At 42.0% G+C, this 60,948-nt stretch overlaps 1 protein-coding gene across 2 annotated transcripts; it reads left to right on the forward strand.

The window, feature by feature from the left end:
- The first annotated feature begins 27,940 nt into the window (after positions 1–27,940).
- NUF2 (NUF2 component of NDC80 kinetochore complex) lies at positions 27,941–59,320 on the forward strand. Of its 2 annotated transcripts, XM_084795425.1 has the most exons (15): positions 27,941–28,084; positions 29,677–29,750; positions 32,394–32,531; positions 33,758–33,832; positions 34,776–34,852; positions 35,352–35,413; positions 40,907–41,004; positions 42,517–42,590; positions 43,982–44,078; positions 45,180–45,242; positions 46,875–47,012; positions 49,890–50,030; positions 50,841–51,016; positions 53,068–53,203; positions 58,845–59,320. In XM_084795425.1, the coding sequence occupies exons 3-15, from the start codon at positions 32,409–32,411 to the stop codon at positions 58,977–58,979; spliced, it is 1,395 nt and encodes a 464-aa protein (XP_084651551.1). In that variant the 5' UTR covers positions 27,941–28,084; positions 29,677–29,750; positions 32,394–32,408; the 3' UTR covers positions 58,980–59,320. The 2 variants fall into 2 exon arrangements, with proteins under 2 accessions (XP_084651551.1, XP_084651552.1); XM_084795426.1 differs by lacking the exon at positions 29,677–29,750.
- The last annotated feature ends 1,628 nt before the right edge of the window (positions 59,321–60,948 follow it).

The following is a 60,948-nucleotide window of genomic DNA, read 5'->3' on the forward strand; positions in this document are numbered from 1 at the left end:
GAACATATACCAATTAGGGCTGAGCACTCACTCAGTCTTTTACTCTCAACATTTTAACCAACTGTGTGTCTGTCCTAACTGCTGCCCACTGCAGAAAGAAGGGTCTCCAATGAATGTGTCAAGAGCATCCCGGGTCTATGGGTATAAGCATAAATGACCACTGAGCATAACAGCAATAGCCTATAGTAACCTGGAACCTACCCCCACCCCAACCATGGCCTTTTGATTAGGATTGAACAGTACCAGGCATGAAAGCCCCCACCCCCTTGGAGAAAATCTCAAATATAATCAGAAAGCAGTCAGTTGCTCCATAGAATATTCAAACCTGTCTACTTAGTGCCTTTTGGTCATTGCTATACAGCTTAGTGTTAAGCCAAAGATGGACTCAGATGCCTAAAGCCAATCAAATTTCCCAAATTTTTATTGTGATGGGCTTAAGTATTGGTTGATGAGGATGATAATAAAAATTTAGTTTTTTCCATAACTCTTAGCACAGTGTCCCCACACCCTTGGACCATCTTCAGTATAGAATATGCCTTTGCCATCCATAAAGAACCCGTCTTTGGCATCACAGCTGAGCTTCCACCAATGAGGTGACAGTTCCTAGAAAACCTTAAGGCAAGGGTGGTTACCCAAAGCGACAAGTACTTTGAAGACTGGAACTTTCAGCCTCATTTATCCATTCCTGAGAAATGAAGTGGGGGGCAGAAGACCTGAGCTTAGGTTTATAAAGCTTGTTGAACAATGCAATTCAGAGATCTGGCTTGGTGAATGCACTCACATATTAGGAGGGGGCACACCCCAACTTCCTGGAAACAGAAGCTTTTGTGTTCAGATTCCTTTATAACAAACTGGTAAGGTAAATCTAGTTCCGTAGGCCATCCTAGTACTGCAGACAGAGCCTTGGAACTCTTAGTTTACAGCTGGTTGGTCAGAAGCGCTGGTGGCCTGGAATGTAGGGATAGTTTGCGTGTCTGGGCCCTTTAACTTGGAAGGATTGGTGCTCGGGTTTTCTAGATATTGGCAGAATTGAGCTGAGTTGTTGTACATCTAGTTCTTCAGAGAGCTGGTTCCTGTCAGAAATCACACCTTAGAGCTGGGAAATGCACTCCACATACGGGGTGTTTGCAGGTCTTGCCTCACTTTGACTGCCTGGCAAGCCACATTCTTCTGTGTGTCGGCACTAGGCCTGTCTGCTGACGATGTGTTATTGGCTTGGGCCCGTCTCATTCTTTGCTACTCATGGGCTCTCCAATCAGTCCAGGATATGGGCAATTTTATCAATGGCTCATTCTCCGGATTTCACCATTAAGTCTGACAGTCCCCCACTTTGTCTTTACTTTTTTTCTTCAAGCTTAGTCACTTCCCCATTGTTATTTTGTATTTATTATGAAGTTATTATTGATGTATTTACATATATATTCACATTTCTATACACACAAATATATATGTATATATTCATATTCATTATTTATGAAAACTAACTCACCTACTCTATTTTACCCTACTTTATTTTCCTCCTTTCTCCTTCGTCATTGCTCATATTGATTGTCATTAATGCAACCTTCAAAATATTCCCACCAATTACCTTTCCTTTTAGTCTTCTTATTTTGCTAGATAGTATCATACCAAGCATGCTTTTCATACCAATAATCATATATTTTAGTGACTCAGATACACTGCAGAGATTTATTTTTAACTTTTTGAGGAATAAGGTCTTATTTTTCACCATTTTTTTTTCTTTCCCTGGATCTCTGCAAGCCCAGCTTTGTTGTCTTCAGTGTCTATTTTTAGCTCACGTCTGCAGCACCACATTCAAAGTGATTCTGCTTTCTTGAGGACAGAGTACCCATTATCCTTCTTATTTTTACTTCTATAGTAATTATACGCATTCTCTGTACTGTTTATAACTTTTTGAGGAGGAAATAAATGACTTGTGGAAGCCAGGTGTGAGGAATGAGACCTATTTGAAGAAGAAGGAACAAATGGACGCATTATCTCAGGTAAATGGAGCTATGGTCTCAGAGTTCTTTTTCACAAAATCTGTAGTTTCTCTATTCGTATATCATTTTTGTTTCTTTTTTCTAGGGTAAGTGGAAATTTAATATGATTCATACTGAACCAGTGACTGCCACGGGCTCCCCTCTGCCTTGCCTTCAGGCAGTTCCTCCATGTAGAAGGCTAGGCTAAGGAAAATCTACAACCAGTCTCTGCTTTCCTCCCTGTTTTCAACCTATGCCTTATTTGAGACTTAGTCCAGGTAGAAACACTCCCCAGCCCTGCCCTGTTCCTCCTCCATCTCCCTTACACTTTCTGTCACCTTGTCAGCCTTCTTGGGTCATGGAGTTAAGGAATCCCAGTGTGGTCCAGGACCATGCTTTGTACTTTGTAAATAAATTTATACAGTGGGAAGTGTCAAACAAAATGGTTATTATACAGTCTGGTCTAAGGAATGGACTTGTTTGTTCCAGGTCCCTGGATTACATGTTACAGCCGAGGGCTACAAACATGAGGCTTCTGAGAAACTAGTCTATGTCCCTTGGAGCAAAGATCTCCACACCTCTTCCTTCCTCATGCGTTTCGGGTGAGAGGGACATTGTGTGTTCCGTTCTGCATGACTCCTCTCATAGCTTTCTAATTAACCGAATCTTCCTTCTCTCTATTTGCATCTCTGGGTGACTGTCCTGGCAGTGTCTGTGGACAGCCATTCTGTGCACAGTTTGTGTTTCATCTCTGGGTGACTGTCCTGGTGGTGTCTGTGGACAGCCATTCTGTGCACACTGTTTGTGCTTTCACTTAACTTCTCCAAACATTACAGAATTGAGTGGATTACTTTTGTGTAGCTTCCTTGTAATTCAGTTGACTAAAAGTAGGGTTTTTCTTCTCAATTTTCTGATTGTTACTATCAGTGTGTTTCCTGAGGGGAATACTTTAGTGTGTCACTGTAACTTGAATTCCTCAAATTGACCTTTCTGATCACTCTCATAAGTGAATATTATTTATTTAGTATAAATCTAGAAAACATATTAAGGTTTTCTGTAGAAATCAGATCAGTTTGAAGGCAAACAGTGTCTCTAAGGCCTTCCTGTAGCTCATTTTCTTCCCTAGTAACAAATACTACACAGAACCCACAAATTTAGATCTAGGACAGGACTGGCCCTGTGCTCAGAGGTTATTGTCAACAGTTTTCCTGTTAATGTATGTATGTATGTATGTATGTATGTATGTATGTATGTATGTATTGGTTTTTCAAGACAAGGTTTCTCTGTGTAGTCCTGGCTGTCCTGGACTCTTTTTGTAGACCAGATTGGCCTTGAACTCACAGAGACCCTCCTGCTTCTGCTTCCTCCTGAGTGCTTGGATTAAAGGCGTGCACCACCACGCTTGACTTCTGTGTTTTTAAACAAACAGTGGTATTTTTAGTACTATGGAGAGAGAAGAGACGCTCAGGTTAGCTCATGTTTTTTCAATAGGGTAGAAAGAACTCTGGTGTCTCTTATTTGCCCTTCCCTTGCACATGCTACATTCAATACCAAGGTTCTGGTTCTGGGAAAGATGACAACATTACTCTATCAGCAACTCCCAGCAGTGCTTTAAAACAGATGCCAAAACTCACAGCCAAACAGTAGGTAATGCGTAGGAGTCTTGTAGAAAGTCGGGGGAAGGAGGAAAGGACCTAGAGGTGCCAGGAGCTCCATAAGGAGACCAACAGAGCCAACTAGCCAGGGCCCAACCAAGGACCACTCATGGACTGGACCTCGGCCCCCTACAAAGATGTAGCCAATGAGCAGCTCAGGCTTCATGTGGCTCCTCTAATAAGGGGAACATGGGCCGTCTCTACTATGGACTCTGATGCCACCTTTTTGATCACTTCCTCCTGGCAGGACTGCCTTGCCAGGCCGACGTGGAAGAGGACATGTTCAGTCCTGATGAGTTGGGGTGGATGGGAAGCAGGGCTCCCCTTTTCTGAGGAATAGGAGAAGGGGGAGGGGGAAGAGGGCGGAAGGTGCTATAACGCAAGAATTGCCACGCAGACCACTCCAGAACCACGCTCAGTGGCGTACTGATGGTTTATTAGACTGCCACGCCTAAGACTGGTCACGGCCAGGGACACAGTGGACTCGGGAGCCTAACTGTCATGTTGGTCTGCTTCTAAGGCAGGCTGCTTTAAAAAAAAAATAAGAAAAACCATAACTAGGTAACAACAAGGTAACCAGGTGGGAAGCAAGGGGGAGGGCAGCACTACATCATCAGTTAAACACAAGAAGAATCAATTTTCTTCTGAGTGCAATGTTCAGGTGGCTAGATAAAGCATTTTACGCTGAGTGGCTGGGATTTACGGTAGGAGAGCTCTTGGGGGCTTTCCAGCTCTCTGGGAGTAAGGACCATAGCAGGATGTTGCGGTCTTAACTCCAATAGAACATACATTTATCCTTAACCCAAGAAAAATATGCATTTATCATCTATTGCTTTATTCTAAGCAGCAAGGATTGAACCTTCCTGGTTTCAGGCACATGGAGCCTGAGAACCTGAACTTAATTTCACCTTATAATCAAAATGGAGACTTGGAGGCCAAATGGCTTTTGATAGGACACAGCGGGTGTTAACAGAGAAGCCACAGTTATGCATGGGACCAATAGGTCCCAATGGAGGAGCTATAGAGTTTAAGTGGGTTAAGCAGGTTACAACAGAAGAGTGGGACTGGGAGGAGAGGAGGGATGGGGCTATGACCAGGGTGTGAAGTGAATTTAAAGGTAAATTAAATTAAAAAAAAAAACTGAAGAAAAAAATAGTGGAGCCACGCTGGAGGAAGTGGGTCATCGGAGGTGTGTGTATAGGTTTCATTGCCTACTTCCACTTCCTTGCTGTTCTCTGTTGCCTGTTTCTCCAAGATGAGAGAAGGCACTAGACCTTGCTGTGCCCTCCTGCTACTACGAGGCCACGGTCACCACGTCTTCCTCAGCTCCCCAAGTCCTGCCACTATGGAGCTGCGTGTCACCATGTCTTCCTTTCCAAAAATAAGCTGTATAACCTCAGACTATAATCCTCCCCCCCCCCAAATTTACTCTGTCTATTAAAGTTGTTTCTTGCCAGGTAGTTGGTTGTCAGAAGGAGAAAAGCGAGTCATACTCCCCCTGTCCCTGATAAGTCTATGTACTCTTAAATCTGCTCTGGACTGGCACTCAGATACCAATATCTTCCAGGGTGATTTCTACTCAAGACAGTAAAGTGTCACTTACCTGGACTGGTTTGCTCACTCTTCTTGCACATTGGAACCAGAATATCAAGTAAATTCACACAATATTTTCAGATTCAAACAATCTTTTGAGTGTCCCACGTCACTGTTTCTATAGGATAAAGTGCAAGTGCCCGCTAACGTGCCTACAGGGTCTCGCCCTACGTCACGCAATCCTTGCCCCTTCTTGCCTCTATATACTCTTGTTGTTTGTTCCCATACACAAAGTACCCTGGGCTTTTGTCCCATCAGTTATCTTTTTTTGGAATGTTCTTCATACATTTCTTAGTGTGGTCAATTCTTATAGCATCTTCCCCTATAAAGAGCCCTATTTAGAGTGCTCTTTAGAGTCTCTAAATAAGGGAGTTTATGGATCTCAGTACTTAAAATAATGTACTCCAATTTTATTTTACTTATTTTTTTTTTACCTTGTTTTTTTGTGACTACAAGTTTATGGAACACATGGAATATAAGACTCTAATTCGGTGGTAAAATACTACACTTGATCTTAGCCAAAAGGCCAAGAAGCAATTAGGTGGTAAAATAAAAAGTAGGATTCGCCTCATGCTGCCTTTGCTCCCAAGCTTCGGTGTCCCTTAGACAGCTCCTGCTTACTATAACGTCTGTGTGGCTGTGAGGTCAGCTGCAGTCTTGACAGTGTCAAGAAGTCTGTGCTGAGCCAAGCTTCAGTGAGTCTGAGGAACACTGCTAAGTCATTTTATCCAGAAATCCCATCTTTGAAATCTGACAAAATTTCCATCCTTCACCATCCCCAGAGTACCATCTGATCACCCTGGACTGTTTGATGGGATTCCACTTAGTTTGGTCTACTCAGAATCTCCCATACCCCTTGAATTTGCACCCCCTCTCCCACTCTACACCTTGCTATACATCCCTGGTTACCTCCTCTGTACTCAGGCTTAGGCTCACTCTCCACAACTACAAGGACCCACTGACTGCACTAGTCCCTATATCTCTCATCACGGTCTTAGGCAATATCTGGCTTTAACAAACATCATAGCTTTCTTTTTCTTTTAACAACTGTGACTCCAGGTAATAAGACCTTTAAAAGGTTAATATTTCTGAAAATGATTTTTCAAAGTGTGAGGTGCCAGGGTTGGGCTAGTTGATCTATTAGGCTTCTTCCTGACATAAAATTCTGATCATGTAATTCCATTATCTTCTGGCTTAGTACAACTCTAAGGTGTCTCACAGAAATGTTGTACATTGCTTTCCAGCAGCTGCATAAAATTTATTGTTTATGAAGCCAGGCATCCCAATGTATTTATGGAGATGTTTCTTTAGAATGATTGAATTATACCTTTCTTTGTTGCCATCAGAAGTTTACTTATTTTCCTACAACAAATCTTATATTACTATTACATTCTTTCATGTGACAATCACTCTGAGAAACCTGTTGTTCATGTGCACGCAAAGGAAGTTTTCCACAATGTCAGGCTTTAGGGCTCCATAATTAGAGAGACCAAGATAGGATTTCAAGTGCCACAAAAGCTGTTTTACCTGATTTTCCTCTCATATGTTCAGAGAGCAGAAGTTAGTTCTGATTCTCTGAGCCACCAGCCACTCTAAGACACTTACTTATAACCACGGATAGTCCTAAAAATGGCTATAATACTAAGAAATGTTGCTTAAGTGAAATTATTTGAATTTAGGGCTAGGGAGAAAACAGTATTCACAGGAGTTTGATGAAGTAACAGAGGAGAGCGGAGTCATTTGCTGTTCCTGCATGTAGTGGACTTTCTTATTTAGCCATCAGGGTCTATACCGGTGAGCTCTGTGGTGCTGCACAAGGTCTCGGGTGTTCCTCTGAGGAAGGGAAACCAACCCTTTATGAACGAGAGGGTAGGATCATAAAATTGTACATCCAACGTATTTTTTCTGTAATTTGTGTGAAGTCCAAAATCAAAGACAGATATGTGCTAAGGTAGATATTTTACATATTTCTCACACCCAAACAGGAAGGAGTTTGAGATTTTGAAATACTGAGGGTTGGACTCACTTCAGAACACATCCTAAATATTCTAAATAAATGTGACTTGTCATCTAGTCCAATACAGAATAATCATCTTACTGGTAAGACTGACAAACAGATTCTTAAAGGGACAGATGAAATTGTGTTAAGGGCCGGGAGAAGGCCTGTCTTCAAGTTTTGTTAGCTGGGTTCTTTGGAGATATATATTGCCACCATTTATTTCTACCACTTAGTTTTACTTTGGCAGTAAAATTGGCATTTGTAACCAGGGAAGTGTGGCCAAAGGAAAGTATACACTCCCCTTTAATTTACTTTTTCCATTTAAGATTAACTCAGATAATTTGTTTTTCAAATAACACTTTAGGAAAGACATGAGAATTTTCTACGATGTTTTGATTATTAAAGTAACATAAGCAAGTAAAGTAATGGAGAGAATAAAAAAAAGCAGAAAAGTGGATCCAAAAGTTGCCTACAAGCTCTTTGCCAGTTGGAGGTGTCCTGCGCATGTGCTGTCCTGCACAGCCTGTCTCTGAGGTGTTGGTAGAAGAAACTGTTTTGTGAGCACTTGCTTTAGTAGCTATCTCAGAAAACAAAGCTCATATTTACAAATGAAAACAGAAATAGCTGGTTCTATTAGTGAACATGGAAAAAGAAATAAATAAAATAATTTTCAGGGAAAGGTGGAAAGGGGAGCTTTTAAATAACCACAGGAATGGTAGAGAAAGCAGTGGTCTCCAACAGAGTGAAGCCAGATGCATTCCTGGGCTACATACAGGTTTGGAAGGTGGAGAAATGGACTTCCACTTTATCTAGGACCCTACTATCTGAAGCTTTTGCTGACTGATCCACTTACGTATGTGTCCATAAGGGGTGGCAGATATAATGTGTGCATACACTGTCTCATCAATGCCCCATTTTAACAGACTGACTCACAAAGTAACAGCTGTGATTTGTAAGAATGATTGCTGCCTGTGAGCCCTTGCTTTAAGACAAATTACCTGGTCCTATTTGTTTAACTCTTAAAATATTCTTACAAGTCAGAACTTCCTCACTTTATGAGGTGGCAGATGTGCACTAGGCCACCTGTCTCTAGAGGGTCTAATGCTGACCATTACATGAGCTCTCCAAGTGGCTGGGTGCAAGTTGTCTCTCCTTGTCTCTTCTGATGGAGATTATACAGTGCTCTACTCTGTCTCTACATCTAGTGACAGAAAAATCCTTTGCTGATATTAACTGCTATTAGTCCCACCAGGTGAGAATAAGACCAGGCCCATAACTTGAACAAAACATGAAGCAAGCCCTATTAAATACTGGCCAGGACAATGCACAGGCTTCCCAGAGAATGACTGTAAATTACATTAGTCACGTGCATATAAAAGCAAAGCCACAAGCTTACGTACTTCCTGCTTTTGTCTAACTAGGCGCAACCATATATCCTGCAGTACTTCCTGCCTATATACCTCCTTACGTGTGATCAAGCACATCCTGTGCACTTGGGGCAACCAATCTTGTTTACAGAAGTGGAAGCACGTGGTTTGTTATCTTACCTGAACAGCCCCAAGCATTCCAGGAAGTTATCTATCCTTGGGCAAGTGGAGCTTTCAGGTTAAAGGCGTTTTTGTTTTACAGATCTCATAAGCCCAGTAATTTAAAACTCAAAGCATAACATTAGTCCTCACACTGCCTCGTTATTTTTAAGAATTTCGTTATACAGTGATTTACTCTGACTCTACATCCAGAGACAAGAGTCCTTGGCTGGCATTGAGTGCCTCATTATATTTCTCTCTCTCTCTCTCTCTCTCTCTCTCTCTCTCTCTCTCTCTCTCTCTCTCTGTGTGTGTGTGTGTGTGTGTGTGTGTGTATCTGTGCATGCATGTGTGTATGTGTGTGATGTATGTATGAATGTATACATGTGTGTGTGAGTGTGTATGTGAGTGTGTGTGCTTTTTTGGAGGTCAGAGGACAACATTTGGGAGTGTTCCACCCTGGTTCCTTTTTTTCTTTTGAACTGCCTGCTTACCTTGGAGCTGGGCATGTTGGTCACTGAAGTATTTTTACCTACTATTCTATATTTCTCTAAAACAAAACAAAAAAAACTCCACGAAGATGAATAATTGTCCTCTCAAAAAGGTCAACTCCCAGGATTGAACAGCATGCATTTCTGATAAGCCATCTTGCTGGCCCTTTTAGGGGACAGTTATTCATAGCTATGTTTTTAGTTTTAAAGAAAGATAAAAATGTTCAGGTAAAATAGCTAAGTGACACCATAGCCTACTACAAAGGTAAACAGATGTCTCAACATAAAAAAGCCACAATTAACAAACTTCATATTGTTTTGCATGGTTCATAAACCCTAATGAAGAGTGAGTTGTTTTGAAAAATTTCAGACATAGAGGTGTATCTCTGAAAAGTTGCCCCTTTGTAAGAGAAACGTGTGTTCACTAGCCTAGTTTGTGCTCTGTCGTATCCTTTTGTACAAAAAGAAATTAGGTTACTTTAGCTCTGTTCCTGAGACACTCTGTGGACACTGGGATGAATCTTTTCCAACAGCATTGCCAATTCTGGCTTTGCTTGGAGATTTGATCTGTTTATCTTGAAGAGAAATACATCCACATTTCCACGTTTCCACTACAATTAATTAACCATGACTGGTTTCTAGTTTTAATTTCTTTTGTAATTGTTTTGACAATTTTTTTCATGAGCATTATTATTCTGGGCAGAGTACAAGGACTGGAGAGGAAATAGGACCAAGTATAAAACATATTGCTTATTTTGAAAGACACCTAGAAGCTATTTCGGTTTAAAAATTTTTTACAGACACCTATAAGCTATTTCGATTAAAAACAAGTTTTGAAAGCACTGATGAGGGGGTGGAAATGTTATTAAGAGCCAAAGGTGGTGGATGATTACAATATAACAGTGTTTTCCAGACACATCAGCGAACAAAGTCCCACTCAAGAATGTGGTCCCTGGTAACTCAGTGTCACTCCATTGGAAGTTCACACACCTAAAAGAATATAGACAGCACAGATTGTCCTTGATGGAAGACACAAAATTGGGTGGGATGTAGAAGCAAGGTTGGATATGGAGGGAGTTCAAGGAGGGGAGCAAATATGGCCAACATACATTGTACAAAGAACTAATTTTAAGAAAGGGGGCATTGACTCCTCACCTGGACCCACCCACAAGGTAACTGAAATCAGCGTAAGAGCTTGACGTCCTCTCTGCCTTAAGATGGTGTTTCTGCTTTATTTACCCTGAAGGTACAGAGACTAAGTCATTGTCCTTCATCTTTCCTCTTGAGTCATCTTGAATCCCCAGAAAAAAACAAAAAACAAAAAACAAAAAACAAGGGTCATTATCTTGAAGGCCAGTGTACATGCTAGAGCAGAACTGATCTTGTGGGAGTCAGATTGGCCCCTCCATTACAGAAAGACTTCTTCAGACCACCTCGCAGAAACAGTGTTGGACAGTGATTAAGCCAACCAAACCTTGACCAGTATTGCTCAGTTATGCGAATGTATTCAGTTATGCAAATGTATTGACCTCTGCCCCACGTCTTCCTCTGCTTAAAGCCCCAATATGCGTTCTTCCCAATATGACCATCTTAAGAGTTCCCTTTTTCACCATTACTTGATGAACTTCGTGCTATGGCCAAGCCTTGCCTATTGGGATTGCTTTTGCGCGAAGGTTCTAGTGTCTACCACTTTCACTGGAGCGGGAGAGTGATAGGACATGTTTGAACATAGCTAAAAAGATACCTAATCATACAATATAATGATTAAATTCCAAATTACTACTATGCCTGCTTAGATTGGTAATTGCTTGCCTGGCTGCTTACATGAAAAAAAAATCCATCATAGAGACACACAGTTGAGAAGACATTTTCCCTGAAATTCAAGAATTACTAAGCCAATAAGTAGTATTTTTCTCTTTTGCTTCTTGTGCTAAGCACCAGTAAGATGCAAAACCAAACTATATGGTATGGACTTTTGAACCAACCATCTCAGTAGAAAGTTCAGTTGTACAACCTCAGAGCCATCAGTTAGACCACTACAAGGGAAGGGCGAACTCCCATTGAGCATCAACCTGGTATCTAAAATGTCAGCCTTCTTTCCTTAATTGCGAGACTATGGAGAAGCCAGATGAGAAACAGCTGTCCTATCTGTTCCACATCTGGCACATGTTTTGTAAACTTAGAGAGGTTCTACAATATCTGAGAGGAGGGGATGGTAATCCCAGAAAGGTCTTAGACAGTGAGTGGATGAGATCCCTAGTGGGACTCACTGGAGACGCCTCACTTCTGCACTTTCAGGTTAAGGGTGTTATTGCCGAGCTTCTTTAACTTCTGCATATCCCAGCTGCCTCATCAGTAAAATAAAGACGACATCCGAACAGGACTGTTACCTATTACCGCCATGAAGAGCAGAAGGGCATATGTGACAGTGCAGTGTGAAGCTGGAAGCACACCACTGCATGTGAGGCTTTCCCCTGTGTTGGAGGGACCTGAAAACAAACACTAGGCAGTTCTCACAGAGGAAAGCTATTAAAGGAATGAAATGTTCTAAGAAATAAAAATTCTTGTTCTTTGCTCTCTAGTGGTCAGTACTATGGATCCTGAATAAAAATTGCATTTTGATTAAGCAGAAGTAACTCTTTCTTACAGGGAAGATAGGAAAATACAATTCCTTCCCATTGGTGTTATATTCAGTGTTTTAAGCAAACAATTACTGTTACTATTTTCAGAAATGGTAGAAATTGACCTTTATAAAAATGACTCATTTTTTTAAACCATGTATTACTTCAGAATATTAGGTTCTCTGTCCAACTTTGTAGCTTTCAGTGCTGGCTTCATTTTCCATTGTCTTGTTTCATAAGGAAGCTACTGAAATTCTTTTTTTCTGCAAGAGCAGAAAGGTACACAGAAGGGAGAGGTCACTGACTGGCCACTGCCTCCCACAGTGTGACTCAGGTTTTCTGTCCCATGGTGGTCTAAAGCTTGAAGACACATTGGAGGGCATGCCCTTGTCATTCTCATTTGGATAAGACAAAGTCCATTTGCAGTAGAGGCCACCCACCAATTAGACCCAAGTTCTGATGCATCCATCAGATGGAGCCTGAGATGTTTCTGTCTCAAATATAACTAATTGATCAGAGCTCCAGGCTCCGTGAGTTTGCAGCCTTCAGCTGTTTCATTGTACTTCTATTCAAAATGGCTCTCAGTGTGCAAGCCCCAGACTAGTCTTAGAGTGCAATCCCTAAAGCAAATCACTGCATAAAAATGGTGAGTTGGGCTGGAGAGATGGCTCAGAGGTTAAGAATGCTGAATGATCTTCCAGAGGTCCTGAGTTCAATTCCCAGGAACCACATTGTGCCTCACAACCATATATAATGTGATCTCATGCCCTCTTCTGGCCTGTGGGTGTATATGCAGGCAAAGCACTGTGTACATAATAGTAAATGAATCTAAAAAAATAATAATAATAATGGTGTGTGCTTGCAGAGTCCATTTCTCCTCCGAGTTACAGTCTTACTCTTCAGCAGCTATTTTAAGGCTGAAGATGCTCTACCTATTGCCAAGTGACAGCTGTGATAGGCCTCCACAGGATTCCTGAGTCTCAAGGAGATGCATAGCGGCAGAGGGGAAGGCCATTTTTATCTAACTGGTAATCAATGTAGGAGCCGGACAGACACAAATCCAGAATTAAGAAAACGGAAAGAAGCAGTGTAAAAATGGTGCTCAAATAAATGGCTGGAGAGCTCCTGGGACGGATAGAACCACACATTTGCTTCCTAGAAGTGAGAACTCGACTGGGCCACAGATGTGCTCCAAAGACATCTACTGACCCTGAGCCCACCATGTGAGGGTGAAACAAGGGCGCAGCTCAAGCTGCTCTGCATTGTAATAAGCAAACTGCAAGCCTGGTGGGAAAGGCGAGGCAAAGTCCTCCTCAGCTGCCAACCAGTTCTATATATTCAGCGAGACATGCAGAAGAGAAATGATAAATACAGGCAGGTTCTGACTATTTATTTTTGAATGAAAGAATGCCAAAGTAGGGAGATGCTGTCTACAAACACACAATTTAAGCCATGGTGATTTCAGACTTTGACTGGGCCCTGAACATTCTGGATAACTGGGCAACATTTTCAGTTGTTGTAGCCTATTTTGTATAAAGAGAGGTGACTGGAGTGTGTGTGTGTGTGTGTGTGTGTGTGTGTGTATCTATATACTGTATATGTATATATATATATCGCATATATGTATATACGTATATATATGATGTATATATATCCACATATATGCCCATATATATATATATATTTATATATGTACACACATAGACATCTTACAGTAGTAGTAGTGTTTTGTCTGCATGTATGCTATGTGTGGCATGTGTGTCTGGTGCCTGCAGAGGCCAGAAGAGGGCATCAGATTGCCCTGTGAGTGAACTTATAGATGACTGAATCATTGTACAGACTTTGAAAACCAAACCTGGCTACTTTGGAAAAGCAACAAGTGCTCTTAACCATCAAGCCAGCCCTCCAGAGCCCAGAATGAGCCTTTGCAGAGAATAACCAATCTATCCTGTGACTCTGCTCCTATCATCACTCTGGCTTTCTTAGGTCCAGAGTCCAAGTGATCTGCTAAGTTCACCAAATGCTCAGCAGGTGTGAGACCCTGACTTGCCCACTGGCAACAGCTTTCCAATGGTTTACTCAGACCACAGACAATCAGGTTGCAATTCCGAGTTTCCCTTCAGCATGACATAATGGCACAGCTTCCTTTTGAGACCTCTAGTCTGACTGGGGGGGGGGGGTTCCACTTAAGAAGGAAATCTACAGGTCTTTGGTGTTGAGCAAATAAATTTAAGGAAATTATCTAGACCAAATATTCCAAATATTCACTTCTGGTTTGGTTTTGGTTTTAGTCCAAATGGGTATGCTATTCTTCATTCAAAAGCTCCTCTCTCTTCCTCTCTTCCCCCTTCATTCCGTCTGTTTTTGTCATTATGGTGCTATGATTTAATCCAGGCCTGAGGCATGCTAACCGCACTGCCACTACCGAGCTATGTCCGCCTCCTAAACCATTCTTTTATAAAGAGGAATGTGACCATTTTGAAACAAAGTTTTCTACCTATTAAAAGTACATTTGTTACGTAAAGTAAGATTCTCTAGTGGCTACAAGGGACTGAATAATAAGTAAAATGATAACTCTCCTGTAATTTAGTAAGCCTCCACTTGTGCCAACAGTTACTCATAATTTCCAGGTATAAAAAGAGCATTGTTAGTCTCTTTTACATCCATAATTAATTGTATTTCAAGACAGGAATGACATCACGGGAGGAGGTCCTTTCTCAGGATCCTTTTTTTTTTTTTCATCTAAGTGTGTGATTTTTCTCCATCGTGTTTCCTTTCTACTGAATACATTTTTTTAGATATATGTTAAAGACAACACTAATGGGCCAAGGTTTCCCTAGAGGTGGGTAGTCAGGGATGATCTTGATGCTCTCTCTTGTTATAGTGGTAGATAGTTACATCATGGACTAAAAAACAAGTCAAACTCCTCAGCCCATCAAGACTTCCATCCCCCACCCTACCCTTGTAACTCTGGCCGGGCTCCCTTGGTTAGTGCTTGCCTTAGCTTTCCAATCTTTGCTGCTGTTTCTTTTCCTCACCCACACAGGTCATCATCAAACTGAATAGCATCTGTCCTCTGTCTTTGCCCTACCCACCTCCACTCTTACTCAGGCCAGGCACTCTCCGGAGTAACCTTCCTGCTCCCCCTCCACAGTATGTCTTAGGCTCACCATCTTTCTTAGCCCAGTGTAGAGGTTCCTCTTGCTTTTGTAGCTGCTAATGGAGTCCTGTAGTTACACAGCAGTCTCTCAGTATATGTATTACAAAGGAATCACTCTCACCCTGTTACGTCCTTCTTTGTGTGTGAGTTTCACTTGGCTCTGGAGACCAATGGGTGACTTCACTGTTTCATTTTTCTGGCACCCATCTCCAAAGGGAAGATGACATGGAAGTGAGGACATTGGACTACAAAATTTTAGGTATACACAGTCAATTAATCTCACATACGGAACACTGAAATGTACTTTTGGATATTTTTCAATTCAAATACCACATGGAACATACTTGTATTGAAAATCTTCATTCTTTATTTGCAATTGAAATTTCACCATCTCTGTATTTTATCTGGCAGCACCCCTATAATATTTGGAAGAATGCCTTCCAAATGTATACTTCTAATCTGGCGTGGTAGTATCCTCACCACTGACTGAAGTGATCAGAGATAATTGTTCATTATAAATGGGATGATGAGAGCAGTAATTCATTCCCACGGTTAGTGGTAGGATTGGCTTTTTTTCTTTTTAAGATTTCCAAAGACTTTTTCCCAAATCTCACAACAAGCTGCTGTTTAGTTACACACCTCATCACCACTAGAACTGCGGAGAAACAGGAGCTTGTCAGGAGAGCTCCAGAAGCTGCAAGGAGAAAGTGTGTACACATTCTACCTCTGTGTGCTCATGTGCTCACCTTGACGGCAGCATCACCAGCTCTCTCAAACCTTAGCCTACTGATATTCTCTCTCTCTCTCTCTCTCTCTCTCTCTCTCTCTCTCTCTCTCTCTCTCTTCTCTCCCCCTCCCTCCCTCCCTCCCTCCTTGTATGTGTTATTTCTAGTTGTAAAATCCTAAGAGTCAGTGGCTGACCTGTTCAGTCACTGCTCAATTTTGCCTGCTAAGTGCAACATGAATATTAAAAGGGCCTGGGATATGTTGATGGACAGGGAAGGCAGACTTGGCAAAAGGACCTCGATCGCTATCTCAATTCTCCACTTCCAGCAGTGCTTCTCTCCCAGGAACCCTGCTACTTTCCCAGGATGCTCAGCAAGGCTCTCTTCTCCAACCTCTTCCTTTTGTTATCCACTCACTATGTGGATAAACAGCCACACGAACTAGTGGACAAAGGTACTAAAGGCTAACATGAATTCAATAGTCCTCCTCCTCTAAGGACTAGCTTTAATGTCATTCATATTTTTAGTAAATATTCCACTGACCTCTTGAGGCCAGTCACTTCCTCCTGGCCAACACACTGCATAGACCCCTTACTATAATAGTACAATGGTTTGGCTGTTTAAAACTGCACAATACACAAAACTCCTTTTTATATGTATACTGCTAATACCATTGTAACGTCTGCCTAAGAGGCAATGAGTATAAATGTGTTAAATAAATGTTTCTGTTAGTTTTATTGAAATAGGAGGATTCTTGGATATTTAAAAACTAGTGCAGTGATTGTTTAAGGATTAGAGAGTCAAACACTGGGAATAGTCAATAAAAAGATTTTGGATAAAGTAGTTTTCACCTCTGCTAACACTGGGTGTGATGACCTAGAGCCGTTCATGCCAGCCCTGGGATGCTAAAGCTTGGGGCGGGGGGCAGAGGGGGGGGCGGCGTGCTATGAGTGGAGGTCAGCGTGGGCCACAGAGTGAGTTCCAGGCCTGCCTGAGATACCGAGGCAGATGCTGGCTTTGTTTCTAAAAACACCACTTATGACATTTAACTCTGCTATCTCTTCTGAGAAGGCAACGATCAGTTTTGAGAATGTTGACAACAACGCAGAAGGTTACCAAGCTTAAGTTGTTGTTTCTTCTAATTACAGGCCCCAACTGTGGCACCTCAAACCTCTAACTCTCATTTCTATCATGATGTCTTAGATACCGTGACATTCTGGTTGCTTTTAATTGTGAAACACAGGCATGCCTATTTTGAAAGAGATGGTGGCCATGGACAGCATAGCACCCATTGCTCTTTTTCAGTCTTTTCTTATTTCTGTAAAGTTTGGGGCAGTGAGGAGAGGCATTCAAGTCAGAGCCCGTCACATGAAAATGTGCACACACTGGTTTGAGTGTTAACAATATTATGATATTTTTAACATTTCAGCTTTTGGTGGTTCCATTCCATTCTGATGGTTCTTTTGACATTTGTCTCTGTAGGACCAGAGTGCTAGGTTTCTTGGAGAGATGTTTACTTTTGAAGGTAGTCTCACTCTAGCCCTGCCTTCCCGAGAGTCTTGTTCAGCTGTGTGTGTGTGTGTGTGTGTGTGTGTGTGTGTGTGTGTGTGTGTGTGTGTGTATCGGGGGGGCAGTGATGTCTCCTCTTGGTCCTTGCATCCTACCCTAAACACTGCATGTGTTCACAAGGAGCCTTAGGAATGATCAGTTCTCTTTGAACTATTCTTGTTTTTCTAATAAACTTCATTGCATATTTTAATGGTAGACAGCACAATGTCTAACTATTCTTATTTTGATGATTTGAGGCCATAAGGGTAAGTCAAACTGGTCAGTCCCTGCCTTCAGAACATCTAAACCAGAGTGAGTCACTCCCCCATGCTTACAAACTTGCTCTTCTCCCCGACTCTATGGGAAGCCCTCCTCAGAACCTCACTGCGCTCCAGCAGGAGCTCTGTGACAAGTCTGGAGATCTGAGAGATGAGCAAGGAGTAAGATGACAGAGAAATATTTTGTTGGTACCTCTCTTGCTAAGATTCTCTTGAGTACACTCCTTGACCTTGCTTTCAACCATCTGTTCATAACTGTAGATACTGGTCCTCCATCAGTGAATTCATGGTGCTACAAAACTGAAGCATATGGGGAATCCCCTAATCCCGGCATGCAAGTAACTCTGTAACCAAAGTGATTAAGAACAGCCTATCCATCTTAACTATGGGTAAACAGAACTCTTATGCTATCAGCATTTTGAGACTTGGACACATAGTTTTTAAATTGTTTCTCAACTGTTATTCTGTTTCCAACTTATACTTGCGTGTTCCCTGTACAGCTTACAGCTTTAGAACTCACAGGCACTGCTGGTTAAGTAAGTTAGCATGAGCCTCCGGTTCTGTTGCGCAAAGGCAGAAGTGCCACTAATTCCATTAATTTCTCTTTGCTCTCTTTGAACATATCCAGACAATGTTTATAAGGAGCTACTTCTAAGAAACCTAAAATGAATCACATGTGCACAGAATGTCAATAAGTAATTAGTGCTCAGTTAAAGAGGGAGAGATAAGTCTAGTGACTTTGCTCTGAGGGAGGCTGTTACATTTGTCCTGGCTTGAACCACCAGGCCATTTAGAGATTCACCCCAAGAAGACTTTTGGCTTCTGGTGCTGTGAATCGTGGTTATGGGTTGACCTGTGTCCTCCTCCAAGGGACATGTTGGAGTCCTAACCTTTAAACATCAACATGTGGTCATATTTCAGATTAGAGTCTTTCTACACAAAGTGAAATGAGGTCATTAGGATGGTCCCTATCTAACAAGATTGATGTTTTTATAAAAGGAGAGATTTAGACATAGACACACACAATGAGAGATTACTATACGAAGATGAGGGCAGAAACTGAGGAGGTCTATCAACAAAGGGGTGGCAAAGATTGCCAGAGACCCATAAGATGAAAACCAACCAACCAAACAAACAAACACACAACAAACAAACAAACAAACAGGATAGATTCATGCTTTTAGCTCTCAGAAGTCAGTCTCAGATCTGCCGATACTGTGGGTGGAGACTTCTAGCTGTTCAGCCTTAAGCTGAATTTATTTAAACCACTTAGATTGCAGTAGATGTTATGGCAACCTAGAAAACTGAGGCACCATGGCCAGCCTTGAACTTTGCACATTCCTCCCCCCCCCCCCATTTCTCAAGTGTTGGGATTGCAGGAAAGCAATGCCTTGCTTGGTCCTGCTTGGTTGGGTTCAATGACTTTTTTCTTTCCATTCGGTCCCTTGCAGGGAGAGAATGAGAGAAACAAAGACCAGATTTCCTTTCATCTCTAACACTTAGTAGCTGTGTGATCACATGCTGCTTGAATAGTTCAATCATGTCTCACATCCGTTACCTTAGAAAGACAGTCAAACAAGTAACTATGAGTAGGTTTCTTGTGGAGAATGACAGGGTTAGTTTACCAGGAACAGTTGGTGTAGGTACTAGAACATGTAAAGATCCAAAGAGTGTTGGTTTTTGTTTTGTTACAAATATGATTTTAGTTGTTATTGTTTCTTTCAATTTGTTTTGTGCTGTGTTCTTCAAAATTGAGAGTACATCAGATATTTAACTCTATGTTACAACAGGTCACAAATTCAGCCAAACAGCTTTGAATGTTAAAAGAAAGAACAAAAGAAATAAGAAAGAAAGAAAGAAAGAAAGAAAGAAAGAAAGAGAGAAAGAAAGAAAGAAGTTGCTAGAATTTAATGGTAAGTGGGGATAGAATTCAGACTTCAGCTTGAGACCTAGCCAAGAGCTGTGTTTAGCACAGGTTCCCAAGTTCCTTATATGGGGCTAGGGAAACAGTTCCATTGGTGAAACTCTCACCACGAGAGCTTGAGGTGTGCGTTCCTCCCGCTGCCTCCACAGAAGGAGTCAGGTATGGCGGCACATGCTTGTAACTCCAGTGCTGCGGAGGTGAAGACGCACAGACCCTTGAGGCTTGCTGGCTGGCCAGACTAGTCTAGCCAGCCTCTCTATTTATCTTAAAAACTCTTTGTGATATTGGCTATTTCTGACTGGTTAGTGTTAGTTTGAAGATCTTTCCTTAGCTTTCCGTCTGTGTGCTTTGTTACTATGACCTCTGCCAAACCTAAAATGGCAACATGAGAGGGGTGAAATATATTCTTGTCTCACATGACTGTGCATCCACCTGCCATGACTAGGTTAGAAAGGTGATTCACAATAAGTAACTCACTGTCTGGGTAGGAACATTTGTGGCATTGTAGGCTTAATCCTGTGTAGCTGGATTAAAGTTACCATCACTAAGATTGGAGGGACACTTGGCCGTTAAGGGCATGTACTTCTCTTGAAGGTGATCAAGGCTCAGCATCCATCAGTCAGGTAGCTCATAACTGCCTTTAGCTACATCCCCAGGACAGCTGGCATATTCTTCTGCTTTCTGTGGACACTCATATACACATGGAGAGACAGACACATAAATAAAGATGATATGAAACAAACAAAAATAAAGACAATTTTCTAAAGTTAAAAAATATTAAAAATCAAGAATCCCTCAGCCAAAGAAAAATGTTTTTTCATAAGGAAATCAACCCTCAGGGTGGAGCAAATATATTCTATGTCTTTGTTTCACATAATTCCAGAGAAAAATCTTGGGAGGGACTCTCATCAATGAATAGAGCCAGAAGAAAATACTATCAACAAATGACTGAGCAGTCGCCCAAAACTATAACACTGAAGCATCATCTTCAGCCTTCTGGCTCAGTATATCTGACAGGCATATTTGTGAGGCAGGAACTATTGAGCACTTGCTTGCCATGTTTGGCAATAAACTCTACCTGCATCCAAGCTTACACATTTTTAGGCACTATTTTGATACATTGGTATAGAATTCAAATGTAAGATTATTCTTCACACACATTTTATTTCTATTCTAATTATGAGGTATTGTACCCATACAACTCAATTATAATACAAGGTTTACTTCCAATACTTTGAAAGTGCTATTGCAGCCTGTTTAGGATAATTAAGTAATACAAGCTAATTGGTAGTTGGTCAAATCATGGTCATGCCAATTACTAGTCTATTTTTATCACAAGAATATCCATCCTAGGTTTAACAGATAGATGTGATTCTATAGATAGATAAGGTAAAATAGATGAGGTCTTCAAAGACATCAGAGACCTACAGAATATGGCATTTAAAGATGTTTTTATTCTTTTAAAGATTCTTTGACAACAAGACAGGTTAACTCCTGGCAACACTCAGCCTACCTCAAAGGCACCAAAGAACCTCCTTATGGAGATGCCTTGAAATGTGGCAAATAAGTCACTGGGCAAAATGTCCTCATTTCGGCCTCAGCCTGCTTTCTTACACAGCTCAGCATCACCTGTGGGGCGACACCTGCAATGCACTAAATGCTCCCACATCCATCATTAATCAAGAAAACGCCCTACAGGCTTGCCTACAGGCCAAGCTGACAAGAAGTTTTCTCAATTGAGTTCCCTCTTCTCAGATGATTTTAGTACCTGTCAAGTTGACAAACAAACAATCTAACCATCACAAATACTAAAGTTGTCAAAATAAAAATGTAGTTTCTCAGACAGACTCTAACAAAATAAATCCAGGGTGCTGGGAAGGCTTTGTATGCACTACTACATCACACAATTCTAGAAGCACAACTTTCCCAGAGGCCAATAAAGCCTTATAAAAAATAACCAAATACTCCCAAAAGAACATTTGCACAGTAACTGTCTGTTCAACCCTGGAATGATGCCATTCCAATTAATTATTCTGGCAAAAGTTTATTTTTTAAAAAATATCTAGTGGGATCGTTTCCATTTTGTCTTTAAGAATGTCTCCACATCTTGGCCTCTTTGAAGCTATCCGTGGTTTGCTGTGGATACGCGGTCCCACTCTAAACCTGTGCTGCCATCTACAAATAAACACCTGCATGCTTTGGAAACATTCCCTGGTCTCTTGTAAACAAAACGTTCTATTACACAGGATATAGCAAAGAACATAGATCTCCTCAGGATGCTATATGGGTCAAGGGAAGGCCACACAAAAGAGGGGCCAGAGACAGAGATTTCTTCTAATGTTAGTTACCCGGGCTCAAGCCCTTTCATCTCGGATTATTGGCTTCTCTACTGTGTAATGGAAATAGAAATAACTTCACACAATTGTGAAAATTAAATGAAGTCATACATGAAGAGGATCTGGTTTGCAGTACATCATCAATAAATGTGATAGAGAATTACTACTGTTTAAGTTTCATGTGTAAAAGGTATATAATTTTTAAAAGATTTAGTTTTAATTATATGTAGGTGTGTGGGTATGTGCATGTGATAGTAGATGCTTACAAAGACCAGGGGCCTCAAATTCTCGGGAGCTGGATTTACAGGTGTTGTCAGCTACCTAAAGTGAATGTGGGAACCAAACTGAGGTCCTCTAGAAGAGGGAGCATCAGCAAGTGTTCTTAGCCACTGAGCCACCTCTCTCTCTAAAACCCATAAATGAAAGTGTTGTAATGGAATGTAATATTAATATATTAAATTTGAATGTATATAAATTTTACCTGGGTTTATATAGATTATACATTTTAAATTTACATACATTAATATAAATACCATTCCTATGGTACTACAGCAAAACCTGTGATTTAAAAAGACAGTGAAATCACATTCTACTTAGTACATAGATAGTCATGTATTCATTTGGTCTTGTTTTTGAGCCATAAGAAGATGTTGAGAACTTAGAAGTTATTTTCTTCTAAGACAATATTAAGTAGAATTTATATTAGAAGATTCAGTCTAGATAAGAGTAGTCCTTATCATGAAATAATCCATGTGAATGGTGACAGCAGGGTGACAATCTCACTGTCTCTTAAGCCATCTCTGATTTCTGTTACTATTACTAATTTCATTTCATAACTTTTCCTAGGATGTGTCTCCCCTAAATTCATGTTTGAATCTTAATTCCCAAGGTGATCATATGAGGAGGTGGGTCCTTTGAAAAATATCACCTCTTGACAGTAAAGCTTCATTACTGAGATGAGTGGGTAAGTAATTCACCCTTCCATCAGGTGAGCATCATGTGAGGTGGAGCTGATGCAGAGGTCATGAAGGGATGCTATTATTTGGCTACTGAAGGCCAACCACGAACCAGGTAGCCGCCAGACACTGGCTCTCTTGGCATTTTGGCCTTAGACTGTGTAGCATCCAGCACTAAGAGACTAGCTCAGTCGTAAAGAGATAAGTCACTATTCTTTATACGTACACACATATCCTTTCTGTAAGAACCCAGAGAAGTCGCATTTCTAAGTTTATGCTATAATTGATTCCTTTGAGAGAGGATCTCCCAGAACTTGCTGCTTAGCAGGCTGCCCTCAAAGCTTGTTACGATCTCCCTGCTTCCGCCTTCTGGCTGCTAGGATTATGGGCGTGTACAACTACCTCTGACATAAATAATTAGCTTTAAAATTGGAACATATTAATTTTTATTCTTTTTGCTTTGAGAGAGTCTCACTGTGTAGCTCTGGCTGGTTTGGAACTCACTCACTGTGTAGAGCAGGCTGGCCTAAAGTCACAGAAATCTGCCTGCCCCTCCCTGTGGAGAACTGAAGTGAAAGGCAAGCATCACCACAGCTGGCAGAGTACATTAGTTTTAACTTTGTTCATCAGAGATCCTCGTCGGCTCCCTTGAAATACTGTAAACGTCGCAGCCTATCATAAAATCAATATTGGAAATGTACCAGACTACAAAAATTTGAATTAATAATCACACTGAGCAAATATTTTCACTACGTAAACTGTCTGACTATGATTCAGAAGGGTCTCTGTTTTAACTATACTGAAATAATATTACTTCATTTGAAAGTTGAGGAAAGCGATCTGAGGAGTTCCAGCACCATGTCAGGTCCGTTCTTCTTTGCATTTATTTAGAGTTCATCATGAACAGCAAAGGTCAGGTATTTTATAGCCTCAGACTATGTAATCCTTAAAACAAATACTGGCTAAAGTATTTCAGACATGCGGCTCAATTTCCAAAACCTCTCATAAATATGAACATGGCTGAGGAGGCAAGTGGATTAACGAGCCTGGAATGATTAAGGAGAAATAATACACACAACTACTCCGAATTCAATGCTACTTTTCTTCTTGAGCTGGGACTCTAAACATGTTCTTTAAAACCCATAAATTTAGAATCTATTTTTTTTTTAAATTCAGAACATTGTGTCCAATGTTTATCACTTTATTCTGATTGCTTACATAAAATGAACTGGGAGGAAAGTCTCAGTTAGGCTAAAATCAATACAGCAGCGCCACCCAGTGAATCTACTGGACGTGCAACTATGTTAACTAGAACTTTCCATGTTAAATTGTACTGTATTTTCTGTGTGTAGCTATGTTTCAGGTATTTATATGAAGTTATGCTCTATAATACTAGCTCAAGAATATAACAAACAATTACACATCTTACCCATTTATTCAAAATCAATGAGTAAAGATATTCAAAGGGTATTATAGAGAGATCTGCAGTCTGTGCTACCTGTAACAGCAACAAACTCACCCGTGGGATGAACTGCGGACTCCTCTTATGTGAGACCTTTGACAAGGGTAGAATCATATTCCTATATGTTTATACTTTGGCATATATTTCTATATTCATTGGTTTCTCAAAACTGGTAATTCAAAGATTTAAATTGCCCTTAATATAAAATGGGTTCTTATAACCTCACTTCAGATTGCTATTCATGGCTGGTCACCATTTTGAGACATCAGTAAATATTATTCGTGATTCATGCGTGGACTGAATGATATTATCGATGATACTACCTCAGCATGAATAAATCAGCCACAATGTGACGTGGTCAAATGCTAATTGATCAGGCAGCGGCGGAATAGCCTACTGCTTATCAAATATTGGAATATTGTTCGCAAATTGTAAAAAACTGAATTGGATTTTTGTCATCTTTCATTTCTCATTGAAAACATGAACACATGGGGAGGGCAAAGAGAATCAAGGTACATATGTAGTTTTGAAACCTGTTCTTGAGGCTTATTCCTTTCCCCGGTCAGAAGCACCGTCTTTTTAAAAGTGGCTCTTGGGCTGGAAAAAGGACTTAATGAGTCAAGGCACTTAACATTAAGCTTGGTGACTTTATTATCATCCCTGGAACCCATATCGTGGAAAGAGAAATAACTCTTTTTTTCTTCAAGTTTGTTTGTTTGTTTGTTTACTATTACATCCCAATCACAGCGCCCTCCTCCCTCTCCTCTCTGCCCCACTCTCCCTCCCTCCTCCCCCTATCACCTCTCCCCTTCTCCTCAGAAAAGGGGAGCTCCCACACCCCAACCAACCCACCCTAGCACATCAAGCCCCATCAGGACAGAGCACATTTTCTTCCACTGAGGCCCGGCACATCAACCTCGCCAGGGCGAAGTAATAGAAAATAAGACAACAAAGTCCATGTGAGGGATAACCTCTGCTCCACTTACTAGCAGACCCACAGGAAAGCTAAGCTGCCCCTAGACTACATATGTGTTGGTGGTCTAGGTCCAGTCCACACATGATTGTTAGTTGGTGCTTCCGTCTCTATAATACCCGCTGGGCCCAGGTGGGCTGGCTCTGTTGGTCTTCTTGTGGAGTTCTTGTCCTTCCACCCCCACCCCATCCGTCCTTCTGTTCTTCCCCAGATTTGCCCACAAGGCTCCCTGAGCACACAAAATAAATAAATGAAAAAAAAAAGGTTTGTTGTTTTAAGAGAATTTGAGTTCTATCACAAACACTGGGTAACAGTGTGTAGAAGATAGAGTGTTAGGTGCTGGGAGAACAGAGTACTAAGAACAAGCCTGCTGGAGGTGTGGAGAGAGACACAAAATGAGCCATGATGATATGGAGTGGTTTTGGTTTTCTTTTTCTTTCCTTTCTTTCTTTTTTCAATAGAAACATCCCACCTCTGATGTCCCTTGAGTTCCACAGACATCCAAAGGTAGATATATTTTAAAAAATGAAACCCCCAGTCACCTCCCAAGTGAATCTGTGTTATCCACGTCAGAAAATGGCACCTCAGTTGACAAGGTGCTTAAGCAAGAAAACTCACTCACTTATTGGGTATTTACTATCTGTAATATACAGGGGTCTTGTTCCAAGCTGTGGACACCTGAGAGTAATCTGGGCAATCTGCTCCATCCTTGATTTCTCTCCCACTTCACGTGTTCACAATTTACTCACCAAAAATATGCTTGTCCACTGCCTAAATTTTTCTGGATCTGCTGCTGTCTATGTAGTGCCTTGTTGCGTAGGCCGCCATCTTCATTTACCTGGATCACTATGGTGATCCCCTTACTGGATTTCCTCTCCTTGTTCTTGCCACTCCTCTACTCCTTTTTGTGATATGTCTCTCACTGACCTAGTCCACCATTCAGGCTAGACTAAACCAGCAGTGAGCTCTAAGGATACCTGTCTTCTCCTCCCCAGTGCTGGGATTACAGGTGCACACCACCATGACTGTGCTCTGAGGGACTAATGCAGGCCTGGTGTTTGTGAAGCAATCCATTTCACCTTCCTGACAGGACTACCTCTGCAGATCAGTGCCTGTTTTTTTGAGGTGAAAGACAGAACAGCAGAGTTCTTGTAATAAACTTTCTAGGGTTTGTTTGTCACCATAAAGACACTAATTATAGTGGGAAGTTAAATTCCAGCACAGTGATGACACTCAGAAAGTGATGGGATTACATCTCAAGAAACACCTTACAAATCCAAAGTATTGTGGGTAAATGTGTTTGCTACTCTCAACAGACCAAGAAGCACAATCTAGGAACACACTATCCACACAGAATTAGTTGTACCCTTGATCATAAGGCTGACCAGGAGCAGGCTGACCAGGAGCAGTGGCTTATTGCTACATCCCAGGTTTTAAAGAAATACTGCCACTTTTAATGGTGCCCTTTGAAATTTGAAGTCATTTTCATCAAATGTGTATTTGTGGTATTATCATACAGTTGAGAAATCATAGGTGGACACTTTATGACTGGGGACAGTTGTATGATTTCTGACTGTTATTTTCTCTTCCGCTGTGTCTGTACACATACCCTGTCTCCAGGATCTTGGCACTATTTACCTGTTCACTCTTGTCTCCCTGTCTACTCCCTGATTCATGACCCTGTTTTTAGTATATTCTGAGACATTTCCTCATGTTTGTTGACTGCCAAACTCCCTTTCATCCTTAGCTATTTTTCAGAGATCTTCAAGGAGCCCCCCTTAGCTTTTATTCGGAATTAGTTGACTTTCTCCCCTTGTTTTCATGCCTTTTGTTATTTAAAAATATGCATTGAGCTCCAGTTTGTCCTGGAGAGTGAACTAAATTCTGAAATGTATTAATGAACAAACAAATGTGGTAATAGTCAATAACCTCTCTGGTAGAAATTACATTCTCATAGAGGGAAAAGAGAAAAGCAAAATTTTACATCAAGGAGAAGCAGTTCAGTCTGATGGGCTCTGTCTTTGAGAATAGTGGAGGATTCTCAGGACTGACGGTTGACACCAGAGGCTGTCTTCTGCCTTCCATATGCACATATACACATGTGCCTACACAGTCGTTAGCACATGCACACACAGTCACACAAACACACACACACACACACACACACACACACACACACACACAATTGAACTCTGGTCGTCTGTGCACAAATTCCAGCTAAACTACTCTTGAGCTACTGTGGGCGGTTTGGGTCACTTACTCAGTCTCTTTAATGTAGAGCGTTCTTTTAAGGCAAAATAAGAGTGTCTATCGATCCATTCGCGTTCCCGGCCCCACGCTTTCGTGAAGACAGCGCAGAACCCGACCCCATCAATGTTTATCAAACAGTGACATTGTTATTGTTACTCCATGATTCTCTATAACGCCTTTGATTCGCTTGAGAACAACACATCTTTTACACAACGTCATTTTCTGAGCCTAATGAAAGGGACCAGAAACTGCTCGCTAACCGGCAAATTCCAGAGAAAGTCTCTGACAGCTGGGTAAACACCTCCCGGAACTCCGCCCCCTACAAGCGTTGCTTTCCTGTCCCGCGGAGTCGCAGGTCCGACTAGAAGCCAAATCCCTGAATAATGGTTCCGCTACCCTGGAGCCTGGTTTGCTGCGCCACACGTCAGGCTCCACCCACTCCGTGTTTTCTGAGCCCTTCCGGCACCCGTCGCGAAGGAAGAGCGCTCTGTCGAAAGGGGCGGGCCTCGCATGAGAAGGCGGCTGGTTTGAAAAGTGACAACGGTCGGCCGGTTTTGTTTGGCCGCGGCTTGTAACTTCATTTCCTAGAGCTACTGGGACCGCAGGTGAGTGAGAGCGGGCGCGGGAAGATCAGGAGGAGGCCAAGGTTCGGGGAACCTGGGGTTCGTTAACGTAAGCTGGTGTGTTGATTGGAGACAGGGTCTCCTGCATCCCAGGTTGGCCTGGGAACCTGTATATACCCGTGGCTAGAATTCCATCCCCAAGGGACGAAATGACAGGCGTGAGCCACAAGAGTGGTGTCTCTGGGACTTGTTTGGTTGTGAATGCTTGTCAGTTTTCTATGCATCTCCGTTGCTCCTCCATCTCTTGCTTACACCAAAATCCATAAGTCAAAAGGCGAAAATGTCATACTTAATCCAAAAGCCAGGGAGCTGACTGTATATGGCTCTACATCTGTGTAACACAAGCTTCCAGCCCCCCATCCCCGCCCCATTATTTCAAGGAACTTTTTATTTATTTCGTTGAAATTGGGAGTTGCTTGTTTACTTTTACATTGCAAAACCGGATGTATAAAATTTAAGTTATTCCAGTTACTTAGACATGCTTTGCTTAGGATTGTAGTGTTACAAATAAAGGAGAAACAGAAGCTGCTAGAACTAATCTGTCCTATTTAAGCTAGCGTTGTCAGAGAGTGATTTTGCAGTATATAAAGTACTTTTAGTCTGAGCTCAAACTGTAGTTTAAAGGCCTTTCCTCTTTACACCACACACACACACACACACACACACACACACACACACACACACACACGTTGGAACTGAAATCGCACTATTAAAAAAAGATATAATTTGCATATGAGAAGAGATAATTTTTTTCCCTACTGGGTACAGGTGTAAGCCTCCGGTAGCTTTAGGTTGGGAAACTGGTCCTCAGAAATTCCCTGGGAGGTGTAATGAAACATTGGAAGTTTAGGAGAAGGCTTGGAAGGAATTAACTTGGATCAGAAAGAGCATTAGATTGTTAAAGGCTTTAGAAACTTAAGTGGGAAAAGGTGGAGTTTGTGTGGTAGGTAAACTGTGTGTAAGGGTTTGATGTTTTATAAGGATTAGCCAGTCAGCAGTGTTTTACACATCAGCGGAGAGCGCTGTGTGGTTATAAGTTTATGCCCACTCTTTTAGTGTTAAAACCTCTAATCTAGGTGTAGCTTGCTTTTGCAAGTAACCTCTTTCTAATGCTCTCGTAAACTGTTTCAATAACCGAGACGTAGATGAAAATATTGAATACTTATTTACTTTTTACCCTCTGAAAGCTTGATCATTTTAATCTAAGAAATAAACTGACTTCAGACTATTGAAAGAAAAAGCCCAGAATCTAACATGCGCCTAAATACAAAGGAGGACTAGGCAGGCCAGAGCTTATAAAGGGCTCAGTTAGGGCGCAGGGTCGGGGCCTTCTGCAGGGAATGGAAGGGGCTGGGGGTTTGGAGTTGTGGCTGCAGGAGGCACACAGCAAATGAAGGCTCTCCTGATGTACTGATGAGGTCTCCTGTGCCATTCATTGCCACCTACAGTGGCCTGGACCTGGGCAGGGATCAGAAATACAGTCTTAGGTGGAGAGGAAACTATCCTATAGAGAGGCCTCTGCCAGCTTATACCCTTATTCCCTAATGTAAGTGTCTATGCATTTCTTTTTATAGGAGGGCCTTGCCAAACCTTTCCTGTGTCTGCAGAGGGCTGTACTTTCTTGAAACACATCGAACAACTACCCAGGGTAGGATATTTTACTTTCCTATACCACATATATTGAAATAGATGGCTACTGTGTGAAGGGTCCAGATCTAGATTTGAGGTGCCCCTAGCTCTGAAGTAGAAGTTGGCAGTTATGAAATCTCAGTAGTAGAAGATAAAGATCATAGCTTAAAGCTCAAATAGTTATGGGAGAAGAGTGTGGGCAAAACTCAGGTTCTTGTAGGGAGGCCATGCTCCTCTCACTGGATAGTAAATGTCTTTCTGTATGAGTGCTACAGTTACCCACAATCAATAGAGGCGGTTCCTTCCTCTAACGCTCTTGTTTGAGACTGACAGTGTCTGGAGTGTTGAATTCATTTGGTGTTATGCTTTAAGAAGATACGGACTGGCGGGGCAAAAAGCTCAGTTTGGAAAGGCAGGACCTGAGTCAACCCCTGGGACCCACTTTTTATTTTTTTAAGTTCTAGGCATGGTGAAGTTTACTTATAATCTCAGCATTGTGGAGCCCTGGTGGTCAGTCAGCCTAGCCTACTTGAGACTATCTTTAAATAAACAAATGAATACTTGAATAAATAATTAAGTGAATGCCATATCTAAATAAATAAATAAGTAAGTAAGTAAATAAAGGTGGATGGCACCTTAGGAACAGAACTGGAGACTGCCTCTGGTCTCCGTGTGTACCTGCACACACACAAACGTGGACTAACATGAAGGAAGATGTTAACAAAGGTAGTAAATAGGACAGTCCGATGTTATGAAATTCACATTTTGTCAGTGCCCAGTTCTGCGTGTACAGATCCAGAACCTTGGAACCCTCACAGTGATAAGTGACCTTCTGTATGTTAATGGTTAGCTGTTGCCTGGAAGCCTCCAGTTGCCTTAGGGGAGGACTAGTTAGCAGAAGACTAAGGCAGTCCTATGGGGTTAGGCGTGCAGGCCCTGTCTCCTGATGCTGGCGAAGCAAGAGCCTGGAAGCTGTTGGCATTGATGAAAGTCAACCATACCTACACATGAAAGCTTTGGTAAGAAAACCTAAAGGGCTGATTTTGAGGAAGCTGGCGTGCGGTAGCCAGACACCTTGTGGCTCCTAGAGTTTGCAGTCCTTGGCCAGGTTGTCTCTTCCTGTGGTATTAACCCTCATCTCATCTTCCGCTCTAAGCCAGTGGGTATTTCTTTATGCCCCAGCTGCTCTAGCAGATGACTCACCGGAGGGCATGGTGGGAGCGCTCGTGTGTAGCAGGCTGCCAGAGGCATAAGTGAATCCGCCTGGGCTTGTGACTGTTGTGTCAGTGGGAACAGGGTGAAGATTACACCCTCAACCTGTGGGTCCTGACGTTACTGCCCTGGAGGGAGCGTCAGAACTTAAGGGTAGGACACCTAGTGTGTCCATTACATAATTGCTGTCTGCTTGGTACTTGCCAGAAGCCACTCCCATTTTAGGTACACATCTGTACTGATTTTTGTTCCCTGAGTAGGAAAAAGTATATTCATCTCTCTCACAAATGGTAAGGTTTCCAAAAATGGTGTCATAAAGGGATGGTCACATGTAAGAAAGTAGCAGAGAAGGCTTAGAAAGGACATCACAGCTTCCTTCATGGTTTTTTAGTGTCCTGTGAATAGGGATTTGATGCATTCTATGCAGTGACTAAAAATGGGATCGGTAGTGTTTTGAAGGGTGCAAGCAGAATCACGACGTTACTTAAGCAAGCTTGTTTTAAGGTGGCGATCTCCATTTATTGGGAGGAAAGGCAGGTTAGCAGAGCTGCTTTGGGGATGTATGAGGGAGACAGAATTATGACAAGTCTTAGTTTAGGAAGACACCAGTAGGAATAACCTATTATCTGTACACACAGATAACCAAGAGAGGTTTGCTGTTTTATGTTTCTGCTTTGCTGAGAGGGATTTATTTCTGTCTTAAATTAAAGCTGGTCTCTCTCCCTACCTCTCCCTACCTCTTCCCCTCCTGAACCAGCTCTCTCTCCTGCCTGCACCCTGAGTCATATTAGTCATTTTATGGTGTGTGTGTTGAGTAGACTATCAATACAGTAAGATAAAATCCAATTAATTTACTACCCTGTACAGTGTTGGTTGTGTGTAGCTTCTGCCACTGCTGCTGTCAGTCTTGAGCTCTGAGAAATAGTTCTCAGCATCTTGTGAGAGGCCCCAGCCCTTGTGTAAACAGAGAAAAACATACTTTTCCTGCTGCATGTCAACTCGAATCGTGCATCCCTTGTGGAAGAGAATACCAGGGAAGCTAACAGAAAATGGCTGTTGCTTTGTGATGAAAGTTACTTTACGATAAAACACCTTCCTTTCTTTGTGTGTTTGTACATGTAGATTAAAATTCATCTTTTGTTTTGTTTTGAGACAGAGGACAGAGTCTGATGCAGCCCAGGCTGGCCCTGGCCTTTATATAGAAAGCTATTCTAACTATTACCTGAGTCTCTGACCCTCTTACCTCCCCCTCCTAAGTGTCGGCTCACGGGTGCGCATTTGCTTGCCTGACTTAAACTTCTCTACCGTCCTCAGATATTTGCTGATACACTGCACTGTGAATGGCTCAACCACAGCTTGTTCCTTTTTTCCACTAACTAGCAGTTCCCAGATAATGAGAATTATTCATTGTGCTTGTTTCTGATCTTTGCTTTTTCTTCTGTTTAACTAGGAGGAGACTCCCACAATGGAGACTCTGTCGTTCCCCAGATACAATGTAGCTGAGATTGTGGTTCATATTCGAAATAAATTATTAACAGGAGCAGATGGCAAAAACCTCTCCAAGAATGATCTGCACCCAAACCCAAAGGTGAAGTGTGCCTGTCTTTGCGTGTAGTTACTGTTATTGAAGAGTAAAGTAAGCTGCCAGGTTTGTAGTGTGGGAGTTGCAGCATATTTGTTCTAGGCCAGTCATTTTTAATCTAGAGAAAGATATCTTACCTGATGTAATTTTAAAATAACATTAAGTTTATATGTGTGGCAACCTCTACATTCCCATTGGGAGCTCAGTTCTTTAATATGGTTGTTTTTCTTAAAGAAAAAAAAAGGCTTTAAACCATAGATATATTAAAGTATATTAAATTTTTTACTATTACTGGAGTGGTGGTATGAGGGTGTCATTTACTGGGGATATTGACAGGATTTATTCCAAGCGGTTTCCTACACATGCATGCTTGCAAACAGTCTTCTTTGGAAGCGTGCAGATTAATTTTCTTACATTATGCCCCAGGCGGGAATTGACTTATTTTGACAGGTGTTATTCTTTATATGTTTGGTTATTAAATGCAAAAATGAGCTATTTATATGTCACAGCAAAATCCCAAAGTCTCTCTCCACTTTGCTACGTTGGCCTTGAAGTTATAACATAGGAAGACTTCTTTCATAACACAGAATGTAAGCGTGTTTATCTCAGGGCACTTTAGTTCTTTAGGACGGAAAGAATGGCCTTAGGGCAAACGATGGCCTTCACGGTGAATCATACAGCTGTAGGAAAATATTACCACGTTTTCCCTGTGTTTCCGGCCTTTCTCTTCACCCAGTAGAGTTGAGTACGGTAGAGTTCTTAGGCCACTACTGACTTAGAAGACAAGGTTTTTCAATCCTGTGATTTCTCCATTAATTTTATAGCCATGATTTCAAGTGTTGCATTAAACTGAACTGCAGGCTGAGGTGACCTTCTATCTATAGCAGCAGGCTAGTCCCTGTGATCTATCTACAAAAAATAAAAAATAAAATCCTGGGTGTTCGGCGTTTCCACATTCCTGACAGAGTTCTGGAAGACTCCCCGTCTCCGTGCCTGGGGTGGGTCTGGATAGGCCAACTCTGATTCAGAGGTAGCCGGTTGCCTTACTTATTCGCCACATAAGAACAAACTGGGATGTACCATAAGGCAACTTAAAATGTGAAGAAATTATGACGTATTTTGAGGGAAAATAGACGATATTCTCAGGTTTTCTTGTTTGAATCCATTGGCTGCAGCACTGGCTGGTGATGAGGGTAAATACACAGACATTGACTGTTGTTTCTCTGCTGTAGCCTGAGGTCTTGTACATGATCTACATGAGAGCCTTGCAAATGGTGTATGGGATCCGGCTGGAGCACTTCTACATGGTGAGTTAAGAAGGGGGAAAGTACCTTTTGCTTGGCGTCGGTTGTTACAGCAGTTCTGATCACAGTGCATGCTGCCTGAAAGGATGCGGGTCGCTTGACTTGATTTCCAACAAATCGAAAGGCTTATATGAAATGACCTCACCTTCAAGGGGCTTGTCAGCCTATTGTTAGCTTACACGAGAACCTTTAGTAAGAGCAAAACTATAACAACGGACTGAAGGACACTTGCGAATTACTAATTCTATACAGTTATTCTCAGATGTGTAGGTCTGGCTTCAGGGGCTTTAAAAAACAACTTCCAGGGCTTCAGGAAAATTTATTTTTTTATTTTAGGAAGGGCTCCAAGATTAAAATAGAAGATAGGCAGTAAGGTTGAAGCAATTGAAATGAGGCAAACCAAATAGTTGTAGTAAGAAATACCGTTTTTCTTGATTATATTTGTGCTGAAATTCTCGTGTGAGGGTCGATGAAGATGTAATATTTGTACATGTCATTAGGATTTTTGTTTTAACTGTTTTGATAGCCCAGGCTGTCCTTGAGCTCATGTTTTTCCTGTGTGCTTGCATTATAGACACTAAAACTCTTAGCTCCTTGTTTACTGTGGAACTTTGCAAAGGTTTAGGTTTTGTTTTGTTTTGTTTTTACAAAATGAGGTACCCCTCTGAAACAGGCTTGTAAACGTTAAAAGAACAACGAATTACAGTATAGGGCTCGATGTTATTTCCGTTAATTTAAAAATCTTCATTAAGTGCCCACTGGGAACTGAACATCATGTATTACTGTCAACTCTAACTGTGTACTACGCATTGTTTTTTCTCGGATTTAGTGGTAATGAATTAATATAATTTGATCATGTCCTATAATCAAAGGTCTTATAACCTTCGATGCTTCTCATGTCGTCTAGCTAATTTGTGATTTAGATTTCATGATTTATTTCATTCAGATGCCAGTGAACATCGAGGTCATGTATCCACATATAATGGAAGGCTTTTTACCATTCAGCAATTTATACTTTCATCTGTGAGTAAAGGGTGTTTTCTTTTCATCTACTTTATATTAAACTCGTCTAATGGTATGATCCTTGTGAAAGAACAGCTTCTTCCACTTTATCTCAGATATGCTCAGATATGCCCACGTGGGAATTCTGACTTCCCCTCTAACACTTGTCAGGATGCTGTCACCTGACATTGTAAAATGCTCTAAGTCTAGAACTGTCTTTTTGCTTTGTGCTCCTGAAGAGTCTTAGCATCACCAAGAGTATATGCTGTATATTAAGTTTATAACTACCATGGTACTGTGTGAGTATTGGTGCAACATGCAGGAAGCACTAGGTATTGCATGAATACTAATGCATTGCAGAAGTAGGTGGCAGTCCTGCAGGACTGCACTGTAGTCGGCTTCTGCCCTGACTGCCTTGACCACTGAGAAGGGTAGTCAGAAACATGTTTGAAAATAAGGTGTTTACTGTTGTGGGCTTCAGTACCTAACGTCCCTGCTCTTCACTGTTCTCACCTTCAAGGGAATCATTTATGCCCATTTGCCGGGTGAATGACTTTGAGGTTGCTGATATTCTTTATCCAAGTAAGTACATTTCTCATCATTTAATTTTCATCTTTTTTTCCTGCCAGTAAACATTAAAGAAAATTATACAATTAAAATCTTTCAGAAAGTTAACTTTTTGTACTTTATGATCTATAAAAAGCTGTTTTTCAGTTGATTTTTCTTAAAACTTCATGTTTTTAAAATCTTTCTATAATTGTGGAAGATAACTTTCTTTTTGTGTTGATATTGTCCTGCCAAACATGATGGATGCTCCGAAAACTCCCTGGCCTTTCTCTAAGAAAGGTGACAAGCACCAACACCACTAAGCGGCACAGTACAAGAGGGGCAGAGGTTTTCTGTCTCCCTGGAACTTGGGGTTCTGATGAGAAACCATGCTTGTGATGGGCAGACTATGCCTGTTTCCACAGAAGGCTAAAATTACGAAGACGGTTGAGGTGGGGCTTGAGTGTGCCCAGCCCATCTGCAGGTCGAAGGGAATGCTGCCTATTGAAAAATGTGAGCGGAGATAAGAAAAAAGGGCAAGGCCGTCCAGTTCTGAACCTATTTTGTTATTTAGCAACTCAATCACAGGGTTACATTTAAAAATTGGGACTCCAGTGAAAATTATATGAGGGTATGCTGTTGAATAGTGAGTTATCTGGCCAAAGTTGTTAAGTTAGTAATTGCTCTTTACCATGTAAGGCTGATTCTGAACCACGGATACTACATTGCTGTACGACACGCTGTAATTGCGCACCGTGTTTCCATGGCCCATACAAGTTTCTTGCGTTCCTTTGCAGGCAGTCCCCTGTGGCCACCACTCTCTACAGCACTGATGTGTCTGTTATCACTTTGGCTTCTCACCGTATTTCGTATGATGGAGTCATATAGTACAGTCTTTTTTGTCTGAGTTCTTTAAACAGTGCTTTTGAAATTTATTCATCTAACTGAGATTATTGGTCCTTTGCTTCTTTTTCTTTTGCAGTATTCTTATGTTAGTGTATGGCACAATTTATTCATCATAGGCATCTGAGCTATTTCTACTGTTTAGCCATTATTGGTGAAGCAGCTATTCTGGATATGATTTCATTCTCTGTATAAACACTAAGGAGCAGAGATTCTGGTTTGTGTGATAAGTGCATGCCTAGATTTTCAAAAAGTTACTAAACTCTTTTCCAAAGTTGCTATGTCCACATCAGCAGTATGTAATAGTTTTCATGGTGCCTGGTCCACCTTGGCTTGAGTATTATATTTTTAATTTTTGCCATTCTACAATGGTTTTAGCTTCCATTTTGGTATGACTAATGACTAATAAAACTGAGCATATGTTCATATGCTTATTTACTATGATATATCTTCTTTGGTAGAATTCTTTTCAGATCATTTGTCTTTTTTTAATATTTTAAAATTTAAAACCATTTATGTGTTGGTGTTTTGCCTAGTGTATATCTGCGTACTATGTGTGTGCATTGCCCACAGAGTTCAGAAGAGGGCATCAGACCCCTAGGAACTGGAGTTATAGGTAGTTGTGAGCTGCCGTGTGGGGGCTGGGTGTCAAAACATGAGTCCTCTGGAAGAGAGTGCTCTTAACCACTGAGCCACCTCTCCAGCACCTTGTTTATTTATCTTCTTGTCACTTCAGATATTTTTCAAATAGATTATCAACTGATTATGCACATATTTTTCTACTCTGTTATTTGCCTTTTCAATTTTATAGAATGTTTTATGAGCAAAATAAATTTTAGTTTTTATTTTATTTTATTTTATTTTATTTTATTTTATTTATTTTACATTTATTTTAATTGATTTTTTAAAAAAATTATATCTTACTAAGAAATCTTAGCTTGATCTAAGTTGCTGAGCTTTGCCTCCATGTACTTGGAGCTATTGTCTTGCTTTGATTATTTAATGTTTTGGTTATTGTATATAGTGAGTCACTGTTCATATTTTCCCCTTTGCATGTGAGTGTTGTTAATCTGGCATTCTTTGTTGAAACATTACCCTTTCACCATTAAATTACTTTGATACATTTATTTTAAAAATGAGTTGACATAATAGTGCATACCCATTCAAACCTACCACAAACCCCCGAACATGGTGGTCTGAAGTGTGGGGAAGGGCTTGGCCAGCAGGCACCCGAGTTGTTCGCCTGTGGCAGCGCGTAGCGCTGGGGTCACTTTGGCAGTTTCAAACAAAGTGAAACTTGTTCTTCCTGCAGGATCCAGGAGGTGGGCTCCTTGGTATCCACCCACAGGGATTCAAACTGTGCTCACAAAAAGCCACACGCACAGGTGCTTGTAGCAGCTTAGTTCACACTTCCTAAATCTCGGACACCATCATGGTTTTCAGTGGGTCAATAAATAGGCTACATCCCGGCAGTGAGATGGTATTTAGTGCCGAATGGAAATGAGCTATCAATCTGTGAGAGAGAAAACACGGACAAATCACAAGTGCAGATTATAAGGTAAAAGGCTACACAGCTATATGTAAAAGACCAAACCGTACACCAGAGAGAAAAATGAAATGGTGAGGCTTAGTGGAGGAGGAGGAGGAGGAGGAACAGTTCACTAGGACACAAACGTGTTTTAGGACTGTAGAGCCGCTCGGTGTTATTACAGTAGTAGTATGTACGTGCCATTCTGCAGCTGTTACAGTGCACAGACGATGAGCAGCAGCAGCAGCACATCTACGTAAACACGCAGAGACAATGATGTGTCAGTGCAGATGCCTCCTTCCTAATGGCAGTGACACTCACGCAGATGTTAAGAGAGGGCCTTATAGGTGGGCTGTTGAGAACTATCTAATCCTGACTCAGGTTTTGCTATGAATGGAAAACTTCTGAGAAATAAAGAGGTATATAAGACATCAATTGGCCACATATCTGGGCTTGCTATTTGCTGGACCCTGGCTTAATTCTGTCTGTCTGTCCAGGTTCCATGCACTACTCATCTACATGTCTGTCCTCACATCAAGTAGACTGCTGTATGATGAGACGGGAGATCAGGCAAACAGCGCGAGTTCATGCATCACGTTTTCCTCAGGCGCTCATCTGCAGCTGTGCAGCTAGGCTGGCTCTATCTTAGCTGTGTGAGCTGGGTAGCTGGAGGCCCATGCTGTTCACCTGTGTGTTGAGGCGCCCTTCTGTCACTTACTAGTTTCTGATGCTCATCTCTGTGGAGCGGATCTGTTCTTTGTTATATTCACTCTTCTGTTCACGGCAGCGCGTTATACTGCAAGGGACACAGGGTCACCATCTGCCGCTCCACAGTGAAATCTATTACTATGATAGCACACACGGTTCCAAGTATTGGGACCTGAATGTTATCTCCATGGTCTGCAGTGTCCTGTTGTGCAGCATGCATTGGGATTGTGTCACTGAGTAGGGCCCTCCATGCATTTGGACCAGTTGGTTAGTAGTGTTCCTTCAGATTTTCTCTTAGTTGCTGTATAGAGATATTAAAATATTTTGTGAATTTATTCTTCCCACTCTCACTGTCTTTTAATTGGAGTGTTTAGCGAACGTGTGTTAAATGTTATTGATATGATCAGGCTTAAATTGACCTTTAATCTTTTTGTTTCTTATAATAGTTATCTATTTCCACTTTTTTCATTTCTTGCTTCATCTTTTGGCTACTGGGTTTTTGGTTTTTTTTAAAATAGCTTTAAAAAGGATTTATTTATTTTTGTGTGTATCATCATATGAGTGTATGATACACTTTGTGTATGGTACATACCACGTACATGCCTAGTGCCTATGTAGGCCAGAAGAAGTTGCTGGCTCCCTAGAGCTTAAGTTCCTTGTGCTTGTGAGTGCGGCCTGGTTCAGGTTGTCTGCAGGAGCAGCGGGCTCTTTACTCTGAGCCATCTCTCCGGCTCCTCATTGGTTGTCTTTGTAGACATGGCCTTACTGTGTAGTCCGGGCTGGCCTAATGATTGGAATCCTCTGGCCTCAGTACCTTGACTGCTCAGTTCCTGCTGTGTCCTGACGTGCATGCTTCACCTTCAATGCTAAAAGCCAATTTTCTTAATTACGAAATTCTAAGTTGACAGCTTTCCCCGAGCTTGAAAGGCCTGCTAACTTTGTTGAGAACAGTATCTTGAGGAAGACCAATAATAAAAACCTTTGATATAGGAAAGAAAATATTTATTGCAATATTCTATTCTGGCTCTTTTGTTTCTGACAGAAACACACTCTTATTCTTATTTTAACCTTTATTCCATTTATGTATCTATTTGATTTTCTTGTCTTTGCCTTTAAAATTTATTGCTACTTCTTAGCTACTTGAATGCATTGTAGGGTTCTAGGAAACTTTTGGCTTTTGTTGTTGTTTCATTTTCCAGCCTAGATTTATTCACTGTTTATGGTTTTTGTAAGATTTGTATTACTCTCCTGTTAGATTAAAAAACAAAAAACAAAAAAAAACCAGTTTTTGTTCCTCTTTTTTGTGGGATTCCATCGCAGACTTGGGATGCTGTTGACTCAGCGTCTGCTCAGAGGTGGCGGTGGGTCTCCTTGCTGGCCTTCATCCCAGCAGCTTCCCTGCCATCTCTCGTGCTTCACCAACCCTTTCACTTCTACCTCTGCTGTGCTGCTTTTAGCCTCCCCGGCAGGCCTGGTGTTTCAGACAGCTTCTGTCTCAGCTCTTAGAGTTGGATTTGGGTAATTTTTGAACTCTCTTATCTCATATGACTCGATGTTTTTGAGCAAAAGGGGCATTTTCATAACCCAATTTACTATATTTGTCATTGGTGCTATTTCAAGGGATTTTTGACTTTTTTCCGTTTTCATAGATCACATTGTTGTGGTTTTGCTTTTTCTTTTTCTTAGATTGCAAATTTTATGCTATTTAATGCTGAATGCTTTTGTTTGTCATTTTCGATATTTCTGGTTTTTGTTTTAGCCGTAATAGTTTCTTCGTCTCTATGTGCTGACTAGAACCAGCTTCTTTGAGACTTCCAGAACTCTTTAACTTTCCACAGCTTCTTCCTCACAGTTCTCAGTGTTGCCAGTTCTAGCTGCTCTGGCCTCCAACTCCAAACCTTACTTACCTGACTCCATAAGACTGAATTCTGTTGATGTTCTCTGTTGGGGGCAGGCACAGTCACAGAGCTTCCTCTTTGATGGTGGTCTCTGTCCACATTGCGTGTCTGAAGTTTTTGCTTTATTTATTGATTTTCTGTTCTAAAACTAGCAGTCGTGGTTTCTGCTCTCCTGTGTAACCCATACTGATCTGTTTGCATACCTCCCTCCCTCCCTCCCTCCCTTCCTCCCTCCCTTCCTCCCTCCCTCCCTTCCTCCTGCCCTCCCTCTCTCCCTTCCTTTCTAAATACAAGGGAAATTCCAGTCTAAGTTAAAAGAGATGCTCTGCACCTTGTGAAAGCATATAAATTTATTTATTTTATTTTTTTGTTGTTGTCATGGTTTTTCAAGCAAAGCATACAATTTTATATGCTCTGAGCCAAGTAATATGGGAAGAAGTAATACATTTGTATATTCTGTTGTTTTAACTGTTTAGTTATTTTCTCTTTTAGAAGCAAAACGGACAAGTCGGTTTTTAAGTGGCATTATCAACTTTATTCACTTCAGAGAAGCATGCCGGGAGACTTATGCAGAATTCCTTTTGCAAAATGTAAGATTTAAGTATATTTGTTAGATATATACCATATTATCAATCTCTTATATGAATTAATGTGCTTTGAAATTTTGTCACAGATCCAGTTGTTGGATAATTGTTAGAATTGAATTTGGTTTTATATTTATACAAGGAAAACTTTAGTTGGGAGATAATAGTTAGAAATGATAGTTCTGGCTAACACAGATATAGAATTGTGTTTTAGTGTTAGTTGATACATTACTCCCTGCTTTAGGAAATAGTTTTCTGTTTGTTTTTTCCAGAAGGCTGCAAAGATACATAGTGAAATAACTGAGATATTTCCAGTTTGTTTACCTTTTAAGCAAAGCCAGGTTGGGCTGTCTGTGTCACTCTTCCTGCCTAGCTCACAGCAGAAGGTGCAGGTCAGCGCCATCACGCTAACACAGGCCGTTCTCTGTGTACAGCTTATAGACCCTGTGACGATCAGGGCCTTGTCCCTGTTGCTCTGGATGTGCAAGTGCTGCACTCTTAGAACATACCAGGGTGTGCCAGACAGCTGGAGAGGCAGCTATGCAGACTGGATAGACTTCTTAGTACAAATCAGGCTAAGCTTACACTCCTGATCCTGACACACTATAGCTCACATACAGTCAGATACACACATACTCACACACTTTTGTTTGGCTATTTACTCTCTCTCTCTTTTTTTAAAGATATACACAGACATTGCATTTCTAAGAACCCTGAGTGACTTTCCTTCCTGCCACTGTTGGGATGGGTGTTGTGGTCTCTGCTCCCATTGCACAGTGCTTTAGTTAGTGGTTTCAAAGCTTTTTCTTCATGACTGATGGCTCAAAGAGAGAGAACTAGGTCGAGGACCAAAAAGACTTATTGGGAATTGTCAGCATCTGACACAGTGTCTGGCCATAGGAAGACTCAGCATTGTGTCAGGTAAAGAAATCCTTGGGAACAGTGCTCTGAGGTTGTACCTAGCATGACAAGACCCAGAGTTTACTCCTAGCATTTCAGAAAGGAGACAGCTGTTCTCAAGTCACTTGTCATAACTGCCAGCCACTTAAACTCAATGTTATTATTTTCTGGTGGTTGGGTGTAGGGTGTATGTGTGTGGGACTTGGACCTACTTGAGTGTGTGTGTGCATGCCACGTGGGTGCAGGCCAGAGCAGACAGCAGGTACTTTCTCAACCTTACTGCTATCCTCTCCACCTCAGTGCGTTGACTCAAGGTCTCTCCTTGGGCCAGAGGCTCGCTCTTTTGGCTAGTCTGGCTGGCCAAAGGGCTTTCAGGATTCACCTGTGTATGCCCACCAGTGGCAGGGTGACAGGCATGTGCAGCACGCCCAGCTTTTTATGTGGTACTGCGAATTCAAACTCAAGCTCTCATGGTTGCAGACCAAATGTTCTTAGGGGCCTGGTCCTAAACTTAATATTTTTTGACGGTGAATCAATATTTTGTAGTCTATGTTTGTATTTCTTAATACATTCTTGTCTGTTAAATCATGCTAACATGAGATTACATTGTATTTGTAGAAATCCTCTATGGACAAAATGCAGCAGTTAAATAGTGCACACCAGGAAGCATTGATGAAACTGGAGAAACTCGAGTAAGTAGGAGCTGTGTAGGTAAGCTGGATACAGGTGCCAGGAGTAAACCCAGCAATGAGGAGCTGACTTCAGTGCTGCTGGCCGCACCAGGTCTCGCTGTCTTCCTGGATAAATGGCAGGGTATTTCAGTCCCTGCTTCTAAAAACAAAACTAGGTTTTCTCATCCTAGCCCTGAATTATGTTCTCTTTGGTTCTTTCTCATTAGTGTGTTGTGCACCTGCCCCACTGAATATGAAAGCACAGCAAAGCTTCATCCTGTGGGGAGGGGTTGTTCGCTCTCCCACCAGGAGCTACAGCCTAGGTCCCAGCATCACCCTCATCACTCCCTTTTTAAAAGATCAAAATTTGAAGAACAGTTTCTACTGTGTGTGCTGTTTTATGCTGTTGTAATTAAGGTGCTCTGCGGAGCCGTCACAGATGGAGGACTCTGCACTGATGTTGAGCAGTCACGTTTCATTTGTTTGATTCTAGTCTCTTGGTGTCTTTGAGGTTGTCTGTTTAAGGTCTCTGGTAAAATTGCCTTTGTAGGCAACAGTAAGCTAAGAGACTGAGCGTGAGAGACACATACTATAATTTAGCATGATAAAAAATAAGCACAAACTAAATCACAAGGAAATGACAGCTAGGAGTGAATGTCTGCCGTGAATGGTGCATTGGTAGGCTGCTGACAGAAGTCGTGTTGTGATCCCAGTACGTGAGGAATTCTTACAGACTGAGAGGAGCAGAGTGACCTTTATAGGAACACAGACCAAGGCGGAATCAAAGCTGATACTACCTTAAATACTTTAAGGTTAAAGCTTCAACCTTCGTGTGGACGAGACTTGGATGTGTAGGTCCTGATGGGAAGGATGGGAGCAGAGGAGCCGCTGGTCCCCGACTGGGAAGTGTGTGGTGCTGGGGAAAGCACCAAGTTAAGGAAGTTAGCACTGAACAAGAGAGACGCGCTTGGTCATTCTAACAGGAGCGGCAGTGGGTGGGGCGTGTGCCTGTGGTGCTGATGAGATGGTAGAAAACTGAAGGCTTCCATGTGATTATTTTTCTATCAGTAGAAGATAAAAGCCATCTATTAATGGTTATTTTTGAAAGTATGTAATTCAGAAACAAGGACTCAGACCCTTTATGTAGTTTCAAAGCATGGGTTTCATGTGTACCCTTCAACATTAAGAATTCACAAACTATTTTTATTCTGTGTATAAATATTTTGCTGGCGTGCATGTGTGTGTTCCATGTGCATGCCTGTAGACTCTAGAGCTGGGATTGTGGATGACTGTGGCCACCATGTGGGTGCTGAGAATCGAGCCCAGGTCCTCTGCAAAAGCAGCAAGTGCTCCTAACTGCCGAACCGTCTCTCTGGCCCCCACAAACTCCTTCGATTTGTCTTGTTTATTAGTTCAGTTCCAGTTGAGGAGCAAGAAGAGTTCAAACAGGTTATGGATGACATTCAGGAGCTGCAGCACTTGCTGAACCAGGAGTTCCGCCAGAAAACGGTACCTGTGGGGCCTGCAACATGTGCTGTGTGGGTGTGAGCGGCTGGGGCTCGTGGCTTTATGTTGCTATGCCTGTTTGTGTTGCCCATGCTATATGCATTCTGGATGTATAGAATTCTTGAGTTTGGGTCTGGTATGAGGCTGTGGTACCCTGGACACTACAGTAAGCCCTCAGGGGTGTTGGGTCAGTTTATTACATGTTTATGGAAAATACAGTGTGTTCAGCATTAGCCTGCACTCTCTCAGACACTTCGCTCCCAGCTTCAGTGTTAGCTCGTGGTACTTCACTATGTGTCTGTGAAGTTGGGGTTTGGGGATTTGCCATGATAAGAAACAAACAAACAAACAAACAAACAAAAATCAAAAACAAACGCACATCAGTAAGAGAAAATGTTAATTTTTGGGTCTCCAAGTTGTTTGAATTTTTGTGCTGCTCAGTAGCTAATGTTATTCTTTAAGAAGAAATATTTTCTTTCAATTTGCATATTAACTTTTGAAATGCTACAGTGGTGTTAGGACGGATTGGGCAGCTACTTTTTTTTTGTATTATGCTTTGCTTTTTCATTATCACTGCTAAAGTATTAACATAAAAAAGGGGAAGGCTAATTTTGGCTCACAGTCACAGAGGGTTCAGTCATCATGGACAGGAAGCATGGTAGAGCAGCTTACATAGTGGGGACAGGAAGCCGAAAGGAGCGCTCCAAATGTGCCATGGTAGTGCACACCCGAGGCCTCGCGTTCTCAGGCCGGAAGGTCTCCTGCCTCCTGAGACCCTGTTCAGATTTGATCCATCAGTGGGTTGCACTGTCGGTTAGGTCAGAGTCCTCGTGGCCTAGTTGTCTCCAGAATGCCCCTCACAGGCACACTGAGTGGTGCCTTCACATATCCAAGGTGTTTCCGAATGCATTTACACTTGTGAGACTCCCCACCAGGTCTAGGAAAGTGGCTTTCAGACTCCTGTACTGCAGAAAGAAAGTTGGAGACCATCTGCTCTTACCACTTCCTCTTTTTATGTTTATTATATGAGGAATGCAATAAAGTAGTTCAACTTTAATGTTTTGAATCATTATACATTATAACACAGCTGTTTTTTTCTCTTAGACACTGCTGCAGGAGGGAAACGCCCAAAAGAAATCAGATATTTCAGAGAAAACGAAGCGTTTGGTAAGCATCTTCTGTTGCCTGCATTTATAGTGTGAGTATACTGCAGCGTTTTAGCTGCGAGATAGTCAGTAGTTCTCCTCCATCATCGTTTCCTCTCAAAATCAAACCCACTTTAACGTTCTTCAGTTTAAATATGGAAACCATTATAAAAGAAAAAAACATTGACATATGTAAATGTATGAAGAAAGCAAAAAGCACCCAAAGTTTCGTGTATACACATCTATACAAAGCTATTATACTTTTATACATCATATCTACAGCATATAAAGACTCATTTTGTAATATACGGAGGTCTGTGTACTTTTCCACAGATGGTGCTGTCCTCAACCAGTCTCAGCCTCACACACACCCTTAATAAGGACAGTGTAGATAGTTGTCTGGAGCTTCACAATAGCTGCTTCTCATATCAGTGGCTGCATAATATGTTTGATGTATATGCATTATATTATATATATTATATATATTTTCACTCTCTTGATAGACTTCCATATTGCTTTTAATTTTTTGCTAATTTTATATAGCTATATGTTTGCTGTAAATATGTACATTTGTTCATCAGTCTCTTCTAAAGTACTAATTCAGGATATGGGGATTTAAGGAAATACACATTTAAAAATTGGCTCATAGTGCCAAACTCACATTTAGAAAGATTCAGGTTTCTATTTTTAGCAACAAAATATAGGTGTATCTATTTCCCTATGCTCTTGCTGAAAATTGATGTTTTCAGTTTTTATATTATTAGAAATTTTTTTCACTCTTATGGGAAAATCTCATTTTAGTTTGGCTTCTTTTATTCTGGTGATTTTTGGCCATCTTCACGGTTCTTCTGTAAAGTAAGCTGTTTGTATAGGAGGCTCGATGTATTTATATGTGCATTTGTTTTTAAATTGTTTAGTCACAGTTTTAATGTCACTGCTCTCTTGGGTATGTTGTTTATTCAGGGAGGCAGGAAAGATGTGGTGTGGGGAGAGCAAACTTCCTGGAGCTAATCCTCTCCCTCCACGTAGGTAGGTCACCAGACTTGGCAGCAAGCACCTTTACCTACTGAGCTATTTTACCAGCCCAGGAACATTTTTTAAGTTAAAAATTTTAGAAAAATTATACAAGCCTTACATACAATAATATATTTTCTCATAGAATACTACAGAACACACAGGAGAGATGTCAAATGTAGAGAAAGGCTTCCTCTCTCAGCCCCCCTTGCTGACCACCTCTCCTTCCTCATGGTTTTGTGTTGCACACACTCCTTAGGTGCCGCTACTTTGGGTACCATGGGAACTCTAGCCAGGTCACACAGTTAATATAAAAACACATCAAATACACAATTTAGTGTTGCATGTCCTTGTGTTGCTCACAGAAGGGACGTAGAGGAATAGAAGTTTTCAAGGGTCCATGGGTGTTCTTAGGAATAGGATGCTACGGCACCTTAGGGCGTCCATTCTGATCTCAGAAACAACACCAAGGCCATTGTCACACTGAGGAGCTTGATCTGTAGTGAGAGCCTTGAAGCAGGCCGGGGTGGGCAGGAGTCAGCTTACCCCGTGACAACAGACTGAGCCCAAGTTGTTCTGTCATTAATGGTCAGTAACCAGATTACTGTCCCACCTGAATGGTGAAAACATTTCTCAACAGAATGAACTAAAGTTGTCAGTGGTTTCTTTGAAAGAAGTTCAAGACAGCTTGAAAAGCAAAATTGTGGACTCTCCAGAGAAGGTGAAGAACTATAAAGAGAAGATGAAAGACACGGTCCAGAAGCTCCGGAATTCTAGGGTAGGTCCCTCTGTCGGCTCTTACTGTCGGAGTCATCTAGTATCTATACAGATCTTTTTCTTGACTGTATTTACTTGTTTCTGATTTGTGTGGGGTGGAGGGGAAGAAAGGTGACTGTGAGACAGCTGTTGAGTCATACTGCAGCTCTAAGGCTTTGTTCTGGTGGCCTAGTGGAAATGCTGTGTTCTTGTGAGAATCAGTCACTTAATTTCAGATGAGAAAGGTATTAAACAAGTTTACAAATGATTAATAAACGATTCGTTTATAAAGTGTGTGTGCTGGTGAGCATGCGGGACATATGGCAAATCTTTGTTTCTCCTCATCACTTTTGCTTCAAATATAAAACTTCAGTAAAAAGTTAAATAAGTTTTGGGGCTGGAGAGATGGCTCAGCGGGTAAGAGTGCTGACTGCTCTTCCAAAGGTCATGAGTTCAATTCCCAGCAACCACATGGTGGCTCACAACCATCTAGAATGTGATTTAATGCCCTCCTCCGGCCTGTAGGTGTCCGTGCAGGCAAGGCACTGTATACATAATAAATAAATAAATAAATCTTTAAAAAAAAAAAGTTAAATAAGTTTTAACATCAGCATTAAAAAAATAGAGGATGCTTTGAAAGAACTCAATGAGAAAACTCGGTTTATATTGGTGGAATCCCATAGGAGAAGGGAGTGGAACTTTGTCTTAGCATCTAATCATTCAAGGCAGAAGAAATGTGTTCAAGGCCAGGGGCTACTTTGAGAGGTGGACTGGGGTGGGGCAGGACAAAATTAGAGGTGGGCAGATAGTTTCTTTCTTGAAGCAGGTAAAAAGAAATTCCATCCTTATTATCCAAGTAATTCTTGATAATAAAAATAGTTACTGATAATAGAGAAAAAAATCATCAGAACAGAAATGGGAGCCTAGAAATAGATTTAGGGACTTAGGGGGTATGGCTGGCTTATTTAAAAACAGTTCTGATGGATCTGGGGGTATAGCTAAGTGTTAGGTAGGGTGCTTGCTCTGCATGGGGAGGCCTGGGTCTGGCCTCCAGGAGAAAATAGATGGGCTATTTGTGAAAATAAACCCTTATAAGAATTAGAAATATAAAATCTTAACAGATTTAGAACATTTATATAATCTTTCACCAAACAGAACACATGCACTCCAACCCCACATTCTGACTATATAGCCCAGACTAACCTGGAACTCCTGATTCTCCTGTCTCAGCCTCCTGAGGACTTAGAGTATAGGCTAAATGTCTTTAAATTAACATGAAAACCAAAAGCCTGGAGGGAAAGGCTCCACTAAAACACATTTTCTATGCCTATGTTATGGTCTGGTTGGTTTTTGTCAACTTGACACAAATCTAGACATATCTGGGCAGAGATACTCTGAGCTGAGGACTTGCCTCCATCACACTGGCCAGGAGGCAAGTCTATGGGCCATTTCTGGATTAATGATGGATGTGAGAGAGCCCAACTCACTGAGTGCTGTGCTACCCATAGGCAGGTAAGTCCTGCGTCTTATATTTTCAAAAAGCAGGCTGAACAAGCCAGTAAGCAGTGTTCCATGGCTCTGCTTCAGTTCCTGCCTTGATATCCCTTTTGACAGATTGTAAGATGTAAGCTAAAAGAAACCCTTTCCTCCCTATGTTTTTTTTTAATTGTATGTATGTGTGTGTGTGTGTGTGTGTGTGTGTGTGTGTGTTGCCTGCATGTATGTCTGTGTACCATGTGGAGCTGGTGCCTTTAGAAGCCAAAAGAGGGCATCAGATCCTGTGGGTTGAAGTTACCGACAGTTGTGAGTCACCAGGTGGATGCTGGGAATTGAACCCCAGGCCCTGGAAGAGCTAGTGCACTTAACCACTAAATCATCTCTCCAGACAGCCCAGATTGCTTTATCACAGCAGCAGGAAGCAAACTAAGACTTTAAGGCAAAAGGATTTGATCTAGTATATACAGAGTGCCTACAAATTCGTGAGAGAGGGAAAGGGGGATGAAGAGAGAGAGAGGGAGAGGTGGGAGACGGAAAATGGAAAATAAGCAATAAGATTAGGTCTTTGATGAGAAGAAATGTAGCTGGTTGGTAAGGTGAGGCAGAGAGTAACCTAGTGGCAAAGGAAAGATGTCTACATCAGTATGTGATGTAGTAAATATTGTCTTTTATAATTTTAAAAGAGTAGTTTATCATTTTAAAGAATCAGATGTTAATAATAGTTATTTAAACAAACAGAAAGATTATTAATAGATAATATGGCTTCCCTGTTGTATTCGGAGGTAGTTTGAGAATTAGCAGAACAAGCCTTTGGATTGCTTTGCTGGTGCTGAGAACAGAACCATAGGGTTTTGTAGGCTCTAGACAAGCATCTGCAAGCTAAGCTCTACCCCGCCAGAGTGAGCTCTCTCCACACACATGAAGAACCTTTTACAAATGAGCAGTGAATTGCCAGGTAGCAAAGTAGTGGTTGTTTTCTATGTTAAGAATATTTGGAGTTAAAAAGCATAATTAGGGGCCTGGATTAGCAGTTAAGAGCACTGGCTGCTCTTTCAGAGGAGATGGGTTCAGTGCCCAACACTTGCATGGAGGCTCACAACTGCCTGTAACTCTGGTTCTGGAGGATCCAGTGCCCTTTTCTGGTCTCCTGGGCACTAGGTTTGCATATGCAGGCAAAGCAGACATACACATAAAAGCAGTAAATAGGTATAATTTTAAAAGAGGCGTCATTATGTGCTTGATGCATATCAGTAATAGTGCCTTGCTGCTGACCAAGAAACTTAACTGTTGTACATTTTTGAGCTTTCAGTAGCAAATGCAGAAATTATAGAGGAGCAAACAAACTGACCTTGCAGGTTCATAAAAGAGAACGTCAACCTGGTCTTTTTCCCCCCTCCTAAAGCAAGAAGTGATGGAGAAGTATGAAGTGTATAGAGATTCTGTGGATTGCCTGCCTTCCTGTCAGCTGGAGGTGCAGCTGTATCAAAAGAAGATTCAGGACATTGCAGATAACAGGGAGAAGCTAAGCAGTATCTTAAAGGAGGTTTGTATAGTGCAGTGTTTCTGTCGTGAGTTTGTGAAGGGCTGTTACAGTGCTTTGGATTTGCTTTCACCTTTTCTTCTTGTCTGGGTTGTTCTCTAGTAGTATGTGCTGAGGAATAAGGCACCTGCCCCTAGCCATCAGGATGTCACGACATATTGTAACCTACAGGTGAAATGAATATGAATCAGCATGGCACGTGGTGTACATGTTTTGGCATGTAGTAATGCGTATTTTAGCTTGTCCTAACAGATATGATCACTTAACCTTCAGTGGCATCAATCCCCAGCTTACTGCCCAGCACTGCACCTAGGCTTAATAGAGATGTCAAGCTTACGCAGTCTCCCCTGAATAATGAGTGGTAGCACTGCCATTTGGGTTTCTCAGATGCTTGAAATCATTTTCACATCTTCATCCCAGCCACTCGCAGCACCACTAACATTATAGTAAACGTTTGTTGTTTTTTAGAGAGAGAAAGAGGTGCAGGGGCTAGGAGGTTTTCTTTTCCTACCACATCATCTTGTCCACCATCTGGGGTCACAGGGCAGATCTGCTTTTGGTTCTGAGGTCCGCCCTTCTCTCTTCTAGCACCTTAGCCCCACACCAGCACTCAGCTTCGGGCAGAAGCAGCTCCTCCCTGCTGCCTGGGCACCTTCCTCTTGTACGGTTGTGTTTCCTTACTGAGCTTTCTGAGCCCGAAGACTTACCCCATTTCAAAACTGTCTTATTCTAGCTCACCGTAGAAAACCTTTTGAATTTGTATCTAAACCCTGGTTGGTTATGTTGACTTTAAATATTCTTCATAAAACACAGAGCCTGAACTTGGAGGACGAAATGGAAAGTGATTCATCGGAACTAAAGAAACTGAAGACTGAAGAAAATTCACTCAAGAGACTGATGACTGTCAAGAAGGAGAAGCTTGCCACTACTCAGCTCAAGATAAACAAGAAGCAGGAGGATGTGAAGCAGTACAAGCGGACAGTGATCGAGTATGAGCGTGACTGCAGGACAGTGCTTAGGACACGGTCACGGACAGCTCAGGACAGTGGTTAGGACACGGTCACGGACAGCTCAGGACAGTGGTTAGGACACGGTCACGGACAGCGCAGGACAGTGGTTAGGACACGGTCACGGACAGCTCAGGACAGTGGTTAGGACACGGTCACGGACAGCTCAGGACAGTGGTTAGGTCACGGTCAGGGACAGCTCAGGACAGTGGTTAGGACACGGTCAGGGACAGCTCAGGACAGTGGTTAGGTCACGGTCAGGGACAGCTCAGGACAGCGGTTAGGTCACGGTCATGGACAGCTCAGGACAGTGGTTAGGACACGGTCAGGGACAGCTCAGGACAGTGGTTAGGACACGGTCACGGACAGCTCAGGACAGCGGTTAGGACACGGTCACGGACAGCTCAGGACAGTGGTTAGGACACGGTCAGGGACAGCTCAGGACAGTGGTTAGGTCACGGTCACGGACAGCTCAGGACAGTGGTTAGGATACGGTCACGGACAGCTCAGGACAGCGGTTAGGACACGGTCACGGACAGCTCAGGACAGTGGTTAGGACACGGTCAGGGACAGCTCAGGACAGTGGTTAGGACACGGTCAGGGACAGCTCAGGACAGTGGTTAGGACACGGTCAGGGACAGCTCAGGACAGTGGTTAGGATACGGTCACGGACAGCTCAGGACAGTGGTTAGGACACGGTCAGGGACAGCTCAGGACAGTGGTTAGGATACGGTCACGGACAGCTCAGGACAGTGGTTAGGACACGGTCAGGGATAGCTCAGGATAGCGGTTAGGACACGGTCAGGGATAGCTCAGGACAGTGGTTAGGACACGGTCAGGGATAGCTCAAGACAGTGGTTAGGACACGGTCATGGACAGCTCAGGACAGTGGTTAGGACAGCTCAGGACACGGTCAGGGATAGCTCAGGACAGTGGTTAGGTCATGGTCAGGGACAGCTCAGGACAGCGGTTAGGACAGCTCAGGACAGTGGTTAGGACACGGTCAGGGATAGCTCAGGACAGTGGTTAGGACAGGGTCAGGGATAGCGCAGGACAGTGGTTAGGACACGGTCAGGAACAGCTCAGGACAGTGGTTAGGACACAGTCAGGGACAGCTCAGGACAGTGAGTTAGGACATGGTCAGGGACAGCTCACAGGTGCTCAGAGCTGCTGTCTTAAAAAAAAAAAGAATTCTGCCTCTAGTGATACCTATAATTCAGTCTATATGTAGAAAGAGGATGAAAGTTGTTTATTTGGTGTTTTTCAGCTTGTTTGTTGTCTTTTGAGACATAAAGTTCCAATTCTTTTGTGTTAATCTTGAAAGGGGTTGGAATTCTAGTGTTTACTTCAGTGCATTTGAGACGTAGAAACCTAGGGGAAAATGCATTAGGAAAAAATTAATATTATTTGGTAAAAATGGACACTTTGCTAAGTTCTTTTGCAGTATGTTGAGGTATTTCTTTCACTGGTAGGGTGTCCTTGTCAATCCTAAGGATGTGCCTTTAGAATATGTGCCTCAGGTATGTCTAGGATGTCATTACTTTTGTCCTTTAAGCATGGCATTGGGACTGAGTATTTTCATGCAGATGAAAGGAAAGACAGAACCTCAGGTCTGTAAATTTGTTGCCAAATGTACAAAAAGTTGTACTAGTCCACATTCCACTAACAGTGCACACTGGGCACTGTAGCTGAGCCTCCATTTGAAGGATGAGGCTTTGAGGACTGGAGCGTAGATCAGTGGGGGAACACTTGTCTAGTATGTGCCAGGCTATAGCCTTGATCATCAGCTCTGCAAAGTAAAGCAAACGAAAAGAACGGCACCGAGGGAAGCAGTGCACTCACCATGAGCCGAGCTTAGCCACAGTGCACTGTACTGTGTGGGCCCATGTGGTGTTGTCTGATTGCTTTTATGTCTAGCAGGGTTCTGGGCTTGTGGAGCAAGTGCTGACACATGATGGCTCTGAATCCACTAGTAGGGTCTTTGTGTTTTTTTAATGCTTCAGAGAAGTTATGTCAGGTGTCTCTTCCTTTAGAGATTGCAATAAAGTTCAAGAAAAAAGAGGTGCTGTCTATGAGCAAGTAACCAGCACTAATCAAGAGATCCAGAAGATTAAATCTGGGATTCAGCAACTAAAAGATGCTGTGAAAAGGGAGAAACTGAAGTCTCAGGTGCGTGCTCCTAAGAGAGTCCATGAGTTTAAACCCTAAATGACGTCACCCAGGACAGGGTTTTGAGTTCCCTGGGTTAGAACTTGATCCCACGGGCCCTTCGCTTTAATCTCCATGGGTAGCAGCACTCTGGGTACCCTTTGTCGATACCCAGGCATGGGCACTTGTGCGCGCGCGTCCTCTGTGCCTTTTTCCTTACTTGCCTTTTTAGCACATCACAGAATCGCGTTCTTTGGGGTAAGAGAAGTTGCTTAATGAAGGCTCTGAAGTCACTAGGTAGATGGACTCCACTCCTAGTCTTTACTAACATCTCTGAAAGCATTTGACCTGAAATAGCCACAGCTCTTTATTCAGAATCCTCTGGCCTCTTTTTTCACTCATCTCCATCTTCCTGTTTCTGAAGCAGCCTGGTTTGTGACAGTTGAGCTCTCGTGACCGCAGTCTCTTACTGTCCACACAGTCTGTGAGGATGAGCTGCTCCACCTCCTTCCTTAAACCATCAGCTGGTATTGCATGCTGTAAGTGTCGTCACGAAACTGGTTGTTAGCAGATTAAACCTAGCAACTAGCTCAACTTTTATCTATCTGTTAATCACAAAAGATGCCAAGCCACCTTGTTTTCCTGTTAGCTCTGTGCCCATGTGTCTCACCAGTAATACCAGACATTGCCTGCCAATGCCAGTCATGCTTTAGAACTCAGCACGGAACATGAAGCCATTCCTAGAATGGCCTTGGGTATAGTTGGCTTCCCATAAATGTTTATAAAGTTGAAAGAGCATGGAGCACTTGTCTTAAAACTAGCTGTGTGTTAGAATTCAGTGAGGACATTTGAAATGACGAAGCCCCTCCCAAATACACTGAAGTAGAATCTCAACAATAGGCCCCACCCCTTAACTGAGTTGTCTGTTTATCTCTGGAATAGGATGGCATTTGAGAGCCACTGATGGGCTCTGTGTAATTGTAATTGTTTTCTGTGGATGGAGCTCATAACCACACAAGCTGTTCTACTACAGCTGTAGTTGTTAAAATGTTATTTCTCATTCGGAATTTAAAATATTCAGTGTCTATACTCTGGTGCACTCAGATCTTCCCTCTGGAATAATATATTCTTTTGAATAGGCCGTAAGATAATGGTTCTGTGTCCTTTAGTCTGTCATTTGGGCTTAGCAGCTCTCCAGCCAGTCTATATATGCTTAATATTCAGATTCATTGTTAGCCTGTTCAGAGTTACTGTTTCTTACCTGTCGTGATTTTCTTTGTATAAGCTAGTACTAACCAGTCTTCCCAAGTAGTGCTGTGGCCCCAGCTGTTCACTGAGCCTTGTTTTGGGGGCTGGGTTGTCAGTGGCAGCATCTCGCCTTCTGTTCATATTCAAATTATGATCAATTAAAGACTACACCTTCTTCTCAGGCAGCTCTGCCAAGTTGTTTTTTCACCGTACCATACAGTGATGAAATGATTGCTCTCAATTCAAGATCGTAGTATTATATCCTGTAGGCTTAATTATATTTCTTTCAACCTAGATTCTGAAAATGCCAAGATCAGTGCAAATCTTGTCCACACTAATTATTTCTCATTGTGGCAAATTTGAGCAGCATGCCTTTTTCTCCAGGATGAAAGAAAGCATTGAGTGGAACTGGGCCCTGGCTGCAGTGTCGCAGTCCTCCAGAGTGCACAGCGTTATTGCAGAGCTCTAGGCCAGCGGTGCTGCTTGTTGTGTCCTCCTCCCTTACCCAGTCTGCTGACATTCGTTTACTCCTCAGCAGCCGAGGATGACTGGGAGAGCTCAAGTACGTTTGCTCAAAGAGTTCTCTTCAGTTCTTTTCCAGCCACCCTCACTGGTTGTCAGAGCAGCGTCACACAGGTTGCTGGGCTCCAGTCACCACTGCCCACTTTCCCTGTCGCCTCACGTAGGTAATTCCTCCTGCTTCCAGCTTCAGGTTCCTCTCCTATTTGGACAGCTTTAAAGATCTGTTACCTGTTCTAGCCAGTCACACCACACATAACGTAAGGTTCAAAATCCTGCCTCTCTGTCCTCCTCTTCACCCCACCCCTCACTTCGTTTCTTCCATCCATTGTCTTTATAAACTTTTAGACTATTTGATACATTTCTAAGATGAAATTTTTTATATTTCTTATCATATTATATCACAAGGAATTGACATTTTGGACTTGCTGGAGATAACCCTGGCCTTCAGACCCACCAAGTCAATTTTATGATTTTTTTTCCTCACTGATACTGTTGATGATTATTAGCCTATTTTATTCACACATTCATAACATAATTTTATAAGGTTTAGTTTCTTCCTTGATTCTGATTTTTCTATTTGAAATCTCTGCATTGAGTGCTAAGTAGAGTCAATTTTATCTTTCTAAAATAACTTTTGCATAGTGTACTTTCTTGTTAAATTAGGACTCCCTATTTTCTTGTTGTGTATGGATTCATCCATAATGAATGGATTACCTAATTTCTAGTCAGTTTTTAACAATAGTGAATGCACCTGCTAGATGGCATGGTCCCAGTTGGCTGAGGAGTCAAGTTGAAGACAAGCCTCTAAGACGTTTTGTGTGAGCAGGTCATTTCTGTGATTTAAATCCAATGGCTATTACAATTGAGGTCATGGTATACTACAGAGTCAGGGACAAAGCCAGCGTGGTGCTGTCACAGACACACAGATCAGTAGACAGAGTAAAGATCTAGACACAGACCATGTAGCTACAGCCAGCCACAATAGTCAGTGAAGGAAAGCTAGCCACATGTAGAAGAGTGAAACTAGACCCTTAACTCTCACTCCACACCAAAACCAAGCTCTTTAGACTGTAACACAAGACATGAAATTCTGCAACTGCTAAAGGAAAAGCTAGGGAGTACTTCAAGATATAGGCTTAGATAAAGCCTTTCTGCTTCGGATTTTGCTTGCTCAGGAATAAGACTGACATTCACAGACACCACCTTGTGAGGTCATAAGCCTTCCACAGAACAGAAGGACTGTCCACCACATGAAACAGCCCACAGAAAGGGGAAAGGCCTGCTAGCTGTATCTGACAGTAGGGACAAACCTAGTGAATGCGAGGGATTCAGAACACTCAAAACACACATCTGCAGGCCGAGAAACTGAACAGAGTTCTCAAAAGAATGAATATGAACCATCAATACATGTTTTTAAAAGTGTTGAACATCCTTACCCATCAGGGAAATGCAAATTAAAGCTGAGGCGCCATCTCATCTCAGTCAGAATGACTATCTGTAAGAAAATAATCGGCATCAAATACTGGCAAGAGTGTGGGAGAACGAAGCCCTTTAAAAATGATTTAATTTTAATTTTAACATATAAAATTTAGTTACAAGATTGATGTGCTCTTTTGAAAAATTATTATATGTATGAGCACACATCACAGTTCATGCTTGGAGAGCAGGGTACAGCTTTGTGGAGTTGGCTCACTCTTTCACTATGTCATGAGGTTTTGAACATCAAACTTAGATTGCCAGGCTTGCATGACTAAGCTTTTTTGCTGGTTTACTGGTCTGAAGGACCCTTCTTCACTGTTCATGGGACTGTACAATGGTGCAGCCACCATGAGACCAGTGTGGGGTGCCTCGACTCATCCTAGACATTGACCTCCAAAGTAATGGTGGTTCCTGCAAATGTGGTCCATGCACACAGTAGGTTATTATCTGTCCATAAATAAATGAAAATTGTATACATATAGATGCTAAGTGAGGGACCCATGCCAGAAAGACAAGACCCACATGTTCTAAGTTGTATATGTATATATTTATGTGGAGTGAGTGTGTGTAAATACTAGGATCTAGAAAAGGGTGCATGAGAGGGAACAAGGAGGCTTTGAGGGAGAGGGTTGGGTAGGGTGATAGGTAGAACACGGGGCGGGCGGGGGGTATCAGTGGAGCAGGAAGTGCCCACAGTGGTAGGTGTCAGTAGGGACTAGGGCTTAAGGAACGGGGAGAGGAGAGAATCAGGGTCAACAGAAATGTGTTTGTGTAAGTGAATTAAACATAGAGACAAGGTGTATCTTCCATGTAACGTCATCTGATTGCTGCCATGTGTCCGTTTCTCACTTCTCATTTACTACGGGCTTTTAATCATTTCCAGACAGCCTGGCCCTGCGCTTCCACATGTTGCGTTCCTGGCTGCATGTGGCTCATGTGTGGTTGGTACATGTGGGTTAGCTGTGGAGTGCTGTGCCTGCGTGAGCCTCGTTTCCAGTGCTCAGTGCTTAGAGTAGTCTACGTGTTCCTGTGTGGTGCAGTGTGTGGTTTCATTGCCATTGTCCTGTGCACAGGGGAAAAAACTATATAATAATGATGATGATAAATAAACTATTAGTATTAGGACCAGTATTGAGTTTCCCTGTGTAACCCTTGCTGTCCTGGAACTCACTGTAGAATAAGTGGGCCTCGAGTTCACAGAGATCTACCAGCCTTTGCCTCCCGAGTGCTGGGTTAAAGGTGTGCGGCACCACACCTAGCTTCCTTCCAACAGTATATTTTGAATCATGGATTAAAATACATGTGGTATCAGTGGATAGTGTTGGATGTAAAAGTCCATGAATATTGTAAAAATTTAAATTTCTCAAATTTCACAATAAAGTAATCAGACCAACACTCATATAAGACATCACTAGGGTCATGCTCTATGGTTTTCCTTCCCGTAGCTACGGGGTAGGTAGGCACTGTGGCCCTGATTCCTTGATGTGTGTCTAGTGCAGCTGAGGAGCTAATGGAACTTTGAATTTAATCTAAATTCTTGTACATTTAAATAGTATGATATGGCCAGTGCTTCTCTATTGAACAGCACTGCCTGAGCTAGACTTGGATCTTCTTTACATCCCCAGCACTCTGCTTTGCCTTTAGAAGTGTATGGCTTCACAGTAACTTTTTCTATGCGAGCTGTCGTGAACTGGTAAAAACCTCCACTTGTGTGTGGACAGTCATTTGGATATTGTAAAATGCATAGCATGGAGAAAGCTACACCCCCTCCTTTTTAACACCCTGGAGTGTGCTCAGGGAATTGCCTGTGAGTTTGCTTCTGATAGTGTGCTGCTGGATTTGGACTTCTGCTGTACTTCTTGCGCCTCTGAGGAGGTGACTAGTTCCTCCTTGGAAGTGTGTTTATTCCTAGGAGAAAATCATTGCATTGGCATACTGAGGTGTTCGCCTGTATATTTGCACACTGTATTTTTTGTTTTATCTTATTTTATTTTTATTTTTTTAGCTACACCTGGTTTTGATGGTTTCTTGAAAGTGATTTCTACCTAACCTATTCAGCTTTTTTTTTTTTTCTATTCAGCTTTCTTGTTTGTGGAAATAAACACAGAGCCCAGTGGAACTAGGAACTTAAATTGATCTATAGCCATTGGATGTGCTGATTGCTTAAAACAGCATTCATACAAGCCAGTCAGTAATGAACTTGATCTTTCTTATATGATTTAAATAAAGCTTTCAGAAACATTTGTTTTCTTGATGGTTCATAGTCTATCACAGCTGTGGTCTTTGATCCTGCTTAGAAATCTAAGCTGTCCCAACCTTGTATTAAAACTAATACGAATGGCCACTGGAAAAGTTTCAACTCGGTGTTAGGCCCGGCTGTCACATGGAGTGATTCTTTGTCATTTGTCCTTAGGAAATCTTTGTAAACTTAAAAAGCGCTCTGGAGAAGTACCATGAGGGCATTGAGAAGGCCACGGAGGAGTGCTGCAGTAGAATCGACGAGAAGACTGCCGAGCTGAAGAGGAGGATGTTCAGAGTGCCGCCCTGAGCAGCGGTCAGCCCCCGGCAAACTGCCTGCTGCCGTTCCGCTCCTGTTCAGCGTGGCTATATTGAAATGAATAGAAATCCCAGTGATATCAGCTAACTAATGTGGTACCATTGGTCCGCATTTGTCCTTCTGTCTTTTTATGTGATGATGTGCTTTGTGTGTTTTTTCCTTGGTGCTGGGGATAGAACTCAGGGTGTTGCGGCTACACTGAGCTGCTTCCCCAGCCTCCAGCATGCCATGTGTTACAGGAGTTGCTGCAGTCGGAATAGATTGTACAGCTTCGTGTCCCTACTCTGTCTCTTTGTTATGTCCTGGTTGGAATAAACAGAAAGTTACTGAGGTCTGTGGGTTTCCTACTGTTGTTGTGGATGTTATGACGTTGTTGGCATTGTGTTGCCACGTCACTGAGCCTGATTGTGTTCTAAACATCTTGATTGCATGCACAGTTGATTCTCATGCATCCAGTTAGATATTTTATTGCTATTGTGTGGATAAACAATTGTGAAGATCTCTAGCAAAAATTTGAACTGGCACCAAAATTGGAATAGTCTCTGATAATACCACATTTTCCTTGGCACAAGTGGCATTTTTTAAAGGTAGAAATAAGACCGGTATAGACATAAAGTTTAACCTGAACCAAAACAATTCTTCTTTCTCTGTGAATTTATTATCCTGAGAACTTTGTTGCAGTAGCACCAGGAGGCTTAGCTACACTGTGACCTTATGCAGTGTGTTGTGGCTTCCCAAACTGTTCCGAAGCACATCATAGAGAACTCTCAGGAACCAAGCCATACTGTAAAGTTTGGGAAGGAACACGGCGACCCTTGCTAGCTGGCACCCACTGTTGCATATTGCTAGCTCAGGGTGGTGCAGATGTCACTCAGCTGCCCCACCTCCACTCCAGTGGTCGGGCCTTGCCACACAGGGGGCTTAGTGGCACACGCCTATCATCCATCCAGCACTTAGGAAGCTGAGGCAGGAGAATGACAAGTTTGGGGACAAACTAGGACATGCAGCACAATCCTGCCTTGAAAATTATGTATTGAAAACAACAGAACAAAAAATGAACATAGATTTTTTTTTTCCTTGAGACAGGATCTCTCTGAGTAGCCTTGGCTGTCCAAGACTTACCTTATAGATCAGGCTGGCCTCGAACTCACAGAGATCCACCTGCCTCTGCCTCTGCCTCCCTGAGTGCTGGATTACAGATGTACGCCTGTATGCCACTGCACCAGGCCGAAGGTATAAATCTTTATCGGATGCAACACAGTATCCAGTAGGCAAAATATTTAATAATTGATATTCAAAAGTAAAATGAAGGGACTCTTGGTCGGTGTTATAGTTAAGTGACTACTGTGGTTTTAATATCAATCTGTCCCAAGCCAAACAGTTAGGAATTTTTTTTTTTTAACTTTAACTTATAGCATGAAATGAACTTGAATGAGTTTCAAGGCCATTTGAAATGAAACCTCTGTGATTCCTATTTGAACTGTCCTCAGGCAATGCTGGACCCCTGCGGGACACTTCCTCGGCTTGCTTCCTTCTTCCCTTAGTTTATCACATCTTTACTCTGTTCTGCTGCGAAACATCCATCTTCCGACCTTAGCCCAAACATAATACTTTTAAAAACTTAGATGATAGTTTAGATTTATTTTTATTATTTGTTTAATTATGTGGATGTGTGCAGGTGCCCACAGAGGTCAGAGGCATTGGATCCCCTGGAGCTGGGTTAGAGGTGGTTGTGAGCTGCCAGTGTGGCTGCTGGGAACTAGACTCAGGTCCTCTGGAAGCAGTACGTTCTTATCAACTGAACCATCCCGAGTCCCTACAATTTTAATTACATTTATTTATTTGGTGAGGAGTGACATGCATGTGCCACAGTGTACATGTGAAGGACAGAGAACAACTTGCTGGAGTTGATTCTTTCCTCCCACCACGTGAGACCAAAGAATCAAATCAAATCAACCAA

This window comes from Acomys minous (assembly GCF_964271855.1).
Source record: "Acomys minous genome assembly, chromosome: 1".
NCBI classification, from domain to species: Eukaryota; Metazoa; Chordata; class Mammalia; order Rodentia; family Muridae; genus Acomys; species Acomys minous.

Bases quoted from the DNA above. Each gene is read 5' to 3' on its own strand.
- NUF2 (XM_084795425.1), top strand. From the start codon at position 32,409: ATGGAGACTCTGTCGTTCCCCAGATACAATGTAGCTGAGATTGTGGTT. The intron at 33,833-34,775 runs GTGAGTTAAGAA...TATTTCATTCAG, and splicing joins GGCTGGAGCACTTCTACATG to ATGCCAGTGAACATCGAGGT. The intron at 34,853-35,351 runs GTGAGTAAAGGG...CTCACCTTCAAG, and splicing joins AGCAATTTATACTTTCATCT to GGAATCATTTATGCCCATTT.